Below are 60948 nucleotides of genomic sequence, written 5' to 3'. Positions count from 1 at the left end.
CGTACAAGTAATGTCTCCAGATTTTTAATGCAAAGATTACTAATTCCAAGTCATGAGTAGGATAGTTCACTTCATGCTTTTTTCAGTTGGCGAGAAGCATAAGCTATTACTCGTCCATGTTGCATTAAAACACATCCTAAACCAACCCTTGAAGCATCACAGTAAACAGTGAATCCTTCAATATCTTCTGGTAATGCTGGCACTGGAGCTGTCGTTAGACACTCCTTCAGTTTCTGAAAACTGTTATCGCATTTCTCTGTCCATTCGTACTTTGCATTTTTCTGAGTTAACTTCGTCAATTGTGCAGAGATTTTTGAGAAATCTTGCACAAATATTCTGTAGTATCCTGCTAAACCAAGGAAACTACGAATTTTAGTCACCGAAGTTGGTCGTTTCCATTCCACAACCGCTTCAATCTTCTTTGGATCTACTTTGATTCCACTTTGAGACACAACATATCCCAAAAATGCCACTTCTTCTAACCAAAATTCACACTTTGAAAACTTGGCGTACAATTGATGCTCCCTCAATTTCTGAAGAACTAGGCGCAAATGATGTGCATGCTCCTCCTCCGTACTCCAGTAGATCAAAATATCATCAATGAAAACAATTACAAACTGATCCAAGAATGGTTTGAATATCCTATTCATCAAATCCATGAAAGTTGTCGATGCGTTCGTCAATCCAAATGACATAACTAGGAACTCGTAGTGACCATACCGAGTCCTAAAGGCAGTTTTCGAAACATCATCCTCTCGGATCTTTAACTGATGATATCCTGATCGCAAGTCAATCTTAGAAAAGTACCTTGCTCCTTGCAGTTGATCGAACAAATCATCAATCCTTGGCAATACTTGTTCTTGATTGTAACTTTGTTCAGCTGTCTGTAGTCTATACAGAGCCGAAACGATCTGTCCTTCTTTTTAACAAATAAAACAGGTGCTCCCCATGGTGAAACATTCGGTATGATAAAACCACAATTAAGTAGTTCCTCTAGTTGATCTTTCAGTTCCTTTAACTCTGTTGGCGCCATCCGATAAGGAGGTATTGATAACGGTTTGGTACCAGGAGCTAACTCAATACAGAACTCTATCTCCCTATCTGGTGGTAATCCTGGTAATTCGTCTGGAAAAACATATGGATACTCCATTACCACCGATACATTCTGTAAAGTTCCTTGAGCTTTCTCTGCAACCAACACAATAGCTAAGAATGCTTGACATCCTTTTCTCATCATTCGTTGAGCTTTCATAGCTGATATTATGCTAGCAGTGGATTTCAATTTTTCACTTTGAATTGAAACCATCTCAATTCCAGGAGTATTAAATGTCACTAACTTCTCGCGACAATCCACACTCGCATAATGTCGAGCTAACCAATCCATGCCTAATATAACATCAAATGCTAGTACTTCTAGCAGAAATCGCATGTAAACGCACTTTGTGCAGCCAAATAACCGATCCAAATGAAACCCTAAGAGAAACCCCATTTGGTTAATTGTGGTTAATACCACAGTACATGCTCTCTCGTTTAACATAGGATGAAATGTGAACTCATGTTATCACAATCATCTTATCTCTGTGTAAGGTTTGTTGGGCCGTAAACTGAATTACTGGCTCACCAGGATAACCCGTTAGGTCTAGGCCGCTTTGCAAGCATCTGGCCAAAGAACCCAACTACTATACAATGCAATGATTTATTAATACCGGTGATCACACAGTTCAATTGTTGCTCAATAGATAGCACGTTCCAGTGGATCTATATATATTGGTTTCAAATCGACTCTATGCATTGCAATTTCAAACACATTTTTTAGTTATAAATGTTTCGGCATCAATATTCAAAAGTAAATATGCAAACTGACAAAACTGTTATCCACAAAACAGTTCTCGATCACCCTCTACTCTCCTGGTCCGGTAACTTGCTTGCTCGTCGGATCTAATTAGAAAACAATTATTAAACACAATTGCAAGATGAATTCTAACTCTAAAGAATAGACTATACTGACATTACTAGATATATAACATATCTAGTCTATATTCATTCTTAATCTCAACTCATAGTCCTCTAACTATTAATCACTTTAATTAATAGAGAATCTAATTAAAACGTCTCTAAGTTTTAATTAATCGAACTTCCTTAAACGTCCAAGTTTTTTTAGTCCTTATTGAACGTACCGTTCAAAATTGTTCAAAACTCGTCGGTTCGGAACCCGACGTGCGAAAGAACGTCGGAAACGCGCGCTGGCGCGAGGCCCTGTGCGCCCGCACAGTGTCCCTGTGCGCCCGCACAGGTGACTGTGCGGTCGCACAGTCTCTAAGAGACTGTGCGCTCGCACAGTGGCTGTGCCGCACAGCCATGGGAACTCCATTCCCGGGCCGATTTCTGTCGAGCTACACCCATTTTTCGATCCAAAACGCATATACAAACACCAATCTATCCATTTTCACTATCGGAACGTAAAATTATTACGTATACGTTCGATTCGATACGGTAACCGTTATATATTCGAATATAATCCATTTTCTATATATCCAAATTCAAAATAACGTTTATAATTTCGATTATTAATGGATTACCGAAGAAATTTGAGTTAGAAACGAGAAATCGGATCGAAATCGTCGAACCTACCGTAACCGTCGCAATCGATGTTCTCTGTATTTAAAAACCTAAGGTTTTTGATTTCTGGTGCAAATGAATCATTTCATTTGAAATGTTTGTATATATAGTTTGGCTAAAAGCCAAACTAGTCCCTAGGTATTCACGCGTTATTTTAACCCAAATTCTTAAATACTCGTCCGTAACTAAAACGGACAACGAACTCCAAATTTTATGAAATTTTAACCACGAATCCCATAATTTGTAATTAGAATAAAAACATAATTTTTATTCTCACGGGACTTATATTTTATCTTTAATAATTCATTAAAGATTTATTAGGGCTAAATTAGACCCACTTAATAAAATTTCTATCTCCAAATTTTATAAAATTTTAGGGGTAACTTTCTAAAAATATTTCGTGAATATTAACTCCAACAATATTCACACGGGACTTATAAATTATCCTATTTTAATTTATAAGCATTTCTTAATTCCCGTTAGTTAAAATATAAATATTCAAATTTTATATTTTAACTTTTATAACTATTTTATATTTCCGGAGATACTATAAATTAATTTTATCCTTAAATTTAATTTACGTTCTCCCGATCCTATAAATTATTTCTTACGTGGAATAATAATTTAATCCTTTAATTTTACAGGGTATTACATATTTTTATACGTCTCAAAAACTTATCGAAAATTTTAATACATGCTTTACATATATATTTACTATATACATTTTTTTAGATGTAGTAAATTGAAGTTTAATTAATTGAATTAATTAAATTTTTTAATTGTTATTTTTTTTATTTTTATCAATTTAATTGAATCAAATGATGTATATTTGATACATACAAAAGGTATTTGAAAAATATATTTGATGCATGTCCGATACATATTTGATACATCTCTGATACATATATAGTACATAATTGATACGTATTCGTTGTTCGAAACTTTTTCCGTACTTTATTTCTTTTTTTTAAGTTATATTACTAATATTTTTATACATCTTAGACACTTATCAAAAAATTTAATATATATATTTTATATATATTTTGTATATATATTTGATATATCCATAATAAATAATTTAATTATATATACGATAGATATATTTTAAAAATGTATTAGATAGATAAACCGTTTATACAAAATTTATACATAATATATACATTTTTAAATATACTTAGTAAATACATATTTTATGCATAATAAATATATTTTTAATGCATCAAATCCGTGTTTTGGTCTGCAAAAATAATGTGCTCGATAAATAATTTAAAAATTACTTTTTTAAATTATACTTCTTCCGTCCTATAAAGATAGAAAAAATATGTTTTCATAAAAATTAAGTAATTTTATCTTAAATTAACAATAAAGGCGGCTACATTTTCTATTTTTATAGAATAAAAAAATTGTCTATCTTTTCTATTTTTATGAGACGGAAGAAGTATTATTATTTGTATATTCTTATATTTTTAAATTTTAATATATTTATATTTTAAAATTAAGATAACATTATTATTAAATTTAAATAAGTAAATAAATAGATAAACTGAAAAAAAAAAAAGATTAGGTAAACCGTTTGTTTTAAATATTAGATAAAATTAAATATAAAATAAGCAAATAAATAAAAAAATGTTTGTTTTATTAAAGTAAAAAAAAATTAAAAAAATAAGTTAAACTATATTTTTAATTGTATCATTTTTGTATGTGTGTGTTTTTATATTAATAAAATTAAAATATTTATATTTTTAAATTTAAGATTGATATTAATATTAGTATTTTAAATTTTAAATTTCAAATTTCAAATATTAAATAAGTATATGTATAAATATATTTTTTGTTTTATTAAAAAAAATAAGTGTAAACTGACGCGCGGGTTAGTGAGGCTGGTGCATAAGCAGAGCTGGTGTGACGCGCGGGTTAGTGAGGCTGGTGCATAAGCAGAGCCGGTGCACCAGCAAACGCGCCTGCTGACGTAATGATGATGGCATGGTACTATGTATTAATTGTAAAATTTTGGAGGGAAAAAAAATACTCATGTAATATTTGATGAAAAATGTACCGCGTGTAAAAGTCACCATTTTTTTATATACTGTTTTATAGAGATTTTTTTTGGAGCCTTTGACTATTTTTTATTATTTAACATACTAATACTATGTTATTGTTTATGTGATATACAATTCTCGTTTTTAGTATATTCATCATAAAAGTATTTTTTTTGAATGGAATCATAAAAATACTTGTTACTAATGGAATTGCATATATAATTATTTAATATATTAATTTTTTAAAATCGGTTCAATCTTGATTCAACTCCAGTAAACCTTTAATCATTCATCCTTTGTCCTCCCTGATGATGGCGGATTCAAAAAAATAATTCATGTGGGACAATTTTTAGTCGAATGATACGTTGTTCGACTATTTTTTTTATGCCAAACGACATACTGATTGACTTTTTTCATAAAACGTTTTTAGATTGGATGCCATATTTTTTAGACTGAAAATATTTTTGACTTTTTTAGACCAACAACATCGTTTTTTGGCTCAAAAAATTTCAAAAAATAATTAATTAGGTCACTTTAAAATGATTGTTCGTATTCATCAATCTCTAGTATTCCAAAACCCACCGTAATTCCACTTCTGCTCAATGGTTTAATGGCCGGGTCGGGTTTGAAAAATAGTAAAACTCAATTGTACAAAAAAAGAAAGAGTAATACCAACGAGATATAGCTCAAATGGTATAAGCACTGTCAGCAAACTGCTAGGTCGTGGGTTCGATTCCTCCCACAAGCGCTCCCCCTCCCCAATTATCAAAAAAGAAAGAAAGAGTAATTCACTATGTCTCCGGATCAATGAACCCACAATTGTGGTTTTTACTATGTTGATGTTAAAAAGAAAGAGTAGAATGAATAACATTCATGTATTCATATAGTTGGTGACTGGGTCTTCGGTTACAGCAGGAATGTCGGTCGTTGCTCGGTTCTTCAAGCGGAGCTCTGGGGTGCGTTGGTTGGTCTTGAGATAGCTTGGAATAAAGGCTACAAGAAGATTATTTTAGAAATGGATAGTAAGACAGGTGTTGAAGCCATTTTGTGCAAAGACTTAAGAGCTACTGCTAACCTTAGCATCCTAGCTGCCATTGGGGACTTACTCGACAGAGATTGGCAAGTTATCGTTAAACACACTTATAGAGAAGGTAATAGGTGTGCTGATTGGATGGCTAGTTACAGGTTCACTCACGACATCGGCACTGTTGTGCACGTCCAACCTCCGAATGGAGTCCGGAATCTCATCTTCGAAGATCTTTTGGGAGTTTCTTTTTCCCGTATGTGTAGGCGTGTTTAGTTTTTCTGGCTTTGGCCATTCTTTTTAGATCAAAAAAAATATAGTTGGACTATATTAATTGACCCAATGTTTTAAAATCCGGATCGTTGACAGAACCGGTATAGCTAACGGTTTAAAGTTCAACCGGTTGAACCACTGGTCCAACCGTTTTTAAAATCGAGCATCCAATATTTTATAAAGTTTTAAAATTCACATTTGTTCTGTATTTTATTACCTGTTACCATTTGTAAGATGAGTTCTTTTTGAAGTCTACAAAAATAAAGACCCAAATACAAAAAGCCCAAACTAAAAACATATAAAATTGTTTAAGATTAGGGTTTTCATTCTCTTAAAGGTCTCTTCTTAGTTCTCTCACATAGGCATTCTATACCGTTTTCTTTATTCTTGTTTCTGAATAACAATCAAATTCTAAATACTATCACCAATTTTTATTAAATAAATATCCATCATCATAAAAAACAAGATGAATATATCAAGAGTAAGTAATGATATAATTTGTTGGTCTTCATTGCACTTTGAAGATGCAACTGCCTAAAGTCTTCTCAAGTAGAAGAGCTTACGTCATAATTTGTGCTAGCGGGGGCCTGCGTTCGCGCGGCCCCTCTTAATGCTTGATTTTAAATTTTCTTTGTTTATGATGAATCGCAGTTTTAAGGCTGAACAGCCTGTTTCTCTATGCTAAAAACCAAAAGAATACTTACTGAATAACATCTCTCAGTGAAAATATGTAGATGTCATAATTTTACAGTATTTTATATTACGTTCGGTTAAACTGAGAGATTATACCAATCTATGTTGAGCAAATGGTATTTGGTTGATTTAATTTGATGTATTTTTCTTTGATAACCGATTTAATTAAAAACTAAATAACCTAAATTAATCGAGTTAACAAATTTAAACTAATGAAAGGAATTAAAATATAAGCTCAAACCGATCAAATTAGGCGATTTATTTACCAATTAATTTGGTAAATGGTTAAAACTTAAAAGTATAAAAAATACACATAGAAAATTTGATTACTTCAGTATTTCAGTTAACCTCATTTTTAACCATAGCAAAACTAAATTTTTTATTGACCGAAGCAATCAAATAAACTAAATAACTCATTTTAAAAAAAAAGACTGATTGAAGCAAAAATAATTTTCTGAACTTAACCCAAATAGATGGGTTAATTCAATCCAAATTTTTTTCTCAAATCACCCCTACTAAAATCTAGACAAAAATCCTGTTTTTAAAATATTATTGTATTCCTTTCAAAAAAAAATAAAAATATTATTGCATTTCTCATAGAAATAAAATGGCGCCTGCATAATAAATTGAATCAGGAAATGCTGTGTTTGATTTTAATAATTCATTTGATATAATTACTTAAAAAAACATTAGCAAATGAATAAATAAATTAAATATAATTATATTAATTTATGAATAAATTCTGTATAATTTTATAAGATTTATTTGACTAAATGCACTATTAATTTCTTTTAATTTTATTTCAATTTTGTCTGCCAGTTTTGATGTATACTTCCATTTGGAGATTAAGCATTGAATCGCAGATGCAAGGATATGAAATTCATGAATAACAAGTCTAGTATGTAACTAACTACCATAAAATGTCAGCAGCGATTAGCTGTTGACTGTTGCAGATCAGATTTAATTTCCCACATCGACTTTGAAAGCTCAAACCAATTGTTTCTATTGTTTAAATTAGCTGGCAGAACACTCTTGAAGATCTCATGCAGCCATGCGGTAAGCACACAGCGAACTATTCTTTCGCCTATAATGGCATACACTCATTTTTGTAAGGGTCTCTCCTGTATTGGAGGACACCCATTATCAAATCAAGTATAAGTTTCATTTTTGTAAGGGTCTCTCCTGTATAGGAGGGCACCCTTTATCAAATCAAGTATAAGTTTCATTTTTCGTATAACTATCGACTGTCTCTTGCTCGCTCACTAACTCAGTTTACAGTCATTTATTTTTGTTTTAATAATTAAATCAGCGTATCATTAGTGAACAAGTAATTTTCCAGTCTTTTAATGCCTTCAGAGAACAAAGAAAGCTTTGATGAGGCTGAAGCAGAATGAACGAGACTTGCCGGAAATGATTTATCACATCGCACCGTGGATTTGATGTTCGATGTTGTTTCTGTTTTGATTCATATGATGTGGGTTTCTTGCTGCCAAAGCTCCATGTAGCGTCACAAGCTTGCTGTACGCACATTCATACAGACTGAGAGATGCATACCACAATATTCAGCAACTCGATGCGGTGTCTCCCGTTCCTAATGCCTTCAAAATATATCTCAATATTCTTATGTTTCTATATAAGAATTAAGTCCAGGTAGAGCACTTGATGAAATCTGTTAAATCTTTTTCTTACATGCTCTTCCGAGCATAGTTGGATGGTTATTAACCGTGGTTCAACCGCGAACTAGAAGCTAGTCCAATTCGATTCTTTATAAAAATAAAAAAAGGTAGCTCCACAACTTTGAACCAAAAATCACAAAAAACGTTTAAACCATGAGAACCAGCTGGTTTTCATTATCGACGGCCATCGGTCCGGTTTCTCGAACACTTAGTTGAATAAATTTCCACCGCTGGGAATTCATGATCATGAATAAAGGACACAAAAATAAACATAATTTATATTAATCAAAGTAGCTATTCTCTGTCCCTTGGATAATGCAGTGTTCATGCAACTATGCAAGAACTGTTTGCTATCTAATAAATTCACAAAAAGAGACAGACCAAGTTCCAGATTTTGTGTTCAGTTTCATTCTATTGTTGAAATGACTCATACTGGTAAAGAGATGAGATGATAGAATTACAGCTATAAAATCCCACATTGAAAACCAACGAAACAGTGACTGGTAAGAGTGCCTATAAAACTAAAATTGCAATGAGTTAGTGAGCATACCTTTCTCGGCCTTTTGGCTAAGATCAAGTGTAGTATCTGTTCTTATCAGTTTAATATCTGATATGTGAGTCAATGACTCACACGATATTAAATTCATTTTTCTAGGGGGAGAACTCATCACAATAGCTTGCTATTGGAGTTCCTCATGTGTCGCTTGTGTGTTGCACTACCGCACAAGCCTGGCTCACCCCACCAAATCAAGTTAAATAATCTCCATAATTTGTATGACTTCTGTGATGGAGTGTTGTCTCTATTATAAAGAAAAATGTGTGTTCAATTTAACTAACCTAGGCAAACTAATTTAGGTAGTACGTTTAAATTTAAGACGGGCTAACAGCAATAGTTATGGGACCGTTCTCCTTTTTCTTATTCGATTCTTGCAAGAATAGTTATATGATGAGCAGCTAATTTCTGTAGCCATATTATAGCAAATGGTGGACTCAATCATTTTCTGTCTCTCAAATGTTGCTTTTGGTCATCTGTCAGGCTTTAGAGCGTATGAATCCATTGTGTAGTTGAATGAGACAGCAGGCGGGTTACACGTTCATCTAGAAATCTTTCTTTTTGAAAACAGTAGCCACAATGTACTTCACTGGGGATGCCAAACTGTGGTTCTTTGTTCTCGGACCCGATGTGATAGAATACTAGTGAATAGAAGAGGATAGAAGATGTGTAGGAGCGTAAACGACTTGAACAACTAGCAAGTTGTACAGAATCAACAGGATCGGTTTAGGAAATTTAAGTTGAATTCGAACTATTCGAATTTAATTTCCAGCCTAATTCAAGTATTAATTAAAGAGCCTTAAACTTATTTTTCAGAAAAAGTATAATTTGAACCTTAAAAATAAAGTTCTTTCAAAAAAGTCCATATAAAGTTATTAAAAAATTGAAATATATTTTAAAAGAATTTTAAATTGCTTATCAAACCATAATATTTGAATAAATATTTTAATTATTTAAAATAAGAATAAAAAATATCAAAATAAATTTAAAAACATAAAAAAATTAATTAAGTTAATGTAATTTTGTTCATATAAATTTTACAATTTATTTATTTATTTTGTTTAGTTTAAAATTTAAAACTTTTATGACTCAAAATCATGTCGTATTAAAAACATATTGCACTATATATAATTTGTAAATATAATTAAAGAACAACACATTTGTGATTCATTTTTTAAATATAATTGAATTTAATTTTGAATTTTCATTAAACATATTTTAAAATAACTATATAATTATTATGATTTATCAAATCATTATATGTGCAGACACCTATTTTCGTACAGGTGGAAAAGTGATAAGGTAATGAAGCTACCAATGATAATTTCAAAGACACCCGTTCGGGTGACGAGTTAGCGATTCGCTTGTCAGAATTCAACTGGACTAGATTGATGCACAACGACAAACTTGAAGGACTGGAGCGCAATTGTTGCAAATAATAACACATGAATTCCAAAAAGATTATGATAGAATTCTAAAGAATTAGACTAATTATCATTCCGTACAACAAGTTATGTCAGGTGTGACGGATTAAATTGCGCAAAACCTAACCCTAGCGGCCCTAAAAGTCCTTTTTGACACTTTTAGGGACGAAAACAATCACTTTATCACTGCTTTTCATGCACAAATTGTACATTCCAAAAATAATAATCATATAACCTAAAATAGGATTTTAATCTAATCTAGACAATAACCTAACTCGAACCTCTTCAGATACCACCTTAACACAATAATTAATGGGGGCACAAAAACACCAAAACCCTAGCTTGCACACACAAACCCCAATTTTCAGCCACCTTACACACAATTTCCACCCACTAAATACGAATCAAATCAAGCTCTTACGATTTAGATTTTTAAAGATTTATTACTGCACAACGATTTATAGTGAATTCTACATCCAAATCACCAGAAAACGACCTCAGGTCTCAAAACGGTACTTCTAAAGACCCTAATCAGTCCTTATAATACATATCTATTGTCATTTATGCATTTATGTTTTATTAAAATTTATTAGTATGCATGATTAGATTTTTTAGCGTTCTTGAATAATTTGCCATGTTTTGCCATGATTGTCATTGATTTCGCTTCCAAATCCATATTTAGGGTGTTTTTATATGTTATTTTGATTTAATGTTGATTCCGGAAGTCTAATTGTGTGTTTTTTCATCGTTTTGCATATTTTTTGGTCGAGATCCGAACCCAAGTGAGCCCCGGAGTTCTGGCGCCATAGCCATTTTGTTGTGGCTCCACCGCCACCAGATAAATTGGCGGCATGGTCCCTGCTTTGCTAGCTCTCCAGATCATTGATCTTGAACCTTGTTTTTATGGTTCCAAGTTCATTCGAAGTCGGAATCACCCCTATCGAACCATAAAACATGTAATTAGTTGTATGTTTATTTTTGTAACTTTCTAAACCCATCCTAGTCAGCATGTCGCTACCACATTAGCTATGGCACCATATGCCATTGTCATTAATGGTATCATGGGCCTCGATGTCAAATCTATGATCTAGCAACTTCACTTGGCGTTTTCTACTTCGTTCGGACTCGGGATCGACTCCAGTTTTATCCAATGGACTCATGTCGACTAGAGGAACAAGTTTCGTGTGTGACCAGATCCCGATTTTGAATGTATTGGCCGATAAATGATAGATGACCACAAGACATCCAGAAAGAGGTTTAAAAGTATCTAACTTTGTATATCAACTACTATTTTGAGTATGTTGTTAATTTTTATCACTTTTAATGCATGTTCATATCCATTATGAGCATGATTAATTAGACAATCATGTTAATTTAAGTCCAAAATTAATCAAATCATATAGAAACCCTTGGATTGTCATGAAATCTGTAATTTAATGGTTGCATAGGCTTTCAAGATGGTAAATAATAAAATCAACCTCACTTCTACATCCAGTTTAGCTAGGCTTTATGCATGTAATTTGAATAAAATCTGTTTTTATTTGTTATGTGTTAGAAAATTCTAAAGATTAGATGCTTGTTTAGGAATATTTGCTTTGCGCTCACCATGGCAATCCAAGTCGAGTCAAATGCATTAATGTATGTTTACTTTTATTTCTGCTTATACTTTTTAGTTATTTATTTTTCAGAATTTACTTCCAGACGCCCTATTTTGATGCGATTGCTATTTTCTGTATAACATGAATTATTTTACTTGGACTATGCCTGATAGATCGAAAAATTAATTAAGTACAAGAATTAATTATATTCATAAATTCGAATTTTTTGGTTCGATGCACGACGTCCTATGCATCCATAAGTGGGAGGGACGTCCGATAAGTAGAAAAGATATTTCCTAAATTAGCTGGATGGAGACTACATTTTTACTATGGGTGCCATAAGCATGAGCGAGTTGGGTCCTAAAAACATCAATTGCTCATAATATGTAAACTGTAAAATTTTATTTGGACTTTTTCATGATTTTATGATTTTATTTGAAAGAAAAATAAATTCCTAGGTGAAATTAAGTTTTAAGTTTGACAAAATGACGCATTAAGCAAAAAAAAAAAAGAGAATAACATTTAATTAAATTAAACATAAGAGAGCAAACAATTGACTTTTTTTAAGTCGTGAAGGAACTAAGTAATCTATATCTACATCTATACCATACTATAATTTTGAGCTTCCAAAAAACTTTTAACACAAATGTAACAAATGACACTTTATTATTTTGACGCATGGACTTGTGGACTTGTAAAATTTCAAAAAGCTTAGGCACTCTGTTGTGCTCCTTTAACTGCTATTTCTTCAGAGTAATTGTTAGTATTCATTAAAAAGATGTTACACACTCTTCATTGACATCTGAAAAGCAAACGTTACATTCGCGCCTTCCAGTGGCGTAGCCAGAAATCGATATTAAGAGGGGCAAAATAGAAAAAATATTCATATGATATATATAGTTTAATTTTTTTTATATAATTAAGGGGGTCAATATGTATTAATTATCTAAATAACACGTTAAATTTTAAAAAAATTATTTGAGAAATTTGTAATTTTGGAAAAATAAAAGGGGCAAATGCCCCTCTTATCCATAACGTGGCTCCGCCACTGGCGCCTTCATCCGAACAAAAACGCCTCTCCAGCAAACCTTACGTTTGCTCCTTCATATGAACTAATACTTCTCTTCAATGAAAGCGGCAGTGGTATTTAAACACATCTTTAATCTTCCAAACATCCAAACAGATTCATCTTCAATCTTCCTCACAATTCAGCTTTAACAACCAATTACGGAGAATCTAAATCTCGGCAACTCAGGTGAGACTATTTAATTATTAATCTTTGAGATTTTTGTTGTGCTAATGTCCCAATGTTTCTAAATTAATCTTTTGATTTTGTTTAATTATGTCTGCGATGTTGATGTATTTCCATTTGGATATTAAGCATTGAGTCGCAAATACAAGGATATGAAATTCATGTCAGCGATAGGCTGTTGTAGTCTTGTAGATCAGATTTAATTTCCCACATCGACTTTAAAAGCTCAAACCAATTGTTTCTATTGTTTAAAATAGCTGGCAGAACACTCCTATAGATCTCATGCAGCCATGCGGTAAGCACACAGCGAACTATTCTTTCGCCTTTTACTAAAGAATACCGTGTGCCTGCCGCCTATAATGGCATACACTCATTTTTGTAAGGGTCCCTCCTTTACTGGAGGACACCCTTTATCAAATCAAGTATAAGTTTCTTTTACTTTTGTTTTAATTAAATCATCTAATCATTAGTGAACTGGTATTAAAGGCAGATACTAATTTTCCAGCTCTTATATATTTACGTTGTTTTGCAAGTGGTGGCTAATGGCCTCTTCGAAGAGGAAATGAATTCATTATGAAGAGGAAATGGATGATAATTTGTTTGTGTTGTCTTTTAATGCCTTAGAGAACAAAGAAAGGTTTGATAAGGCCGAAGCAGAATGACCGGAGATGATTTATCACATTTTCTGCATCGCACTGTGGCTTTGATGTTCGATGTTGTTCCTGTTTTGATTCATATAATGTGGATTTCTTGCTGCCAAAGCTCCATGTAGTGTCACAAGCTTACTGTACGCACATTCATACAGACTGAGAGATAATATTCAGCAACTCGACGAGGTGTCTCCCGTTCTTTTGCAGAGGTAGACTGGATAATAGAACTTGTTAATGCCCTCAAAATATATCTCAATATTGTCATCATGTTTTCATATAAGAGTTAAGTCTTGGTAGAGCACTTAATGGATTCTGTTAAATCTTTTTCTTACATGCTCTTTCGAGCAGAGCATACAGTCAAATCGGGGGAGTACATTCCATTTTCACTGTAAGTTAGATCGGTTATTAACCTTGGTTCAACCGTGAACTAGAGGCGAGTCCAATTCGATTCATTATAAAAATAAAAAAGGTAGCCCCACTGCTTTGAACCAAAAATTCACACAAAACGGTTAAACTGTGAAAACCAGCGCGTTTTCATTATCGACGGCCATTGTTATGGTTTTTGAAACACTTAGTTGAATAAATTTCCGCCTGTGGGAATCCATGATCATGAATAAAGGACACAAAAATAAACATACTTAATTAATATCAATTAAAGTAGCTAGTCTCTCTCCTTTGGATAAAGCAGTGTTCATGTAAGAACTGTTTGCTATCTATTAAATTCACAAAAAGAAATAGACCAAGTTCCAGATTTTGTGTTCAGTTTCATTCTATTGTTGAAATGATTCATACTGGTAAAGAGATGAGATGACAGAAAAATTATAGCTATAAAATCCCACATTGAAAGCCAACGAAACAGTGACTGGTAAGAGCGCCTATAAAACTAAAATTGCAATGATGTAGTGAGCATACCTTTCTCGGCCTTTTGGCTAAGATCAAGTGTAGTATCTGTTCTTATCAGTTTAATATCTGATAGTGAGTCATTGACTCACATGATATTAAATTCATTTTTCTAGGGGGAGAACTCATCACAATAGCTTGCTATTGGAGTTCGCATGTGTCGCTTGTGTGTTGCACTACTGCACTAGCCTGGCTCACCCCACCAAATCGAGTAAAATGATTTACTTGTTCAATTCTCCATTATTTGTATATGCCTTCTGTGATCCAGTGTTGTCTCCGTTATAAAAAAAAATGTATCTTCAATTTAACTAACCTAGGCAAATTAATTTATTGTATTAATTAGGTTTTCATTAAGAAACTTTATAATTGTAAATTTAAGACAGCACACTCCTGCTAACAGCAGTAGTCATGGGAACATTTTTCTTTTTTTTATTCTATTCTTGCAAGAATCGTTATATGATGAGCAGCTCAATTCTGTGGCCATATTATAGCAAATGGTGGACTCAATCATTTTCTATCTCACTCTCAAAATCAATAGTGAAGAGAAGAAGAGGTGTAGGTGCATAAACGACTTGAACAACTCGCGAATTCTACGGAATCAGCAGCATCAGTTTAAAAAATATAAGTTGAATTCAAACTATTCGAATTTAATTTCCAGCCGAACTCAAGTATTAATTAAAGAGCCTTATACTCATTTTTCAAAAATAAAGTTTAATTTGAACCTTGAATTTGTTTTTCTTTCAATAAAGTCCATATAAAGTTACTAAAATCAAATATCAGATATGCCCTTACTTTGAAGTTAGGGAATGGAGAAAAATTCTTTTTCTGGCATGATCCATGGCCAAATGGGAAGATCCTTGCTGAGAGATTTTCAGAAGTTATGATAAAAGGCTCAGTTTGGAAGAATAACAACTAGTGCTTACCAGACCCTATGGATGAATATACTCTTAATGATTGGAATTTTGTAAAGGATAACTTTAAAGTTGATTCTAAGACTGAAGATAAAGTCCTATGGAAAACTAGAAGAGATGGCATCTTCTCAATTAGCATTCTTTGGAAGAGTTTGAATCCACAGTAAGAAAAAGTGGTTTGGGCTCCTCTCATTTGGTATCCAGGTCACATTTCAAGATTTTCCTTCAGGTTGATGACAAAAGATAAGTTGAAGATTTGGAATGTGGTTAATTTTGATATTTGCAGTTTCTGCAATGCTCGTGTTGAAAACATCAGACGCTTTTTTTTTTACTGTATATTCTCTAAAGAGGGTTGGAAGAAGACTTTGGAGTATTTGAAAATCAGTAGACAGGCATATTCATGGGACATAAGTGAAATTTTTTTTTTCTAAGAAGGGCCAATGGAAGATCTAAAGAAGCTAAGTGCAGAAGAATGATGTTTGCAGCTGCTGTTTATCACATCGGGAGAGCAATAAATTCTCTGGTTTTTAAGCAGGAGCCGATGCAGATTAATGGTTTAGTCAATTGTATTATTTTTGATGTGCATGGCAGATGTTTTGGTAAATAGTCTGGATTTTTTTTATGTTGAGTTAGCTGTTTTGCTGGGTTTGTAGTTTGCTTCCTCAGAACTTGCTCTGCTAAGTTGAAATTCATTTGCTCTGCAAAGCTAAGGATGTTTTATGGTCTATAGCATATCTGCTCTTTTGGTGATTTATAAAAAAAATAAAAAAAATTTAAAAGAATTTCAAATTGTTTATTAAACCATAATAATTTTTAATAAATATGTTAATTATTTAAAATAAAAATATATCAAAATAAATTTAAAAACATTAAAAAATTAATTTAGTTTCATGTAATTTAGTTCATATAAAAAACTAATGTTTAATTTATTTTGTTCAGTTTAAAATTTAGAATTTGTATTATTGAAAATCAAGTCATATCAAAAACATATTGTACTATAAAATTTGTAAATAGAATTGAAGAATAACACATTTCTGATTCATTTTTAAAGTATAATTGAGTATAATTTTGAATTTTCATTAAATATATTTTCAAATAACTATATAAATATTTTATGATTTATCAAACCATTATATGAGCATATACCTATTTTTCGTACAGGTGGAAAAAGTGATAAGTAAATGAAACATTCAATGATGATTTTCAGAAACACCCATTCGGGTGACAAGCTAGCGATTCACTTGTCAGAATTCAAGTGGATTAGATCGATGCACAACAAAAAACTTGAAGGATTGAATTTTTTTAACCTAAATTGAGATAAAACTTCTATATATAATAGGATATTTTTGTAAATGTGTTTATTATTAGTGTAGAGTGAGAAATTATGAAAAGATGGTGTACAAAGTGGTAAATATTTTTCAAAATAGTGAATTTGACAAATTATCCCTTAAGTTTATCATCTTTTATTTATTATTTGGGAGTGTTTATCCCATGCATTGGTTGTGCCATGTCATATTTACAACAAGCCAATGAGCATTTGCGATAGGGAATCTTTTAATTATCATTCAATTTTTTTATTATCACTTTTTCCACATGGCTAACGCATCATTGGCTTGTTGCACGAATGACATGGCGCAACGGTTGCGTCTAATAATTTTTCATTATTTGGATATAATTAATTCTAAGCGCTAATCTTTTTTTAGTAACAAATCTTTGCGGATTTTGTCAATTATAGACAAACATTTCAAAATCGTCAAGATTAGCCCATTTTAGTATATTCAGAATCTATTTTAGCTATTTTTTGAATTAACCCTAAGTTATTATATACATGATTAGCCTAAATGATTAGAAAATATTTTGAATATCCCATAGTTGACTAATCCTGACAATTTTAAAAGATTTGGTCATAACTGATAAAACCCGCAAACATTTGGCATTAAAAAAATAGCCCTTTATTTAAAATATAAAATTATTGAACTAAATTTAAAAAAAATATTTATTCAATATATATTGATCAATTTAATCATGATTTTGAATATGTACTTTATTTTCTTTAAATTATATTATAACAATTATTATCAAATATTATAATACACCCGAAAAAACAATTTCCTCGACTCCATAACTTGCCAACTAATCTGTCGAATATAACAATATCTACATATATTCTAAATATTCACTTTATAGTGTTAAAATTAAAGATGTGCTAGCACGTAAACTGAAAATGGACATGATTTTATAAACCTCGTCAGCAACTAATTTGTGCACACTACTATCTATGTACTTTGAATATAACCCTCTACATTTCCAAACTTAAAAAAATGTATGTTGCACTTAATCTCCATGTATAAAATCCCTTACCCTCAGTGCCAATTCTCATCATCCCTCGAAGCTCATAAAAAGTTTTATCTGAAAATTAAAAAAAAAACTCCATCAAACTATTTTAGATATGGCTTTAAGAGTTGTAGCTTATGGGGCACTCCTCTTCTCCCTCAATCTCCTCTTTTTCACTTTGGTTAACTCTACCTATACGCCTGACTACACTAGTCAGCCTACATCAGAATTAAAAGACTATACATCTGACTACACTAACAAACCATCATCAGCAACACCAAAGTCAAAAGAATATGCACCCGACTATACTAGCAGTCCATCATCAACAGTTTTTAAGCAAAAAGACTATACATCTGATTACACTAGCAAACCATCATCAACATCAAAGCCAATAGACTATGCACCTGATTATAGCCAATCCTCATCAGAAACACAAAAGCCAATAGACTATACACCTACCTACACTAGCCATCCGTCATCAACGCCCGAGCCAGTAGAATATGCACCTGATTATACAAGCAATCCATCATCAGCAACACCAAAGCCAATGGACTCTACGCCTGACTACTCAAGTAACCCTTCATCAACAACGTCAGAGTCAATGAGCTATGAACCCAACTACTCTAGCCACTCGTATGCCAAACCTGCTAAATGCCCAAGGGATACCCTTAAATTAGGTGTATGTGTCAACTTATTGAAAAGTTTGTTGGGTGTTACATTTGGTACTCCACCACATACTCCTTGTTGTAGTCTTATTGGTGATCTTGTTGATCTTGAAGCTGCTATTTGCCTTTGCACAACTATTAAAGCTAGTCTTTTGGGAATTAATTTGACTCTTCCAGTGGACCTGAGCTTGTTGCTCAACTATTGTGGCAAACAGTTGCCGGAAGGATTTCAATGCGCCTAAGTTAACTTTTTCTTTCGGGTGTGTTTGTTGGTTAATTATGCCATAAGTTCATTCAGTTTTCATTCTGTTTCCAGTGATAGACTGAAGCATCTTCTCTATCCATTTTAAAATTATTATCTTTTACTCAATTGAATTGTATGCCTTTTAATTTATGAAGAATTCTATTTTTGATTTTTTTTAAGTTCAATTTCATTCTTTTCTTTTCTTACAATATTAAATCATTGTACACATTGATATATCCAAAATTATAACGAAATTGACAAGAAAAATTTGAATAAGTTTTTTTTTTATCATTTTGATTTATTAATTTTGTGAATTGTACCAGTTACATTCAAGTCGTAAAAATAATAAAAACATTAAATTCAATGGTCTAGTTATTCGAAGAAAAAATTCTGAGAGCTTTATCAATTAGTTTGGTTCTTTGGTGTGTGAGATTTGTGGAAGGCATGAAATAGAAGAGTTTTCAAGAATAAGAGTAAATCGAGAACATTGTTTGTCAATTCATTGCAAGGGAGTCATGTTTTACAAATCGTATCATCCGGTTTTTCCTTTCTCTGTTAGAGTGTGAATTGCATGAAATAACTATTTCACGGTTATAAACACAAAAGTCTCTCTCATATCTCTAAACTCTCTTTTTTAAAAGCCTGTCCGCAGCAAGAAGGAGGTGATTTTGGCCGTTTTTTGGTTCAAAATCACCTCCATACCTCTTGTTTTCTCTTCAAATCTCATATTTAGATTATTTTGCGTCAATGATCACAGATCTGAGATATGTTGGTATTTTTCTTTCTTCCTTTATGGATGTTTTGTCTTCCTTAGTGGAGTTTTGGCTCTTACATTTTATGAGTTTTACTATTTTTTTGATGGAATTATCTACAGAGCGTAGATCTGAAGTGATATCAGTAGAAATCTTACTTTTAATATTCTCTCAATCAGACTAATTCAAAGACAAAAGAGTCGATTTTTGGTTTAAATAACGTTTGAGTGGAGCGGACGGTCGCCGAGTTGCATATTCAATGAGCTCCGTCAACGTGATTGAAGAAAGTAGATATAATTTTATGTTATTATACTGATGTTCTATGATTGTACCTCTTGAATATATTGATTTATTCAATATTTTATCAAGTTGTATTTTTATTTCTCTATTAATGAATTTTTTATTATTCTAAAATAAAAAAATTATTTCGCGGTTATGTTTGAAAATTTGAACAATAATGAGAAAAACAATATGAACAAATGAAATTCAAAAAAGTCTAATTTTGTTTTTAAATGAATAGGTGGGAAATTATTCATGAGGGTATCAATTTTTATTTTATTTTTTAATTTTGATGACTAAACTTTTTTTTTGGATTACTAAACTTTTTCTTTCATTTTTGTTTTTTTAGCAAAACAATGCTCAGGCGGCATCCAAAATTTATTTATTTTTACCCAAATACTTATCATGTATGCATAATCTAATCTAAAAACTCCACTCTAAAGGAGAAAAAAAAAATTAATAATTACAATGAAAGAAAATAAAGTTCAGTTATCAAAATAATAAAAAAAAAATTAGATAGCCTAAGAATCAATTACCCATTGATAGGCCATTAGATTGGATAAATGATTGAAAGCCAAAAGAGCAAACTTGGTAAAATTAGCATTTTATAAGGTTTGGTTAGAATTGATTGTATCAGTTTGATTTTTTTTAAACATTAAACCTTTTAAATATCCATAAATTTAACTAGTCGTAATTTTCTACAATACACTATTTTTTAATTTATTTACAACTTTACCTGTCAGTTTTTGACTTTTCTTTTTTAACTTTTTTTATTTAAGAAACATATTTTTTTAAAATTTCACAAATACCTATTTTCACTTTTAATAATTTATTCTTTTTTGTAGATTTTTTTTTCTGGATTTTTTTTTATTTTTTTATCGTGTTTTTAGTGTAATTATAGTATATTATAGTGTATATATTGCGTTTTAGTGTAATTATGTTGTTTTTATAGTTTAACAATAGTGTATATATAGTGTATTTATAATATTTTTATAGTGTAACAATAATGTATATATAGTGTATTTATAGCATTTTTGTAGTGTTTTGTGGTGTATACCATAAAAACACTGCAAATACACCATAAACACTGTAAATACACCATAGATATAATAAAAAACGGCAGAAATACACCTAAAAACATAGATATCCCGAAATACACCAGAAATACAATATAAATACACCAAAGATACACTATAACGTAAATATATTATAAAATCACTACAAATACACATAAATCAATTTGTTCTTTACAAAATCATAGCAATAAACAAATCTATGAAATAAGAGAAAGATAAAATAATTATATGAATAATAAAATAATTTATAAACAAAAAAATTATAGATCTACAATAATTTATTTATAAAATGTTTAAATCATCATAAAAAACCTAAAAACTACACAAATATAAAAACGATGTCGAGAAATCCATAGCGCGAACGGAAGAGACGAATGAACTAGCGCGAACGGAAGAGACTAACGGAAAAACGACCGGAAATGACAAAAAATCCATCGGAAGTAGACAAACGGAAGCGCGAACGGAAAAGCAACCGGAAGAGACAAATTGAAAATCAAACGAAAAAGAAAAAGAAAATAAGAGAGAATTTTAAGATAGAAGAAGAGTGGTTATGTAAAAATTTAACCTAAAATAAGATAAAACTTCTATATATAGTGGGTACTTTTGTAAATAAGTTAGTAAAATAGATAGCGACGGAAATTAAGAAAGGATGACAAAAAATGGTGTAAATAAGTTTCAAAAATAGGATATTTTATAAAGGCCTAATCACTTAAAAACCTATCACCTTTAGAATTTTTTTCAATTACACACTAACGTTGAACTTTGTTAATTTTATCCACTTTTACACTTTTCGTTTTCAATTCTACCCTTAAGCATCAAATTAACCTCTTTTCATTTGAATAATATTTAAAATAAATTCTTCATTTTTAAATTATATTCTAAATTGACATTAATATTATAAATAGTACAACAAAGCCTTCTTCCTTACAAAATTCTTAATTAATTTAATTCAATCTAAATAAATATAAAAAGTTAATTTTTAAAATGAAAAATTCATTAAACTCAAGCAAGGTTTTAACCCTGAGCAACATGTCAAGTAAAATTCAAATTATAAGGCTGACTTTCCAACTCAAAGAATTGAGATAAGTTCTCCTCTAGCCTAAAATTAAAATTTTGGACTAAATCCAAGATCATGCTAGCAATGAATTCCGTTGGCAACAAAATTTCAGCTTCCCCACCACAACTCCAATTTTTTTTTGATGAAAAGGAGGATATTATTAGCTCAAATCAGAAACGGTTACAGACGTAAGATATTCAGGATAGTTCGAAAACCATTCCTGATGACCTGACAGAGGCATGCATTTTGCACAAGAATGTGCGCAGCTTGATTCACAGATCGCCTTATAAAAACAAAATCAATATTACTAAACTGCTTCGCTAAAACAACTCCAATTAAAGACAACTCCAATTAAAGACCACTAATATCAATCATCCGACATGAATATTATTTATTCAATTTTCATATTTGGATAACGTATATTGGCAAAAGCGACACAATTATATATTCAAAACACAAAATTAAGGTTGCACCTTTCAGCTGCTCGAACATCAATTCTTCCATCAACACTACAAACTTTATTGGATTGAAGGGTTTTCTTTAAAACTCAATTTACAGACCTCGTTTTCAGCAGCTTAATTCAAGAATCCTAAGCTCAAGTTTTTTACCTCGCAATTCCAATCTATACTTCAAAAAACTTAAATTTAAGATTCTAAATACATTTCCGTTTTTATTTAGTTGTCCATTTAGCCAAAATTGTACATATTAAAATACTGCGTGTTTTATCTTAAATTATAAGAATAAATACAAATATAATCCTATTAGTTAATAAATGAATTGTAAATTGACTCATGGAGTCATTTATTAAAAAGTGGTAAATTTGGAAAATAATATCTAAGATCACAATAAAATTTTAAATGGACAACTAATTAGAGACAAATAAATTTTACTAAATGGGCAATTAAAAAAACGGAGAGTAAACCATAAAAGTGTAAAATTAAATACACCCAATTCACTACAGTTAGGTTTTTTTTAAAGGGATCTAAAATGCTATAAAAATTAAAAATCAGTTTTTTAATACATATACAAATGAAATAGGAAATTAGATCTTCATTGAAAGAAAAGAACATAAAATTGAGCGAAATGGGATTTTGGTCCATCGCAGCAAATCAAAATTCAAACACATAATGTGAAGGAAAAGTAAAAACAAAAAATAAAGGCCAAAATAGCAGAAGTAAAAACGAAGAAGATAATCCACAAATTAAAAAAAAATGTGGGGAATTTAAGCAAAAAATGAAGTAGAAAAAAAGACTGGGTAAAAAAGCGGAAGAAAAAAGAAAAGAAAAACAAAAGAGACGAAGAGTAGGAATTTTTCCCGGATAAGGGCATGACCTGAAAATAAGGACGACCCGCTCGTCCTCCTTCCATGGAGGACGAGTTCAGATCTCATCCTCCATGGAGGGAGGACGAGCCGTCTTCAGGTGGGGGCTTGAGGGCGGGTCTGAAGTGGCCAGTAATGAAAAAAAAAACGGTGACAGATTTGAAGTTGCAAGTTAATTCATGTATTTTTTTAGTTTATTTAAAAAATTAATTAAAATTTTGAATTAGTTTAAATTTAATTTTATTTTTTTTGTTAATTTTTAAAGTTTAAGGATTTATTTGTACTTTTTTGAATGAAAAAGAATATAATTTTATCCTTAAATTTAGTTATTGTGATGATTTGATCCTTGAAGTAAAAAAAACTTTAAAGATTGCCAAATTGGGGTACAATTGAAAACGGAAAATTCAAAAGTGGGTAAAACTAACAACTTTTCAAAGTCGGGATGGAATTGAAAAAATTCTAAAGGTCATGAGTTTTTGAGTGATTAGACCATTTGTAAATATCCACTTTAACTATTTTAACAGATATATTTTTAAATTAAATTTGGATAGTCTGGTTCACTAATTTAAAATGAATAATTATATTCTAATCTCAATACAACAAAAGATATAGAATCTTTTTTCTAACTAGACAAAACAAGTAAATTCACGTCGGACCAGATATCTTATAGATATAAATAACTGTTTCAATTCGTAAAATTAATGGACAATCACTTGTCGTTTGCTGAAATGTTATATGTAAAAAATTTACATCACAATATCGTGCTGGCCATTTAACAGAAAATGCGAAGATTTAAATTCTAATGGAAAGGATTTGGAAAAGATTTGTATATAATCTTCACCCCCTGCTACCAATGTAGATTATGTATATCAATTATGATTTAGAGAAACAATTTAGAGAAACAAACTAACGAAAGCATGACTCAAGATGTGCAGCCCACAACTACATATTTTCTTCCGGCAATAATCAGATTTTTATGATATTTTTTGAAAAGACGATTATGCTTAAGATTTTCTCCTATAAAACTCTTATCAAAGTTATATCATTTCCATCAAATCAACTCTCTGAAACTTAATATTAGAAACCCAATTGTTCTAATTAATGGCTTCAAAAATTGTAGCCTCCACTTCCCTTCTTCTCTCCCTTAGTCTCCTATTTCTCACTCTCGTTAGTTCCACCTATTACACATCAGAGCCGATGAACTATGCACCCGACTATTCTAGTCATCCATCGTCAACAACACCAAAGGCAATCGACCATGCACCTGGCTACTCTAGCCACCCAACAATAACAGAGCCAATGAAATACGCACCCGACTATTCTACTCATCCATCATCAACATCACCAAAGGCAATCGACTATGCACCTGATTACTCTAGCCACCCAACAACAGCAGAGCCAATAAATTATGCACCTGACTACACAAGTAGCCCATACTCTGAACCAGCTAAATGTCCGAGAGATACTCTTAAGTTGGGTGTATGTGTTGGCTTATTGAAAGATTTGTTGAGCGTTACAGTTGGTACCCCACCACATTCGCCTTGTTGTAGCCTAATCGGTGATCTTGTGGATCTTGAAGCTGCCGTTTGCGTTTGTACTACTATCAAAGCTAGTCTCTTGGGCGTTAATTTGAATCTTCCGATCAACTTGAGCTTGTTGCTCAACTACTGTGGCAAACAGGTACCCGAAGGATTTTATTGTGCATAATAGAAATTGCACTTTACTTAATTCTACTTCTGGAATTGTTAATTGTGTTTCAGGTTTGAGAATTATTAATCTTGTGCCATTGAAATTCTTTAATAATTTATTTATTGTCTATCTTTTTTTTATTCTTTTTTTTGTTCTTTTTTTTTTTGTGAATTGACGGAAGGCTCCCTGTCTTCTTCAACATTCACTATATCTGTATGATGTGTTGTTGAATTGGATTCATTTTCTGTTTAAATTTCTATAATTAAACATTCCAATTGCAAATTAATTAAGGATAATTACTGGTGTTAAGCCTCTATGTTACTGTACTTTATAGGCTTAATCACCAAAAAATGCCAAACCTATACGTTTTGTGTCAATTATAGCCAAACCTTTAAAAATCACCAGATTTAGCCAAACCTTATATGTTCTGTTTCTTTTTTAGCCATTTTTGAATCGAACCGGTTTTTTTGACACCGTGTCGTCCACGTCACCGCCAACTAAGCAATTGGCTGGCATGTCAGCTGAAATATTAAAATAAGCTTTGGCTATAATTGACACAAAATGAATAGGTTTGGTACTTTTTGATAAATAAAACTAATTTTAAAATTAAATAATTAAATGATTAATTATATTATAATAAAATTCATATATATTTAAAAAATAATATTTTTATTTCACGCTAATTAAAATTAATTTATTTTTACTAAATTTAAATAATTATAATAATTTTTTTACATATTTGAGGGATATATAATTAATTTAAATTCTAATAAAAACAAAATATGTCATATTAATCTTAAAATTTATTTATTTTAAATTCCAGTCGTCGGTTCTTTGACATCGCCGCCGTTTGAGACCCAATTGTTCGTCTTCCGACGAACAATCTGAGAGTAATATACACAACAAACATACGACAATGTTCATAAGTCAAATATGCACACATAAACATAAAGATAATTACTGAATAGACTGTTTATTTAAAGGACAAGTTTAATTATTTTCTCATTTTTTTTCTTTAAAAAGTGAAGCTCATTGCGGTGTAATCAATATATATCATAATGTTTATAAGCATAGACGCATATGTCATTTTACTCGGCATAGCCAAAAAATTACCTTAATTTACACATAACTATTTTATTTATTACCTAAATCCAGTCATAACAAGATCTCAACAACATTAAAAATACTAAATCAAGTTTAAAATCATCATAAACATTAAATCCTTTCACCAAATTTAATTCAATATTAATTCCTAAGTAATACGTTAATTCATTTTTTAATTACATATTCATTAAAATATATTATAATATAAATTTATTAGATTTAATTAGGTTTAATAAAAAATTAAAATTAATTTTAATTAGTATTAAATAGGAAATATTAATTATTTTTAAATATATATAAATTTCATAAATGATATAATTAATTTACTTATTATTAAATTTAAAAATTGGCTTGAAATTAAAATTAGGTTTATTCACCCAAAAAATACCAAACCTATATTTTTTGTGTCAGTTATAGCCAAACCTTATTTAAATATTTCAGCTGTCATGCCAGCCAATTGCTTAGTTGGCGGTGACGTGGACGACACGGTGTCAAAAGAACCGGTTCGATTCAAAAATGGCTAAAAAAGAAACAGAACATATAAGGTTTGGCTAAATCTGGTGATTTTTAAAGGTTTGGCTATAATTGACACAAAACGTATAGGTTTGGCATTTTTTGGTGATTAAGCCTACTTTATATCTCTGCTCCATCTAAGCAAACAAAAAAAAGTTATGTTAATTAATGGTCCAATGATTTGACCAATTTTCTCTTTTTTGATTTAAATTTAAATTTATAAAAAAATTAATAAATTATTCATAATAATTAAATGTATAAAATATTAAATTAAGATATTCTATATTTATTTTTTATTGATGGATTCATTTTAAAAAATGTATAAACTTACTATTTTGACCGGTATGCAATGCAGCTCTAATTGTAATAATCTATACATTTTTGTGCATTTGAATCCTTAATTTGTTCTCAGAGTAATTAACCTGTAAGTTGAATACAAATTAGAAGGGGGTAGGATGATAATGAATACAATTTTTTTCTATAAAGTACAACGTGTTTTTGCAAGCGGAAAGGCCGGATCGTATTTTTGAGATTATTATGAGCTTTCATAGTGTTGAGCCTAATTTCCTATTAGAATGACCCAAACACAAACCTCATAGACTGTACTTTTAATTATTATGTTTAAAATTATAAATTTTTTTAATTTTTTTTAGTTTTTTTGGACTTTTAATTATTATGCTTAACCATAAATTATTGTCTATTAAATCGGGAATGTTTTGGCTAAAATTGAGAGGTTTATTCTAGAGTATTTTTGACTTACTTTATTTATTTTATCATTTGATGAAATTGGTAATAAGTCATCCGCTCAGGGGCGGAGGCAGGTTAATGGTGGAAGGGGTCCTGACCCCTCCCAATTTATTTTTTAAAATAAAATTAATATTAAAAATTCAAAGAATTTAAAAATTATAAACCCCATTACATATTTGGCCCCCTCCACTTTTTAGCTCTTTATAAAATCTGTTATTATTATGTGCCTATTAACAAATTATAAAGTCCATACTCAAAATTTTAAAGACTATCATATCTAATTTTTACATTTTACAATTGTAAAAAACAATTAAATTAGATTCGTTCACTAACGATTTCCGTGATCCGAAAAAGAGACGTTTTGTATTATAATTATTTGTTTGCATTTTAAATATTCATTAATTATTGGTTTATTATTTATTTTTAAATATTTTATTATTGCTAATGAATGTGATCCGCCCCTCCCATATAAAATTGAGAAGATTATAAAACTATACAAAAAATTAACAAAGTTTACAAAAATGCTAACTAAACTCATTTATTACACTAACACCTAAAAATTTGAAAAGTTTACATGTTATACCTAACCACTAAATAAGAGACACATATCTTACTCAAATAACAAAAAAAACGTGCAAAACAGCTGTCTAAACGCGTCAAACAACTGTCAAAACGCGTCTGACGCGCGTCTTACACGTGCGTCAGTCACGCGTCAGCATTGGTCAACATTTCAAAAAATATTTGGATATGTATCATTTATGTATTTTTTATGTATCAGCAATGTATCAAACACGTATTTGATTATTATTTTCTCACATTTCTAAAACAAGTATGAATATATATATATACTCATATTATTTATATGTATTAGTAATGTGTCCTTAAGGTGTACGTATAACATATGTTAAATTAAAAATACATGTATCATATACTTTAATTGAAATTCATGCATCAATAACATCTTAATTTGTTATTCAATATAAACATCTTTATATACATGATATATACACACAAAAAAGAACTAAAGCAATATTATCCACTTCATCAAATTTATTAATATATATTTGAAAATTCATAAGAAAAAATATAAAGTTTTACAAATGAAAATCAATTTCAAAAATCAACCCCGATACATATTTACATTTTAAAAAAATACACTATTAAGTCATCAATTATATAAAAAAATAGAAAAAACATCAGCAAATAATGTTAATATATAATCATGTAATGCATACAAAATGCATAAATGATATATTTGACTCAGTTGGCTAACACTAAAAAATGGTTGGAAAGACTATGTTGTTGACGAATTTAAACATTTCAGATACTTATCGATACATATGATACATTTTAAATATACTTATTAAAAACATTAAATAAAAATTATGTGTATCTTTTATGTATATAGAAGATATTTCTATCATATTTTAAGTATTTTTTTTCATATATCTATCTAAATATATGACGTGTATCTGAAATGTATCTATGGTATATCATATTAAAAAATATTTGTTAAATGTTATAAAAATATATAAATTATACATTAAGAAAGTATGTATGATGTATTATATATCAAAAATTGTATACATCAGATATCAATGATATATCTGTCAAATACCCTTTTAACACATCTTACACACGTCTCATAAATTAAATTATATGTGAACGATAATGCATTTGAACTATTTCTAGTATGTATAAAATGGCGTACGATTCACTAGTATAAAAATCGATCGATGTATCTATAATGTATCAACGATGTATCAATAATGTATTATTGATGTATTTATGATGTATTATTGATGTATTTATAATGTACCGGTGGTACATCTATGACGTATCAGGTGATGCTTCGAGTTGAAAAGATAAATGGAATTTAAGATCATCTTTACCCCAAAACCTTCTTACTTTAATAAAAGTAATTAAAAGCAGTAGACAAAAACAATTATAAAGTAATATCACATTCCACGATTCAAACTCTGGTACAAAATTATATACATCTAAAAATTCAATATAAAAACCTTCACTACCAAAAAAATATTTATAGTTTTTAAAAATATTAGTCTGCAATGTATCATAAGAGGGGATGCTCTACTAATGGTCTCATCTTCTAACACTCTCTCGAGCGTAATAATTAAATCGACTTATGATCGAAGATGAAATCGCGTTATCATATAATTATCACTTGTATGGGCTAGTTCAAAAGTATAAAAATTGATTGATATATCTGTGATGTATCAACGATGTGTCAGCAATAACAGTGGTACATCTATAATGTATTGGGTGATGTATTTAATATGTATATATATGATATATAAATAAAAAAGATGAACCAATAACAATATAATGACGTCATAAAATTTATCACAAATTGAAGTTAACCTTTTAGTTTATATAAAAAAATATAAACATTTACAACTTTGTATTTTACATAATAAATCATATCTCATAAATAGTTCAATTACATTTCAGAAATAGGTCAAATACGTTTTAAAATATTTATAGATATATCGCCGAAACATCTAAGATACATCTTAGAAACAACTTAAATTCATCTCAAAAAATTACGATACATCTAAAAAAACAGTTCAAAGTACCCAGCACAAACAAATAAGCACTTGAATTATAAGTTCCATTTAGCATATATTTCAGTTGCTCTTCCATAACAATCAGTAAGATGAAAACACTCAACAACCTCTTCCAACTTAGAGTCACCAAAATTTTCCAAGTAAATTATGCCCACAATAGTGCAGATTAAACATCAAATTGAGAAAATAGGATTTGAAGCATATGTTCAGTAATATGTAAAATTTAAAATAGAATATCATCTTCTCTTCAAGTGGATCATATTTGACATGAGCTTCTTTTTTGTATTTGTTATTATCCTTTCACTCTTCAGTCACCATATTATCTCTTCTACAAGCTCTGAAATTTCACTTGAAGACCTTACATCGTTATACTTGGAGCCGTTGCCAATCACAAGATCTCGCTCATCATCTTTACCTTCCTTCGGGATGTTTTTATTTTTTAATTAAAAGACCCAACAAAATTTGAAATCAAAACAAAACCCACTAACCCTAAAAAAAATGAATGAAATAAAAAAGAAGAATAGTTTGGTTGTTCAATTATCGTTAATAAAAAGACAAATTTATGTTTACTTAACCGCTGGATCTCTGGCTCTATTGTCAGGGGATGCTCGTTATTTATAGAAGCATGAAATTAATCGCAAACTAGGGTTTCAAATTTGAGAAAGCCAAAAATTAAATCAAAAGAGAAGAACATAACCCTAAGAAAAAATTACCCTTCAACTTGAATTGCAAGGTGTAAGATCTGCAATTTTGCTCTCGCTAGAATTTAATTTATTTCAATTGTTTTGATTGAGATTTGATTTGCAGTCCATTTTTTTTTAATTTTAGAATGCAAATTATGAATTCTATTAGAATTCGAAAACTTAAAAGAAGAGTAAGGAGAAAGAAGAAGTGGTATAAAAAGATTTGTTCTTTGAAAATTTAAGCTTTGGAAAAATGGCAGTTTGAGAAAAAGAAAAAAAAAGAAAAAGATAAAAAATAATGAAGAAGAAACCAGAGACCAGTGAATGTGCTATTTTTTTATTTATTTTTTTAATCTTATGCCACATGCCACATGTAGGGATATGATTAGGCATGTATTTGGTGTAATAATTTACCGTTTTCAGCTCTACAATGTAAATACCAACTTAGCATTTAATGAAAAAAAATCAGCTCAATTAGCATTTCTGTAAAGAATCAACGCTTTTTGAATTTTTGTGTAATTTTTCCCATAAAATTCCTGACTCCGGCCCTGCATCCACTGATGCAAAGTGGATAGAGTAAGCTTTACTATTAAAGAAATAAAGTGACTTTACACAATTTAAAATCAATAAATTAAATTTATCTCTGAAAAAAGAAATTGGATACGTGATCATCAAAATTATAATTTCCAATTCTTGCACCTGCTCAAAGAAACATTTGTGTACTGTATAGTATATATTAAACAAAAATACGGTTCGATACTTAATAATTAAACTATTACTAATATTTCTAAAATTATACTATTAGTTAATACAATAGTTTCACTTTCTTTAAAAATCAGTTTATCACGAAGCAACGTGAGGGTTTAATACACATATAAAAGATAATGGAATGCAAGGCCACCTTCCTTTTATATAACATAACTTTGTCATTCTTTTTTATTTTAGTATATAATATATGTAACGACTCGATTTTCGGATCGATACTGACGCTAGAAAGTGGGAATAATTGTCCGAAATCCGTAACAAGCCTTACTTTCACTATAAATTTTTGGGTTAATTACATATAAAATCACCATCTTTACAAGAAATTGCAAAAATAACACGACCGTTAAAACGTGTCAATTCAGGGCATCTCCTTTCATTTCTTTTCAAAAATAACATGGGCACGTTTTTAGATAAAATTTTACTGACTTAGACACTCGATGAGGGTGCCACATGTCGTGCCACGTCATAAAAAATGTCATTAAAAATGTGTCCATATTGTTTTTAAAAAGAAATGAAATGTGATGTCCTGTATTGCCACGTTTTAAAGGTCGTGTTATTTTTGCAATTTCGTGTAAAGGTGTTGATTTTATATGTAATTAACCCTAAATTTTTTGTGGATTATTCAAATCATGTTCAACATTTTAAACTTTTTTAAAATGTTCTGGTTAAAAACTCATGATGAAATTTGGTAATAACCATTATTGCATCAACTTATTTCAAAACTTTATCTCATATAATAGACATAGCCATCATACATATATAGATGATATACTCATACTTGTGCAGTTTTACACACATGCGCATTATTATCGTAATAATATATCAGAGTTATGACGGCATATTAAACTATAAAAAGTTAGACACGACTTCTACGATACCATATCTACTACAATTTTAGAGTTTAAATATCATTGCATTTTTATTACAAACTAGAAAAAATTTCAGGATTAGAATTGGAAATCCAAACATCACAAACTATTCACCTGAAAAATAGTAATTCGATGGGGTCAATTTTATAAATTGAGTAGTTCGCAAAATCTATTAAACATTAATACGAAATCATATGCAGCCACATTTGTGATCTAAATGAAACCATTATATATATATATATATATATATATATATATATATATATATATATATATATACACACACACATATATATAAAGTTTACTATTCCATTTACAGATCTCGGCCGTACTAATATACTGCCACCTTGAGAACTAACCAGGAATTTAAAATATTGCCTTAGAATTCCTTCTAATAAGTCTAGGCCGTCGCCTCAGACATTTCAGGCCGTCACCTAGACTAAATTATGACAAACATGCATACTCAACCTAAAGATTAGTACCGGTGATCACATAGTCCTATTGTTTCCTAATAGGAAGCACGTTCCAATGGATTTAAATCGGTTTCAAAACTATGCGTGCATTTCGGTGCAAATAAATTTTGAAATTAAACAGACATTTAGAAATCATGTAATACAATTTATAACATTTTTAATACCAATTTTTACCAATCAAAATTGCAAACACTCACAATACTCGCTTATTCCACAAATATTTATTATGCTCGTTGAATATTAATTTCTCCGTTCGTCGGTAATCGCGACATGATTCACTGGATCTAATTAGAATTTAAACATCAATAATTGAATTAAATCCTAACTCTAGAATTTATTATAAACTGACTTAACAAAAATCAAATAACCAAATTTGATTTCAACTGCCTCCCTTAACATATTATCGTATAATTATTTATACTGTAAGTCCTACTTCATCATAGTTTATTTCTTTAAATAAATAAACATAAAATTATAATTCATTTATAATTCCAAAGTCCATATAAACTATTCATAAACCATATAAAAACCACTATAATATATTTCTAAACATATTTTTTTTAGAAACTAACTTTTTAGAACGTATTACTTTCGCAATTTCAATACGTTTTAATTCTAAAACGTTATTCTAACTCAGCATGACCATATGGGGCTGAGGGTTTGAGCCCTGGTCAGTGGGGCTCTGCCTCCCTACCTTAGGCTAGCAGAAATTGCCGAGTCCCTTCTGCAGTGAAACTGTCGTGTCTCGACAGTTTGCTGCCGAGATAAGTTTGGGACCGGATTCAGTTGGCCGCTGGTATGAAAATAGGCTGCAAATCGCTAAAAACATCAAAAACGTTTTTTAAACAATTTAAATCACGCAAAATCCATCAAAGTCCACCAAAACAAAATTATTTCAACATATTAAATAATTACAGCCCACACCAACATCAAAATCAAAAATCTAAAACCTGAACAAACGTCAAAAACGCGTTTGTTAATATTTAAACTATAATTTTACAAAGAAAACCATTCAAAAATCATATTGTTTTAATCTTGAAAATTACAGCCCATAAAGTCACCCACAACACCCATAAAAAAACGTCTTGGTAATAAAATAAACTTTAGATTAGTAGTTTACGATAATCGGCTAACATTTCTCGTTTAAAAATAAAAAACAAATAAGCTAAGAATAACATACCTAAGGTTTATGTGGAGTATTCGGAAAAAAGCAATCAAAATAGAGAAATGAGTTTGAAGAAGGTGATCTTTAGCTTATAAGGATAAGTTTTGAAAAAAATTCAATTTTGTCCTTGTGATAAAATTGTAAATAAATCAAAGTTTAGGGCTAAAATTGATTTTTTATCACTTTGGCACAAAATTCTTCAAAACACTTTTAAATATTATTTAATGAATATTAGATTCAAAATAAATATTTTCGGGTTAAAAAAAATTATTTTATTTATTTCGGTTTTAAGCTCAAATTCTTTGCAAACTAATTTTAAATACCTAAAAATTTTCAAAATAATATTTTGAGATTTCTATACCCTTATCCACTTTTCCACATATTTAAATTCATATTTTGAATTTAAAAACTATTCTTTCATAGTCTCGTTTGTCTAAATCAGGATGCGTGGCTTATTTCATAATTAAAGTTTTCAGGGTATTACATTCACCCCTCCTTATAAAAATTCGTCCTCGGATTTTAAAACAAATTATTTACCTTGAGTAAATATATTGGGATATCGTTGCCGCATATCCGCTTTTGTTTCCCACGTACACTCCTCGATTGTTCGATTCCTCCATAGTATTTTTACCATTAGAATCGCCTTACTACAGAGCTTCTTTAACTGTGTATCGACAATCTCTACAGGATCTTCTTTGTAAGATAGCTCTTTGTCTATTTCAACAGTTTGAGGTTGTATATTTCGAGAAGGATCAGGGATATACTTCTTAAGCATAGACACGTGGAACACTGGGTGTACTTGTGACATCTCTGACTGTAGGGCTAGCTTATAAGCTACTCCTCCTATATGTTCTTCAATCTCATATGGTCTCGCATATCTCGGAGCTAACTTTCCTTTCTTTCCAAATCGAATTACACCTTTCATAGGTGATATTTTAATGAATACGAAATCTCCGTCTTGAAATTCCACATCTTTCTGTTTCAAATCAGCATAGCTCTTTTGCCGACTGAATGCAATTTTCAGTCTCTGCTTAATCAGTGATACCTTCTCTGATGTAATTTGTAAAATTTCTGCTCATGTCAACTTCCTTTCTCCAACTTCTTTCCAGCAGATTGGAGATTTACATTTTCGTCCGTATAACGCTTCATATAGAGCCATCTCAGTACAGAAATGATAACTATTGTTATAAGAAAATTTCACCAATGGTAGATACTCATCCCAACGACGTTCAAACTCCAACACAAATATAAGTAACATGTCTTCCAGCGTCTGAATTATTCTTTCAAACTATTCATTTGTTTATGGATGAAAAGATGTACTGAAATCCAATCGCGATCCCGACACTTCTTGTAAACTTTACTAAAGGACTCTGTGTCCAAAAAATGGATATGAAGCCTTTCCACTGTAGTCTTCAGTTAATCCCTTTCAGTTGTGACCGAGGAAGTAAAAGACAAGAGACTCTAAATCTCCTATGTGAGAATCTTGGTTCGAGCCTCAAGGGCATCAACTCGCCTCTCCCATTGAGCTTTCGAATGAATAAAATATCATCATGCTCAACATCAGTCTTCTAAAGCCTTGTCCTTTTGGACTCGGACTCAGCAAGAAGTTTCTTTAACTTTTTCAATTCATCAAGAGCAACCCTTCGAAGTTCATCAAGGCTAAGGATCGCCTGAACAGTTTGAAAGACAAAAAGAAGTTAGTCAAAAATTGACTGAAATAATAACAAATATAAAAAAGATTGGCAAGGAGAAAATAAAACATACCAAAAGGCTCCTAAGCAAGCCATGTGAAGGAAGCCCTCATCACTTATGTGATCTAGGATTTTAATATCCTCAGTAATGGAAAGTGATTCCATAAATCCACCGAGTACATCATAATTGGAGAGCTTGGACCTATTCTATTCCTCGACCCAAGCAGCCATATCTGGCATTCTTCCCAACTAAGGACCCTTCGTCTTTTGCTTCTTGGCGAGTTTCTTACACCATTTAGGATTAGGCGGATTCGCCCCTTCATTAGAAGCAAGGCGAATAAGACTCGGTATGGCATTTGGGGCTCCAGTTACATTAGCAACAACTTCTTCCAAAACTCGGTCTTGGTATTCAATGGGCTCGGTAAGGGCAATACATCATTCCCTATAGGAGCAGTGTTGGTTGCCTCACCCATTAGAATGGTCATATATACTTCAAAACCACAAAGAAGAGTGCCAAGTTCTATAGTCATCCTACAAAACAAAAAGAAATATCAAGTTAGAATAAGTACCTTCTCAAATATCTTCGTAGGAAAGATCAGCAAAACCACGAGGGGCATCCTCTAATAGTAACCCCCGGTGCCTAAAATATCTATTTACTAAGATGGAGACCAGGGGGATTGCCATCTTGCACTCGACCAAAAGATCAACGGCGAAATCAAACTCTTCTTTACTAAGAGGGTTGTAATAAGAGATACTTTCATAAGGTTAAAACCTTTATGAAAATATGAAAATGAAAATTGTATGTTCATCTATAAAATACTTTTTGGTCCACTTTTTCTAAAGAAGAAGGGAGTTTGAAGAGAGCGAGAGCGAGGTTTGGCCTTCCACAGGCATAGACGAAAAGTTCATGTTTATGATTTGTAAAAAAAATGAAGGAAAAGACTCAATGATGGGACTCACCCTCGAAGCCTACAAGTTTCAATAAAACAGAGCAAGACTCAGATAGCATTAGGATGAAGCTGACTGGTTGCGATACCTAAGTCTAGACAAACTCTTAAAATGAGAGGTTCAAGAGGGAACCGAAGCCCAGTTATGAAATGCTCTTAAAAAAGAACTATCTCCTTGGGCGAGCCATGATAGTTATGATCCCTGAAAAGGTTTTAGGGTTTTTGATCTTATATCCTATTGGAAAATTTATTTAGAAAAAATAATTCTAAGTTCCTTCATGGACAAACTACTCTCAATTTTATTCATCTCAGCAGCGTCTTAGTTCTTTTCAGCCATTTTTAAAATTTTGTCTTGGGGGGAAATTGGGGACAAACAAGAAAAAAAGCAAAATTTAAAGTAAAAGAAACTTAAACTTAAAAATTTGAAGAAAAACCAAAAGACAAAAAGGATGAACACCAAGAACATAAAGAACGATAGAAAGTGCAGATTATATTTCAAATCAACTACGTAAATTAAATCTTAAAAACGAAATAATATCTGGATAAAAGATATAACAGATCAAACGAAAGATGTGGAGCAACACGAACTGGTGGGACCTTAATAAAATTAAAAACTCGAAAAGAACATTGGATAAATTATTTTAGAGAGAGAAATTAGAGAGAGCAATAAAAAATAATTTTGGAAGTGACAAAACGAAGAAGAAGATGAAATATTAAAAAAGGATTATTGTAATCGTTGAAGAGAGAGAGAGATCTTGAAGGGTTTGAACCCAACGGGATGCGCCCACACGCGTTCTATGTGATAAACACGTGTTGCCAAAGTTACACATGTCGATAATCTATGTATATATTGAGCACGTGTCTACAACTTCACTGATGAAAGCTTCATCACAATAGTCGCCCCAACAAGGCCTACCGAGGGGATTCTCCTCCTAAAGGATAACATACGGGACTCACCAAAGCATGACTCATCACTTAAAATAAAAAGGGAAAGCTGAAGATCAATTAAGGAAAGATATACCAGACATCACTTTACTTGTGTGGAGCTAATGATGAAATTCTAATTCCACGTGAACCGAGATGGTCTTAGCCTCTAGGAATCCGCCCATTAAAGTGGCTCGTTAAGGGACAGACGAATCCATTAAGGCTCTTAATGAGTGACCAAGTCCTTAAGGGCCTAGTACAGACTCAGTATGGCTCGATATTAATTATACACTTCAACTGAGTAATAGATCCAAATGAAGATCCTATATAAACAAAGATGAAATCCAAACACGAATTCATTATATGAATACAGCTTTACTCCCATAGAAGGTTCTATAATCATCTAGAAGATGTAAACCTTCTAGAAAACCTACTAGATACTATGAATCCTACTCGAATAAGGAATCTGGTAAATAAAACTCCTACTCAAATAAGAAATGCTAATAAATAAGATTCATGCTCCAATTTGCACTCTACTAGGTAATGCCCTCAACCTACCATAACAAAAGGAGCACGAGGTATGTATTTCAACAGACATTATTACAATTACTCTAAATATTCTTAAACTTAATATTTGAGTGAAGTAAAATGAGTTTGTGGTGGTTCACATTTCATATAATAAGTATTCGTGCACTTAGGTGTTTTTGATATAATAATGTTAGTGTTCACATTTAATAGTTTGAATATTTTAAAATTGATCAATTATGATATGAATTTTATTTTTTTAGATTTTATCCCATTATCATATCATGATTCTGAATAATAAAATAAATTGTATATTATCTCATAAATAAAAGTTACACAGTCCAAGTCAAAAATTACATGCGAAGTCTTTATAACCGTTCTACTTAAGTTGTAAGTACATGGATATGATATGGGATATGCTATCATGATCTATAGTACTTAGAGCATCTCCATTGCATGTTGTATTTTTTATGCTATTTTTAGCACAAAATAAGATAAAATGCTACATATAGCACATATTATTGAAATTTACTCCATTGCAAAATGCTAAACTAAATGCTAAATTTATAGTTTTATAAGTGATTATCATTATTGATGGCAAATCTGTAAATAATTTAGATATAATAAAATTTAGCATATGCTAAACTTTCTAACAAATTTGGCACAAAGTTTAGCATATGCTAAATTTAGCACATGAAATAGAAGTGCAATGGAGATGTGTTTTTTTATACTAAATGCTAAATTATAGCATTGTTAGGTATTTTGGCACTAGAGTGGAGATGCTCTTATAATATTAAAATTATAAATCTAGATCATACCCAAGTACTGTAGCAATTTATGTCAAAAGATCAAGTTTTGAACATTTTCATGTTGAGCAACAACCAATGTTTTTTTTTCCTAATTTGCATACTACTTTTATGAACGATAAATTGTTAATTGATGTAAAGGATTCAACTTTTTAAAATGACTAGTCCCTTGATAGTAAGGAATTTTTTATGAGAATAGTTTATTTTTAATTTGAAATTTAACTAGATAAAATTAGAATTTGCAAAAATGTCTGCTATAAAATAGAAAAATTATAGATAATACCTTCAAAGACTTGAACTATATCAGTGAGCAAAAAAGTAAAAATACCATGCATAACTTGTCAATACAAAGCATCTTAATTGCACAAAATAATAGTAACCATGGTTGTCAAACCCGAACCGGACCGACCGGTTTGACCGGAAAACTCTCGAACCGGCCATATCAACGGTTCGGGTTGCACTAAAAACCCTTATAATCACAAACCCGCGGTTTTTTAATCGAACCGGCCGGATAACAGCTGAATTGGACCAATTAACCGGTCAAGTAACCGGAAAACCCGGATCGGTTCGGTCAATCACTTAAAAACCCAAGCCCTTACTAAAAAAAATAAGGAATTTAAATGTCATTGCTGGGATTTGAGCCTTGGGTGTTTAGTATTTTTAGTGGAAGCATTCAATACAATCAAGCTAACTTACTATTTATGTCTATGTTTCTTATTATATAATATATATATATGATTATTAATAGTTATAATTTTTTTTATTTTTATTTTTATAATACGGGTTTAATTCCGGTTGAACTCCGGTTGAACCTTTAACCCTTGACCCTCTAGTCTTACCGGTTTTATCACCGGGCCGGATTTGACAACCATGATAGTAACCCCATGAGATAGACTTCTATTAATTGCCAAAGAATAATCCCACATCGAATGAGTGCACTAGAGAAGTATGAAAGATGGTGTATAAAAACAAAGGACATAGAACAAAGCAACATACTTACCTGGACGGGGTCTATTGGCGATCAATAAGGTCCATGGCCTAGGTTGTTGGTCTTCATCGCACTTTGAAGATGCAACTGCCTAAAGTCTTCTCAAGTAGAAGAGCTTACGTCATAATTTGTGCTAGTGGGGGCCTGCGTTCGCGCGGCCCCTGTCAATTTATATAATATTAAATTTAACAAGTAATTTACTTACATCTTCTCAGGAAAAAAATTACTCTACAATAATGATTTTTTTACTAAGTAACTAATTTTGAACTGCAAATCTAAAAACCTGAACCAAAAACAAAATCAATAACATGTCTGGCAGTCCTGCTTATCTCGCTCATTTTTTTTGCAAGAACTCAAATTACAGCTGTTTTTGTATTTAATGCAATACAAAATAGCTGAATGCCGGGTAGAGTAGAGTGGTTATAGATTGATTGAAATCAGTGTGTGTTTAATATTCCTTCTTTGTTGCTTTTGATTACTGAATTAAAGCTATTGTTAGTAGCACCATTTTAGTTGCCAAAGACGAGCTTTTTCTCTAGTATATGAATTCAAAGATGAAAATACAATCTCTCGGAGGTGCGAGCCATTTGGTATATAGAGTGGTGACAACAACAAGAGACATAATTTAACTTAATTACAGCTTGAAATTTAATAACCAATTGTTTTTGGTTGTATATATGAAGGGATTACCATCCACCCACTCTCATTTTTACCTTCAGCTAGCTAGTATCTTAATGTTGTATATTATATCTTTATTCGATGTGGGATATTTGATCATTATTGGTTATAAGTAGTGTAACTTCATCAGTTTGTATCTATAAGACTATTACCATAATTTTCACGATTAACATTCAGTAAATTTAAGAAGAAAAGGCTAAGATTTACTAATAAAGAAAAGATAAATAATATAAATATGAAGATTAATAAATTAGAGGAACAAATAATGGTCATGTATTTATTTCCTTGAAGGAACTGTGATCCCACATTGAAAACGCACAAAAGAGTAGTGTAAAACGTAAAGTATAAATACAAAGCAAATTGAAGGGAGAAACTTACATACCTGGACGGAGTCAATGGACGATCAAAAAGGTCCATGGCCTAGGGGGTTGGTCTCTATTGCACTTTGGAGATGCAACTGCCTAAGGTCTCCTCAAGTAGGAGATCCTACGTCATAATTTGTGGTAGCAAGGGGCTTCTGCGTTCGCGCGGCCCCTTTCAATATATATGTCTACTTTTATTTAATCTTTATCAATTTGTAACATCTCTTTTTAAAGCTGAAATTTTTATAAAAAAAAATTGTGGAATGAAATACTCCCTCCGTAAAGATAGAAAAAGTACCACCTTTTTTTGTCCCATAAAAATAGAAAAAGTGGAGTTAGTTAAGTTAAAAATTATCAACATACCCCTACATGCTTATCATAAAACATTAAATGCATATTTTGAAAAGATAAATAAATGAGTTGTAAGTGCTATAATTAGTAAAGTGGCTTTAGAAAATGTACATAACTAATTGATTACAAAGAGTAATTTAGACAAATTATCACAAGTTACCTATAAATAACTATTTTCTTAATTCTTGTAAAATGGGTGCTTTTTCTATCTTTACGGGACGGAGGGAGTAATTTTTTTTTAAAATAATGAAAATTATTAAATTCAATGTATAAGAAATTGTATTAAAAAACTAATATTTTCCTTCTGTCGGTCCATTTTTATATTATGAACACAATTAACGACTTAACGTTATAAACTTTTTTTTTCAACTTTTCTTATATATTCTTTTTTCAAAAACAAAATCCATTTTCTTATATATTCTTATTTAATATAATTATAAAAATTTATTTACTTATAGATAACATTAACTCATTAGTGGATTTTAAATATGAATAATTTTTAAAAATTGTTATTTTTTAAAAATGAACATTTTGGAACAAAGAAAAATAAAAGTGCTAATATAGTTGAGACGGAAAGAATATTATATATTTTTTGAAGTTTAATATCAAGAACTTATCTATAATTTTTTTTTATCATAACTAATTTTTATATCATAAAATCTTATAAAATGTAATATAGTTCGATTTTAAAAGAAAAATTTGGTTGTAGGTAATTTAGATATTAAAGTTTAAATTTATCAAACTCAAGTAAAGATTAGTCTAAATATAGAAGATTTATAAGGACATTTCATAAATAGAATTAATCCAGAAAAATAATAATGGAAAACAGAGTATCAATAAACAGTGTTTTAACTAAAATAAATAAAAAAAAATTAGAGCAAGCGGGGATGATTTTATTGAATTATAAAATCAGAAATTACAACTTCTCGATGAGTTATGGATAACTCTATCTGAAACAAAATCAACACCTTGTTGTAATCCCCATTTAGCTAAACTATGAGCTAAAACATTTCCGGTTCTATGAACATAACCAAAACCGCAGTCGTCTAATTGGTTACCTAACATTACAATGTCTTCTGCAATTAGTTGGCCGTAATCAAGCGAGTCCTCTATTTGAGAGAAACGATTTATAGCCAATTGGGCATCCGATTCAAAGTAAAAATTGTTAGATTTAATCTTCAATGCCAAATCCATTCCCAGCCTCATTGCCAACAGTTCAGCAATTTCCACATCAGTAACACCTTCAAACATCTTGAACCCATGCAGCAATACTCTTCCTTCATATTCACGAATGATGGATGCTCCTCATGTTTTCTGTCCATCAGATGAAAAAGAAGCATATGAGTTAACTTTCAACCATCCCTCGCAAGGTGGAGTCCATATCGTTTTAGGAACCTGCTGTTGTCCCTGAATTTCTCCCACTGCACACATGCTGAAGTTAAGAAGCGAAGAGACTGATCTGAATAACATTGAAGCATCCCATCTGATATTACCATGCACCACATTATTTCTATTCTAAATTGTCCATAAACACACACGGAAGCATCGAAATCCTTCGAGTGGTAACAGCTCCATCAAAAAAATAATCCATTCTTCAACCGGTAACATTACTTGACCATCAACCCGTAGAGCCAATGGAGAAAGAAACCATAACCCGCGCACTTGAGAACAATCTCTCAAAGCATGCTCCAACATTTCATTTTCAGAATTACATGGAGGACACAAAGCTGAGCTAGGAACATGTTTGTGGTTGAGAAGAGAATTACACGGCAATATACGGCTGCATACTCTCTACAGTAAGTAACCTAAAAGGGTTATTATTAACTTATATCACTCACATTACATATCTTATTTTTTTCTTTATTCTTAGGCCAAATGACCAAAAAAAGTCAAACCTTTCATGAAAGTTTTATAAAATTTCAAACCTTTCAATTTTATCAAATTTGTCATGAAACATATGATTTTGTTTCAATTTTGGCATATGCCACATCAGCGCCACGTAGGCGCCACATTAAATTTTTTACATAGCATTAAATTTTTTACATAATTGGACAATTGAAACGAAATAATGTGTTTCAGGACAAATTGAATAAAATTGAAAGGTTTGAACTTTTATGAAACTTTCATTAAAGGTTTAACCTTTTTTGGTATTTGGACTTATTCTTACCAATGTTTGATATAAACCGTGTGATTGATTCATTTAATTCTACTCTAAAAGATAGTAAAATAGGATATTATATAGAAAATAAATTTTTCTTGTACATTAATAGTACTGATTCTAGTTGCTAATGTCAATGATAATAAACGTATCTTTTTACTAAAATAGTTCACCAAACCTTGCCCAATTGCTTAACAAGGTGTTAAAATTAATCAGAAGGAAAGAGGAAATGAATGTACAAAACTACAAATAGATCTCAAGTAAAAATAAGTAGCAACTTATGTTGCACCAAAAATAAATGGCAACAAATTCCCACAACAATTTGGCTTTCATGTTGTTATCAATGCAGCGAAATTCAAGAACAAGTCGCAACCACTTTGCCGCAAAAAAGATTTAATAATTAGAATTATAGAGGGGTAAACTCAATGAAGAGTTGCCCTTCAAAAAATAAGTGTATGCCATTGCAAGAAGCAAGCACACGGTATTCTTTAGTAAAAGGCGAAAGAATAGTTCGCTTTGTGCTTACTTCATGGCTCCATATTTTACAAAGTTAGTTAACCTTGAGCTAATATGGATAGTTTCATGTCATGGGTTACAGCTTTGAACCGATGTGGGTGTTTCTCATTTTGTCCATTCTTTTGAAACCGCTTGCAGTATGTTTTGAGTCCTATATGCCCCAATGACAAAAGTTGGGTGGAACCTGTTAAAGGGTCAATAAGTTTTCTTTTTTGTTATATTAATAATAAAACTATCGCTTCTTTTTGGAATCTAAAATTTTAAGAGTTTTTATAAAAATATTTATTTTCAGTTAAGTGTTTATAAAAGAACAAATGATAACTTTACCCCTTCAATTTGATACAAAGTATTTAAAATATTAAAATTAGTAAAAATAGATCACTTTTATCCCGAATTTAGCAAAATCAGGTAAGAAACCCCTCCTTCCCACTCTCACCAAAAAGAGTGATATACACTCTCCGGTTTTAATTTATTTTTTAATGTGGTTTTTGATAAAAAAAAATTAAAATGTCCTAATTGTTTTTTAACTTTTTAAATTAATATTTAATAATTAAAAAAATTTAGTCTCTTCAATTTAAAACTTTATATAACAAATTAACCCCCCAATTTTAAATTTTTAACAAAAAAATTAACTTTTTTTATTTAATAAAATCAAAAATCATAAAAAAGTTCCTCAGGCAAGGAGTAAAGATTCGAGGAGCAGCATCTCCTCTTCTCCGGCGAGAAAGTTCCTCCTACTCGCCGAAATTTTAAAAAAAATGAAACAAATTTGAAAAATGTTCAAAATGTCCCCTAAATTAATTAGAGTTTAATTATAGTAAATTATGGTTAATTAGAAACCCACTCTCCATATAACAAATTACCCCCCCCCCCCATTTTATATTTTTAGTTAAGTGTTTATAAAGAGTTTGTCTCTTTTAAAGAGTTCATTAAAGATGCTCTAAGTATAGTGTGACACTACAAAAACAAATAACTGTAAATGTTAGACGCGACTGAGAAAACCTACCCACGGCCAAATGTTGAGTAAACCAGAACCAGGGGCATGAAGTCAGAGTCATGCGCCATGACAGGTAATGCTCAGGCTAGGGCATTACCATACCATCGGGCGAGTACCTCCGACGGTAGGCAGTATCCTTATCGCTTGTCTCACAACAAGTCACTTTTTTAACAAGAATTGACCTACTTTCTCAATTCTCATTAAAGAGGGGGGCAAACCGTAGACACCTATTTTCCAGACAAGTAAAAAGTGATAAGGGACTGAAGCGTCTAATGATGATTTCCAGAAAAATATGTCCGTGTGACGAGCTACAGATTTGCTTGTTGGGATCTAAACAGGCGTAATCTGCGGAATTAAAATGCAATTAGCCGTAAATGGCCTAAAAAATACAAAGAGATTGTAGTCTAAGTCCAAAAATTGAACTAATTGCAATTTCTTGGAAGTCTATGGGCCAATTTGCAAGTTTTACGGACTAAAACTGACCATAACCAAACCCATGTGACCTTAATAGCTTTTTGACACTTTTAGGCACCAGAACGGACTTTTAGCACCTTTTTAATTAGCTAGCAAGTCAAAATCCGAATTTAATAGTTAAAATCCTGAAGTAAATAGTTAAAATTTTAAAATTATAATCCTAATCCTAGAAGCCTTATCATTTAACTCTTCTTTAAGCCTAATCTAAATTCTAGAAGGACAAGACTGTAAATAGACTTAAGAAAACCCTAACCCTAATCAAACTACTATATATTCAACCTTAAGTCAGCCTAGCAAGGAGTGGCACACAAACCCTAGAGAATTAGACTGAAAAATTCGATCCCCCTAGACTAGCCATAACCAAATTTTTTTAACACACACGCAAAATCACACCAATTTCCAATCCTAAAACACTAAAATACGTGTTAATTCTCCAAGAACGCAGCACAAGCACTAGATTCGAAGTTGGATTCTGCATCCACTTCGCCAGCAAAGGAGCCAAAAACTCAGACCGGTAATTCTGAGGACCCTCTAATTATTCCTTTGATTTTCCATGAATTTATGCCATAATCATCATTATTATTTTCTATTATGTGATTTAGGGTGTATGTTCAGTTTATTTGCCAATTTTAGCCATAAAATTGCCATGTTAGGTTCAATAATTAAATTATCAAATTGCCATGAAATCGTTGACAGACATGTTAATTAGCTGTATTTAACTGTCCTTATGCTCAAATCCAGAAATCCAATTAATTAAAACCTCTAGAATGCATGTTTCTAGGTGTTTTAACTCTTTTTCCATGAAAATACAAATATAAAGTTGCTATAATTTTATATTTTTGATGTTCAAATCACCTTAAAACACTTCCAGACTGTCATTTCTGAATTCCTTGTTCGATTTTATGCGTTTTGACTATTTTTGCACGAAACACGGAGCTGAAATGGGTTAGAAACGAGCTGAAAACGATATGAAAACTGGTGAAAAAAGAGCTGTTGACCTGCTGTCCAGAACTGCCGCCGCCACTACTAGTGGCCCCGCCGCCAACCACAATTGTCGCTGTCGTCGGTTGTTTACTGCCAGCGCCGGCAATCACACCGGCGCCCAGTTCTTCATCCCTGCTTCCCAGAAATTCATCCCTAGATTCTAGAACTTAGATCTAGATCTTCAAACTAGGTTTTCAGGCTCGTTTGAGTTTGGAATTAGGCCTAGTTTGAACCCAGATTCATTGTTTTCATGTACTTTAATTTTCTGCTTTGTAACGTGCCAAGCCTAATGTAAAACAGACCCAAAAGTCCATCGATGTAACATAAAGTATAAACTGGGCCCACGAGCCCGAGGCCTAGCAAACCAGCAACTTCCAGAGCCGATTTTGGGCTCACCAGAACTCGAAATCAACCGCGGTTTGAACCAGTATAACTAGATCGATGAGATTCACAACTCTCGTGATCTGACCGAGAGCCGGTTCCGACTAGATTGATGGCCAAAACCCATACGAGTGCCAGACACTCAAAGTCAACGAGGTTAAAAAGTATTTCTAACCTTGTATGTTCACCAACTACATTTGGGCATGCCAACAACGTTTACTGCTTTTCAAAAGCATATCAATTAACCGGTTAAAGGACTAATCACATAAATTAGTCAATTAATGCAATTCTAGCCCATCACCCAGACATCGTAGGACTGCCATGAAAATGTTGTAACAGTTGTATAGGATTTTCAAGACTCGCTAATAAAATCAATAAATCAAACTTTTACATCCGGATTTAGGCTTTATGCATGTACAATATCCAGACCAGCCAGACTTTGCTAAGGTTAGATGAATGTTTAGGAGTAACTGCTACTTGCCTCAAATGCTAGTCCAGATCGAGTCATATGCGGGTCAAACCTGTTTACACGCTTTCATACCTATTTATTTACCAGCTTTATATCCTATGAACTGCATATACTTTTGAGATGAGATTAATGCAAATATGTCCGGCAAATAGAACTGGTAACCGATAAGCCAAGCACACGAGTCTCGGGAAGGTCCACGAACCCGGTCTTTTGGTCTGATGTACGGTAATCTTACCCTTAAGCGAGTAAGGTTACCTAGTCGGTTAAAAGGCATTTCCTAGTTGAACTAGGCGACGACTCCATTTTCAAAACCCATTTCCAGATCGAGAAGTCAGTCATAAGCCTTGGGCGAGTGTCCCTCGAACCCTGCTCCGCTCACACTTAGCCTCCAAACTTTACAAGAGAGGGGGAGATGGACTCTTATTTCGATGCCTTGACCCTAAGGAAGCTATACTTGTAATGGCCGAAGTCCATGAAGGGATTGATGGAGCTCACTAGGCAGGGCAAGAATGAGATGACTGATCCACAAGTATAGATTTTATTGGCAAAAAATGGAGCAAGATTGTATTAGATACGCCAAGAGATGCAAATCATGTTAGAAGTGCGGGCCGATCCAACATGTATCGGCCGAGATGCTACACTCTATCATCAAACCATGGTCATTCCATAGCTGGGCAGTAGATTTGATTGGAAAGATTTACCCTCCATCGTTCGAAGGACATACCTTTGTTATTATCGTCAAAGACTACTTCACCAAATGGGTTGAGTTAATTCCCTAAAAGTCGCCTACTCAAGAGGCAGTGATCAAATTTTTTAAAAATATTTAATTTATCGCCATGGGTTACCTGAGACGATCACTACATACCAAGGTACAATGTTCATAAGAGGCGATATGGATAGAATTTGCGGCGAGCATGAAGTTCAAATTGGTTCATTCAACACCATATTATTCTCAAGTGAATGGTAAAGCTGAGGCAGAAAAAAAGTCATCAAATTGATTGTTCAAAAGATAATTAAGGATAATCTAAGATAGTGGAATAATCTGTTGCCAAAGGCAGTCTGGGCGAACCAGACTAGTCAGAAGTCGGCCACAGGAACAACGCCTTTTAGGTTGGTATACGGAAAAGATGACATGTTGCTGATGGAACTTTTAGTATCTTGAATTCGCTGTGCTAATCAAAGCAAACTGACACAAAGTGATTACTACGATAAAATGTCGATAGAAGCACTGTATTTGGACGAAAAAGGTGGATGACAGTTGATCACATCGAAGCAAAAAAGAGAAGGGTGGAAAGAGCATACAACAAGCGAGTAAAGGCGAAACAATTCGCTTTAGATGACCTGGTATGGAATACAATACTTTTTATCGGCTAAAAGGATATGCGATTAGGAAAACGGAGTCCAAATTAGAAAGGAAACTTCAAAGTGATTCAAATATTATCCAACGGTGTATATGTTTTAGCCAACGTAGATGGGCAACCACACGACAGAGCGATCAACGGGCAGTTCTTGAAGAAATACGTCCCTGGCTACTAGAAACCATCGATAGGCAAATATTTGAGGGAGGCGATGTTACCACTGAAGAAGCTCCTTAGATACTAGTAGAAAATTCCTAGCGATACTGGACACACCGGCCGATAAAATTGTACTTCGGACCGAATTTTATGTATTGAGTTTTTTGTACGACTCTGTGTCGTTTTTCTCAATAAAAATCATTTGAATTTATTTGTTATAATTGTCGGACAAAGGCCGATATAAAATAAATCAACACAAGAAATTTTGATAAATCGGACACGAAAGGCCGATATTAATTGTGCGAAACATAAGATGTGCATAAAAATAAAAATGATCTGAACTTGGAAATACAACAGCAAAATCAAAAATTGCTAAAGAATTTTCCCATCTCACTTTGAACCCTATTAAACTCTTGACGAGCTGACTAGTACCTCACTTGTCCCTTTGTAATCTTGTCCTTCAAAATTCCCCGACGACTGTTCATGGCTGTGCCCTTGGTCATATAATCCTCTAGGGTCTTCTACAGTTGATGGATAGCATCTTGGTCTTCCTTCAGGGCGAGTGAAGGGTGGCGATTTGGGTATTTATCTTCTTGATTCTTGCAGCATGGCTCTACAACTTGGACGTTGCCGTCTTTGCCGTCCCTTTCAGCACTTCTATCTGATCATTCGCTTCGCCTTCTTGCCTAATGAGTAACTCTCGCCCGAGCTGAATCAGATTGGTTTCTTTATATACGTTCTTATAGGAAGCAAGTGAATTTGCAAGCTTCTCTATCGCTCTCTTCTTGTGCTCGCCCAAGATACTGTTGGGTTTATAGGTTCATAACGTAGCGGAATTTCAAAAATTTATCTAAAAACCCAAACCAAGATCCATGTAATTCGAATTAACAGAATAATTACTTACTTGTATGTCGAATTCAACAACAATGTAGGAAGGAAGGAGGTGGTTCACTTTGGTGATACCTGGCCTCGGATTAGAAACACCTCTAAAAGAACGCGCCCTCTACGAGTATCCACACGAGCAGACCTTAGCCAAAACTAGTGCTTGTGTGCTAGCACTATTGCTTCACAAGCAATTTCGAATTTTAGTGATTTAGTGAATAATGAATTTGGTGATTCTCAAACCAATTGCTTAATGAGTATTTATAGTGATAAATAACACTAGGGTTTGAGACAAATTCGAATTTCAATCTCATTGCAATTCTACAAGTTTATGTTTATCAAAAACTCCTTTTTGATAATTATCCATATATATATTAATTACTATATTTATTATCTTCCAAAAATAATAAATTAAGGAAAATACTTATCCTTCAATTTCGAATTAATATATATATTTATTAATATATATATATATTACAAATTATATATATATATATATATATATATATATATATATATATATATATATATATATATATATATATATATATATATATATATATATTAATCACTTAATCACATTGGGCTTGTACAACCCATAAATGTTTTGGGCCTGTTCTTAGTGTGCGACCCTGTAGGTTCATATAACGTTGGCAGTAGGCTCGAAATCCCTATTTCAGCCCACAAGTCATAAGTGGCCTCTAGCAAGACATTATGACTACCCAAGTTATATGAATATCGATAATCCGATTTAACCATTTACAATAATATTTTAATCCCTTTGTCTCTCGATATCCAGATTGAATATAAGGCATAGTTATGTCATCCTTATAACATTCAATCATTAGTTTCTTGACTCTAAGTAGACTGAAAATGATAACTTCTTATCAATTAGCATGGCCATGCATTTTCTTCAGTCTATCTTCTTCAAGGGGCCCATAGATATCTTACTCAAATAAATGAGGGACAAATTCCTTCTCAGTCACTCACATTTCTCACATAGTTACTTTCATATCCAATGACAATCTATTCCAATATCCTGTTAAAGATAATGTAAGACTGTATCAAAATATGAAATAACTATGTAGAAATCCATGATGATTTCAAGGTCAAAGGATTATACTAATAGAACTGTAATGAGAATTACTTATGACAGTGATCTATGTAGTATTCTCACAGTGGGTCATCCAGTGCCTTATTTCTCAAATAGCACCTATGATTTGACTTAATATCTCATATACATGATTAGTAAAACATAATCATCATTCAACATCATACTAGTCTCAATGTTCTATTAAGACTAGGGATAGATGGTATATAATTCTTTTATTAAACCTAAGGGTTCTACTATCAAGTCACATACTCGATGACCTTAGAAAGAATTAACCATTCAAGTATTTTAATCATTAATATAAAATGATAAAAACTGCCAATCAATAAATAATAAAATGATAAAGTCAAAACATGGTCAAACATGATTGACCTAGTGCATATCACTAACAGATACCAGTAGGGCACTTAGAAAGGACCGTGATTGAGTTCTTGAAATCCAATAAATCCTCGGGCGAGCTGATAATGCTGATGCCTTTCTCCTTCATTTTCTTGACTACGTCAATATGCGTCTGTTGATGTTCCTTAGGACTTTCTTGGACAATTATCATTGGAGCGGTCTTGTAATACCCCATATTTTTAAAGGTTAATAATTGGACCACATGTTCTAATTTGAGCAACCAGAACTGTGAAATTAACGAAGTTTTATATTTTCAGAGGAAAAGAAGCTTGAAGTAGCTCGATGTAATTAACGAAGGGAGTACTAAAGTTAGAGTTCCATCAAAGTAGAGTGGAAGTGGACTACAATAAATTTTTAAGAAAACGATATAAAATAAAGTAAGTCCTCTAAAATAATGATTTTTATATAAAGGCTCGTGTGTTATTTTAATTATCTATCGGCAAGACTTTAAGGACTTATAAGGTCGTTTTCCATTGAAGGTTGCGGACGACGCGTAAGTATTTTGGGTTAAAACGATAATAAATAAAAACAAAAAAGGGTTATTGTAATGGATAAAGGAATTAAGGAACTTAATATCACATTTTACCAATATATATAAACCTTGGGCATATGAATTTCACATCCTGAGACATCTTCTTCTCCTTCTCACATACAAGCAAACAGTGATCAATGGTTTCAAGTCTAAGCTTCATTTCATCAAAGTTCAGAAATTCATCATCTATCAAGAATTCAAGGTAGGTTTGCAGAACTTTAAGTTTATTTTGGTGATATATGAATGATTAGGAAGAAATAGGTTTTTCCGTATCGAATCGTTAAATTCTCAATGTTTAAGGCGTTTTGATTGTTGAATTGAGTTGGGTAATATTAGTATGGCTGTATTTAAGTGTTTTTGGGGTTCATATCATGTGAGAATGGCCCAAAATGTGATTTTCGAGGTTGTGCGCCGTCACAGTACTCGTGTGCGACCGCACAGCGATCAGAAAACCCGTTTGGGAATTTTCGCCCTACTTTGATCCATACTTTTGATTTTGGGTTAAACGGACGTCAAAAGGTAATCAAGGACCTTTTAATAGAGTAAAAAGGGATAGTGATGCGGTCAATAATTGGTTAAAGTATCTTAACCTAGGGTGTACCCTAGGGTTAGTATTAGTATGTTTAAATCATATACTGACATAGTGTTCTAATTAGAGCTGACGAGTAGTCGATGTATCGCGTCAAGACACCAGGATGTTCGACGGACCGGCTTATTTGGAGCATACGTTTTTAGATTTGGAGTATAGCGGTCATTGTGAGTTTGCAATTTACTTTTGTGTATTATTTATTCAATGTTATTGTTACGACCCAATTTCCACCCGAAACTCGAGCCGAGATTGGCGCTAGGGAATGGAAGTGGTTGCTCCAAAACCTTTAGCAAGCCTAAAAACCTTTACATTTTTTTGCGTTTTATAAATATAAAAAGGTTCGCAACCTCGTTGCGGAAACACTTTAGAACTTTTTTTTGAAAACGCGTTCATAATATGTGATTGTATCTCTGGACATCAGGGCGTAATTGTCATTTCACATAACACATTACCCCTAGCCAAACACAATGCCAACAGTACGAAAACTGGGTCTTAAGACCCTGATTGTATCTCAAGAAACCAGAGCACAAACATCATCTCTTATGACGTACCTGTTCTATTTTGAATACAATCCTAAAATACTTTTAACGCAAAACAGTGTACCTCTTTAAACATCTGGTACAAGCATTTTAAAAAACATACTGATTTTAGAACATATATCTTATACAGTAGTTCAAATCAGAGTTTATCAAAATAAGTTGAACTACTGTATATAGAAAGACAGACTTTCCAGTACCCAACTACTTGCAGCTGTAGAGGTATAGTTGACATTGATTTTCAAAATTATTATGGAAGTCCCACCTCGTACTTGATACCTGAAAGGTGAAGATTGGGGGAGTCATAAATATAATTATTTATGAGTGAATCTACACATTTACAATTGAATATTCAAATCGCATATATATAAAACATTTGTATATACAAAATATTACCAAGTACTCGATCTATATGAAACCCTACAAGACTGGCTATTGTATGGGTCTCAACCTACACAACATGGGCCTTAGACCGTGAACTGAATCACTGCCGTCTAAGCCGGGTGCCTGGACCGTAACCATGAAACTGTCATCATAGTGTTACATGTGACTGTAACCGTTCAGCCGTCTCAAACTCTTAAGTCATGGTCGCTAGCACTTGTAACGCCCAATGACTTAACTGACCTCTATGTCAGATACAGTCTTGTATCTAGCGTACTACTGGTGATCATACAGTCCTATTGAAAACCAATAGGAAGTTTGTTCCAATGGATCTTTCATGGTGTAATTAAACTAGTGCGATTTGTATTTAAAAATAGTTTAAATATAAATATTAAAAATTAAAAACCACGAAGTAAACTCACAAAACCGATGTCCCCCAAAAGCGTATGCCTTTGCTAGCCCACTAGTCAAACACTATAGTGTCCTGACTCGGCGGATCAACATTCATTGCATCTAGATAGAATTCAAATGTCAAACAATCTCAGACTTTGAATTCCTAACTTTAGTCCTATCGTATAAACGATAGACTTTAAACAACTTCCGTTTAGAGACGACTCTATTAACAGAACGTATAAACTACCTGGACATTGAACTTCTCGTTTAATTTATAATACCGTTCTTGGTATGGACTTATAGTCCTTATAACATTAATCACTTTGATTAATGTAGGGCTTTATTTAGACATAATATTGTTTCAATAAACCAAACACCTTTCACTACACATAAACGTTTTAACCTTTTAAAACGTCCTAGTTCACTTTTCATAGTCCGTTTAATCCAATTCGAGTATACGACTCGAAAAGAATTGAAAACGTCAAAGTACCGGACATTCGAGCCGATGTGCATCCGCACAGAGGGCCTGTGCATTCGCACAGCTGAGCTGTGCGTCTACACAGCCCTGGCTATGCGTGCGCACAACTCTTTGTCCGAGTGTTTCGCACAGCCACGGGGCTTCCCCCGGGCTATTCCGACGTGCTTAACGCAATATTTTTGCTCCGAATACTAAACGACAATCCAAACAATCCAATTTCGCAATTTAAACGTCGAATAAATTCGAATTCGATAAGGTCGACATTATAACTTTAATTATAATCCAATTTATAAATAACTGAATTCAAATTAGCGGTTATTACCTCAAATACGTGCAGATTATCGAAAAAATTGGAGTTGGAATCGAAAAATCGGATAAAAAATGATTAGACCTAATTTTCCCTACTTATGCGTGCCTCTGCTCCTAAGCAAGCACCTCAATATGTTTCAAATTGAAAAAAATGATTTCTGTAACCAAGTGAAATGGAAACTTATATATATATATATATATATATATATATATATATATATATATATATATATATATATATATATATATAATTGGTTAAAATACAGCTCAATCATGCACTTTAATCCAAACTTTTAATTAATCGTCCATAGTTCAAACGGAGACTAATTTCAAATTTCGCAAAAGTTTACCAAAAATCCAATAAAATATAAAACAAATAAAAATATTGTTTTTATTCGCATCTGACTTATATTTTATTTTTAATAAATTCTGGAAGATTTATTAGGTTCAAATCAGTCCAAATTGACTAAAATCACTACGTCCAACTTTAATAAAAATTTGACCGCAGTTTCGTCAAATTATTTTGGAATATTGACACAAAAATTATTCGCTAGGGACTCATAAATTATTTTATTTTAATTTGAACTAACTAATAATATTTATTAGTTAAAAGCCGAAACTATTTAAAAAAAGGGTTAATGTCAAAAAAATTCACGAACTTTACACGTTTTTTCATTTTAATCACGCAGTTTAAATTTTCTCATTTTCATGCACGAACTACCACTTTTTCTCAAATTCATGCACGGTGCTGAGGTGTCACGGCTCCATTGGTGTAATTCGCTGAGGTGGAGGTCATTTTACACCAGTGAATGAGTGCCACCTCATCACCATGTATAAATTTGAGAAAAAGTGGTAGTTCGTGCATGGAAATGAGAAAATTTAAACTTCGTGATTAAAATGAGAAAACGTGTAAAGTTCATGATTTTTTTTTGACATTAACCCTTAAAAAAAGAAACTAGAGGTTAAACCGTACTCTTTTCCTTTCTTTCTCTCCACTCATAACCGCCTCACCCTTGTGTATATATATATTCGAGTCTGGTAATTGGAATGAGTACAATCTAAATCCCTTAACGAGGATCCATTGGAGGGCAAGTATGGTATCAGAGCCATCGAGGAAGGAGCAAATCTAAACAGTACTTGTTAGTATTATAGTATAGTAACTTGAGAACTTACATCTGCTGAGTTATTTTGGGGAGATTTTATGGCAGTAAGACCCATTTCAAGGGAGTAAGTCCATTTAGCTCCGGTTGTAGGCAGAGTATAGTACTATCTTTACTATACTACAATATGAACTCTCTCCTGTGCAGAAATACTTCTTTCTCTAGCTCTTCTACAGTCTCTAACGAGGCTAAGAGGATTGCCAATAGTGAAGAAATCACTATTGAGGATTTTGACAAATCCATCGACAATTGGGATATTCCCAAAATACAAAAGGACCAGATTTACAAGACATCAAAATTTACAAATGTTTTCAAAACAGACTTTACAATTAAAACTGAAGAAAGAGATATACAGCTTTCTAAGCCTTTTGAAACTATACATCTTCTTTCTCAGAATTCTTTATAAAAACATAAAGACAAACAATACAAATACATTCATATAGGTTTAGTCCAGGTTGGCATTAAACCTCTTACAAAGGAAGGATTGAACACCTCAATCCTTGCAGTCCTAAGAGACAATAAGTTCCTAGACTTCCAGAATTCTTTACTGAGTTCGGTTGAATCAAGTCTTTGCAATGGTCCTGTTTCTTTTGACTGTTATCCAAATTTTACAGTGTCTTTAAATGACAAAAATATTTTACAATCTTTGGTTTTACAAATAAAGACACATAATTACAAGATGATGAGCGGCTCACTACCCGTTGCATTAATTTTCAAAGTTCATTACAAAGCTATGATTTCTGCGTTTAATACTAAGCACAGGTGTCATAGTAGGAAGGGAGAAACACTACTTTTACAAACAGATTTGGCGAAATCTAATGCTGTAATCCCACGATTTATCCAATGGAAGGATATAGCATTGCCACAAGAATGGATCCTTGAAGGAGCCGTTAGATCTGAGCAGCCCGATCAATCTGCCCCGAATACCCATATTAGTGAAATAAGCCAGTATTCTGATGGCAGAGTCAAATTGACCTTTAGTAGACCATTGGTTAGCTCTAGGTTATCTGACGCCTCATCTTCTGGTAGTACAAACGACTTAGGAAGAGTCTCTAGACTTCCTTCAGTCATCAACCTTCCATACGTCTCAGTAGAACCTGAAGAAGAACAAATTCCTAGTTTAGTTCATCGTAGGAGAAATCCTGTTAACTACCAACCTAGGTATTCTACTTCAGACTTACCGAGTCCAACCTTACAAAATGTTGACTACACAACTAGTGTACCTCAGTCGGTCTATGCTAGTCAATCTGAAAGACAATCTGAAAGACAATCATTCAGACCTCCCTCACCAGCTTCTCCAACTTTTTCTGCAATAACAGAAAATGTTAACATTGAATTAAATGTTCTGGAAAAAGATTTTGAGGTTGACAAACAAGCTTTACAAGATGAATTTTATGCTTTTCACAACATCGAAAAAAGAATATGGTTTTTTAAACATTTTCTTAAATTGCGAAAAGAATTTCAATAAAAATTTTACAATTTTCTCTACGAACATAAAATTCAAACACTTTTTTGATTGGTTTGAATTTTATGCGAAAGAAAACGGGATATCTTATCCATTCTTTACAAAATCTGCAAATCCTGTCACTATGAGAAGAAAGGTCCCTGAATGGGAGTTTGCTGATGGGAGAACAGTGGAGTCAGAACATCCACCCCTCAGAATGCTTACAATAACCCATCTTGATCAACCAATAGAAGCCACACCTTACAAGAATGTTTTGGAAAATGATTCTAACAATATCAGAAACATTGTCAAACAAAACAATTTTACAAATACTCATTTACATTCCATAGGTAACCAGCTTTCTAGAATCGAAACGCATATTCAGAAAACTGTAATTACCCAGGATGTTGGTCAGAAACCACTAGACAAGAAACTTAAAAATCCAATTTTTAAGCCATTTCAAGTGTCTAGGACTACCCAGCTGGACTTCCAGACTAATAGGCAAGAGTTTACCTCAGCCATTAGAGATCGATTGAGTAGGATACAATCCTCCGCGTCAAATACAAATCAGGTAGTACAAGACACTACTCAAAATAACACTGGCCCTAGAATCATCAATGCCTTATGCCAAGACTCAGACATAGATTCCTCAGACATAGGAGCTTTTCAAGAGTCTCAACCTACAATTCATAAATTACAATGGGAATTAGCAAAAACCTCTGCTAACTCAGACATAGGCCCTCCCGTCATGACTCTTGGACAGTCAAGGTTCAATTCTAGTTCTGTTTATGAATGGAACCTAGATGGCCTTCCGGAATACAAAATCCTTAGTCTTCTCCAACAGATGACTATGGCAGCCAATGCTTACAAAACCCAAACAAATGTCCAAGACAAAGCCATTGCTGAGCTCCTCATAGCAGGATTCTCAGGACAGCTTAAAGGTTGGTGGGACTACCATTTAACCAAAGAGCAACATTTAGACATTCTCAATGCCATACGGGTTACTGAGGAAGGCACCCCTATCCTTGATGAGTCAGGAAATCCTTTCCAAGATGCAGTATCCACCTTGATCATTATGATCTCTTTACATTTCATTGGAGATCCAACACACCTCAAAGATAAGAACACTGAACTCCTATCCAATCTCAGGTGTAGAAAGTTGAGTGATTTCTAATATTACAAAAACACCTTCCTAACTAGAGTCATGCTTAGGGAAGATTCAAATCAGCCTTTTTGGAAAGAAAAGTTCCTAGCAGGCCTCCCAACCCTTCTCAGCATTAAGGTTAGAGACCTCATCAAACAAAAGTTTGGCGAACCAATACCTTATAACATGCTCACATATGGCGAGTTGGTTAGCCTAACCCAACGGGTAGGATTACAAATTTGTTAAGACCTTAAATTGCAAAAAACTCTTAAATGGGAACTTAAAAGAACCAAACAAGAGTTAGGTTCTTTCTGCAAACAATTTGACATTTCCACTGAGAAATCCCCACAAGATTGTGGTGGAGATTGCTCCAAAATTAAACCTTACAAAAAAAGAACATTTCATAGATATTCTAGGTATTCGAAGCCTAGAGATGAAAACTATTACAAGAAACCATACAACAGGAAGACTAGAAGACCTTTTACAAAGGACAAAGAGCAGTCTAAGTCCAAATCCAAAGATGTCACATGTTTCAAATGTGGTAAAAAAGGGCACATTGCCAAATTCTGTAGAGTCCGTAGGAAAATACAAGAATTACAATTGGAAAAAGAGGTCTTGTCTAAAATAGAAGCCCTCCTTACAACCAGTTCTTCTGAACATGAATTTTCTTCAGAAGATGACTACCCTTTACAAATAGATGAGCTAGCCAATACTTCCTCGTCTACCTCAGACACAGAATCTACTACAAAATGTGTTAGTGTTTTAACAAAGGACCAAGAAATACTCCTAGAACTAGTAAAACACATTCACGACTCAAATGCACAAAAAGACTATCTGGACAAGCTCCTCCAGTCTTTTGATCCAAAACCTGTAGAACAACCATCACCTTCTAATTTGCCTAGTATAGGACCTACTACGTATGACCTTACAACTATTTTGGCAAAAAAGAAAAAGAGTCATGTTTCTACAATTCAAGATTTACAAACTGAAATCAAAGTCATAAAAGGGGAGCTGAAGGAACTTAAAGAAAAACATGCTCAGCATTCCGAAACCATACAAATGCTTTTACAAAAATAACTTGATGACACTGAGGAATCTGATGAAGATCAACATGATGATTCCAAGGTTGAAAGTTTAGAGAAAATTCCAGAAGATTTTCTAAATGTTTTAGAACAAATTACTTCTAGAAAATATCTCATTCAGGTTACAATCGTCTTTTCAAGAGATTTCAAAATCAATACTATCGCCTTATTTGATACAGGAGCAGACCTCAATTGTATTAAAGAAGGAATAGTCCCTAAAAAATTTCATGAATTTACAAAAGAAAAGCTCTCAGCAGCTAACAACTCCAAAATGACAATCAAGAGCAAGGCCTCGGCCTCTGTCTCCAATATAAATATTTTTGTTAAAACCTCTTTTGTCTTAATAGGAAATATGCATCATAGTGTCATCCTAGGCACACCTTTTATTAACCTTATAACACCTTATAAGGTTAATCATGATGGAATTTCCTGCAAAGCAAAGAATACAAAAATTACTTTTCCTTTCATACAAAAACCACATACAAGAAATCTCAATATCATCAAAGCACATTCTATCTATGAAAATGAGATTTACAATTTGATTAAAGGAAAAGATTTCCATTTAAAAAACCTTGAAAAAGGATGTTTCATTACAAAGGATTGAATTACAATTACAAAACGCCTCTACAAAACAACAGATTTCTGATTTTCAAGACCAAATTGAAAAGGTTCTCTGTTCAGACTTACCAAACGCTTTTTGGGATAGAAAACAACACATAGTCGACCTACCTTATGAGGTTGATTTAAATGAAAAATAAATCCCTACAAAAGCTAGACTCATACAAATGATCCAAGACCTAGAGCAACACTGCCAAACAGAAATCCAAGATTTACTTAACAAAGGTTTGATTTCCAAATCTAGATCACCTTGGAGTTGTGCAGCTTTTTATGTCTCTAAAGCATCAGAGCAAGAGCGTGGTGTTCCACGATTGGTTATTAATTACAAGCCCCTGAACAAAGTCCTTAGGTGGATCAGATACCCCATTCCCAATAAAAAGGATCTTTTACAAAAATTACATTCTGCATTCATTTTTTCAAAATTTGACATGAAATCTGGATTTTGGCAAATACAGATTGATCAGAAACATCGTTACAAAACTGCATTCACAGTCCCATTTGGACAATACGAGTGGAACGTCATGCCATTTGGACTGAAAAATGCACCTTCTGAGTTTCAAAGAATCATGAATGACATTTTTAATCCATTTTCCAAATTCTGCATCGTTTACATTGATGATGTTCTAGTGTATTCAAATTCAATAGAACAACATTTCAAACATCTTGAAACATTCTTCCATGTTACAAAGAAAAATGGTTTAGTGGTCTCCAAGACCAAAATATCACTTTTTCAAACTCGTGTTAGATTCCTAGGACATTATATTTCCCAGGGAACTGTCACACCAATCGAACGATCATTACAATTTACAAATAAATTTTCAGATCAAATACTGGATAAAACACAATTACAAAGGTTCTTAGGAAGCTTGAATTATGTTTTGGATTTTTGTCCCAACATAAATCGCCTTGCTAAACCATTACATGATAGGTTAAAAATAAATCCGGCACCGTGGACAGACGAGCACACTCGGATAGTCCAACAAATTAAAATACAAGTATCATGCATCCCATGCTTGCATATTGCTGATCCAACTGCACCTAAAATTGTTGAAACTGATGCATCAGATTTAGGTTATGGCGGAATTTTAAAACAATTGCAAGACGAAAAAGAATGCATAGTACAATTTACATCTGCACACTGGAATGACACTGAGAAGAATTATTCAACAATAAAAAAGGAAATTCTTTC

General features: G+C 32.2%; 2 protein-coding genes, 1 long non-coding RNA gene and 7 other non-coding genes across 10 annotated transcripts; 9 read left to right on the top strand and 1 right to left on the bottom strand.

Moving 5' to 3' along the window:
* Window positions 1-6409: 6409 nt before the first annotated feature.
* On the top strand, window positions 6410-6563 carry LOC126670861 (U1 spliceosomal RNA). Its single transcript, XR_007638855.1, has one exon. It is a non-coding gene; the product is annotated as a U1 spliceosomal RNA (small nuclear RNA).
* Window positions 6564-8870: 2307 nt separating this feature from the next.
* LOC126670870 (U2 spliceosomal RNA) lies at window positions 8871-9067 on the top strand. The gene has a single exon (XR_007638862.1). It is a non-coding gene; the product is annotated as a U2 spliceosomal RNA (small nuclear RNA).
* A 3752-nt stretch (window positions 9068-12819) lies between these two features.
* Window positions 12820-14187, top strand: LOC126669734 (uncharacterized). The gene is made up of 2 exons (XR_007638543.2): window positions 12820-13154; window positions 13685-14187. It is a non-coding gene; the product is annotated as an uncharacterized LOC126669734 (long non-coding RNA).
* LOC126670885 (U5 spliceosomal RNA) lies at window positions 13438-13556 on the top strand. The gene has a single exon (XR_007638874.1). It is a non-coding gene; the product is annotated as a U5 spliceosomal RNA (small nuclear RNA).
* Window positions 14188-14709: 522 nt separating the features above from the next.
* On the top strand, window positions 14710-14904 carry LOC126670869 (U2 spliceosomal RNA). The gene has a single exon (XR_007638861.1). It is a non-coding gene; the product is annotated as a U2 spliceosomal RNA (small nuclear RNA).
* Window positions 14905-18007: 3103 nt separating this feature from the next.
* On the top strand, window positions 18008-19040 carry LOC126669592 (lipid transfer protein EARLI 1-like). Its single transcript, XM_050363099.1, has one exon. The coding sequence runs from the start codon at window positions 18062-18064 to the stop codon at window positions 18851-18853; it is 792 nt and encodes a 263-aa protein (XP_050219056.1). The 5' UTR covers window positions 18008-18061; the 3' UTR covers window positions 18854-19040.
* A 5344-nt stretch (window positions 19041-24384) lies between these two features.
* LOC126669614 (lipid transfer protein EARLI 1-like) lies at window positions 24385-25169 on the top strand. Its single transcript, XM_050363120.1, has one exon. The coding sequence runs from the start codon at window positions 24442-24444 to the stop codon at window positions 25045-25047; it is 606 nt and encodes a 201-aa protein (XP_050219077.1). The 5' UTR covers window positions 24385-24441; the 3' UTR covers window positions 25048-25169.
* Window positions 25170-39821: 14652 nt separating this feature from the next.
* LOC126670827 (U1 spliceosomal RNA) lies at window positions 39822-39981 on the top strand. Its single transcript, XR_007638822.1, has one exon. It is a non-coding gene; the product is annotated as a U1 spliceosomal RNA (small nuclear RNA).
* Window positions 39982-40869: 888 nt separating this feature from the next.
* LOC126670850 (U1 spliceosomal RNA) lies at window positions 40870-41033 on the top strand. Its single transcript, XR_007638844.1, has one exon. It is a non-coding gene; the product is annotated as a U1 spliceosomal RNA (small nuclear RNA).
* Window positions 41034-43784: 2751 nt separating this feature from the next.
* LOC126670881 (U5 spliceosomal RNA) lies at window positions 43785-43901 on the bottom strand. Its single transcript, XR_007638870.1, has one exon. It is a non-coding gene; the product is annotated as a U5 spliceosomal RNA (small nuclear RNA).
* Window positions 43902-60948: the final 17047 nt, after the last annotated feature.

The sequence above is a fragment of the Mercurialis annua genome, linkage group LG2 (genome assembly GCF_937616625.2).
Source record: "Mercurialis annua linkage group LG2, ddMerAnnu1.2, whole genome shotgun sequence".
In the NCBI taxonomy this organism is placed as follows: Eukaryota; Viridiplantae; Streptophyta; class Magnoliopsida; order Malpighiales; family Euphorbiaceae; genus Mercurialis; species Mercurialis annua.
The sequence above is the reverse complement of the archived record's forward strand: the minus strand, read 5'-3'. Positions and strand labels throughout refer to the sequence as shown.

What these genes read in the sequence shown, in the direction of transcription:
- LOC126669592 (XM_050363099.1), top strand. Translation starts at nt 18,062, where the DNA reads ATGGCTTTAAGAGTTGTAGCTTATGGGGCACTCCTCTTCTCCCTCAAT.
- LOC126669614 (XM_050363120.1), top strand. Translation starts at nt 24,442, where the DNA reads ATGGCTTCAAAAATTGTAGCCTCCACTTCCCTTCTTCTCTCCCTTAGT.